Genomic DNA, 72,089 nt, shown 5'->3' with positions numbered 1-72,089 from the left:
GGGGGAAGGTGGATGAGAACTTCTATTTATGGTTCATACACAATTCCTGTGCTCTGTGCTAAGTCTTCTACATATCAGCTCATTTGACACTCACCCCCACCTTGGCTCTTTTTAGAAATGAATGGAGGACACTCAGGAGACTCCAGTCAGCTGTTCAAAGGCACATAACTGAAGAGCAAAACTGTATTCATGGCTACGCTCAACACTGCTAATTATTGGAGAAACGCAGATCAAAACTACAAGGAGGTATCACCTCACACTGGTCAGAATGTCCATCATTAAAAAGTCTACAAATAACAAATGCTGGAGAAAGGAACTCTCCACTGCTGCTGGGAATGTAAATTGGTACAGCCACTGTGGGAAATAGCATGAAGGTTCCTCTGAAAACTAAAAATGGAGTTGCCATACAATCCTGCAACCCCACTCGTGGGCATATATCCAGAAATAACTATAACTTGAAAATATATATTCACCCCTATGATCACAGCAGCACTATTCACAACAGCCAAGACATGGAAACAGTCCAACTGTCCATCGACAGATGAATGGATAAAGAAGAGGTGGTGCATATGTATAATGAAGTACTACTCAGCCTTCAAATAAGAAGGAAATAATGCCATTTTCAGTTACATGGATGGACTGTAGAAATGATCATACTAAGTAAAGTAAGTCTGAAAGAGGAAAGACAAATATCATATGATATCACTTATAGGTGGGATCTAAAATGTGACACAAATCAACCTATCTATGAAACAGAAACAGACTCACAGACATAAAGAACAGACGTGTGGTTACCAAGGGAGAGAGATGGGGTGGGAGGCTGGGGTTAGCGGATGCAGACTTTTATCTATAGAATTGAGGGCAACAAGGTGCTTCTCTATAGCAGAGAAAACTGTGGTATACCCTAATTGAACACCATAATAATACACCTGTGATAAATCATAATAGAAAAGAATGTGAAAAAGACTGTATGTATACATGTAAAAATGAATTACTCTGCAGTACAGCAGAATTTAACACAACATTATAAATCAGCTGCTGCTAAGTCACGTCAGTCGTGTCCGACTCTATGCGACCCCATAGACGGTGGCCCACCAGGCTCCCATCCCTGGGATTCTCCAGGCAAGCATACTGGAGTGGGTTGCCATTTCCTTCTCCAATAAATCAGCTATACTTCAATAAAATACATTTTAAAAAACTGATGGAGCAAAGTTAGGAGAGAGAAACTGCCTCCTGATGAAATAAGGAAAAGTCTCTGGCTCTTGGCCCTTGAGGGTCCAGCAATCTGGCTTAGTTCCTTGGCAAGGCTGTTACAGTCACTGTGAAACACCTCTAAGGACATGGAGCCTTAGGGGGCCCAGGCTCACTAGAGTTTTATGTCCTAGAAGAGCATAGCAGTTGAAGTAATGTGTCTAGCTTCAAGAGTCCATCCTAGGCTTAGGCTATGAGGATGCTTTGTCAATGAATCACTTGACTTTTCAATATCTTCTTCCCTACCCTCAAAACATTTCCCTGATACTTTCAACCTTGCCATTAGTTCAGTAACAATTATGACACTCCAGGAGTTGTCCTTAATGTCTCCTTTTCTTCATCCTGCCAATCCTGTCCCCAATCAACCACAAAGGGAGTTCTGATATTTCTACCTCTAGAATTCATCACCTTCCTACTTTCATCATTTTCCGTGACTACTCCCTACACTAACCACTCTCTATATTCTCTGCTATAGCTTCCTAACTTCCAACATGCTGGCCTTCCTTCCCTCTACAACATTGATTTTTATCAATTAATGAAATTAGATTGTCATTCTCCTTCCAAAACCTCGAAAATCTTCCCCTTACTTAAAATGAAAACATAGTTGTTACCTAAAGTTCCTGCACGATGTGGCCCTCAGGCTTGCTGTGTTCTCTTCTCTATAACTTACACAATTTCCTTGAGATCTTCCTATCCAAGGGAACTTCTCCTCATTCAGTTTCTATTCTCTTTCAACATCTTCAGTGAAGCTTTTCCTGACCTTCCCAGGAAGTCTAGCCCCAACTCCTCTTGGCAAGGAATGTGTACATTTGCCCACAGGAGTAACTTTTATTAAGTTCCTCCATGTACCATTTGGATTATCTGAACTAAAGTTGAGAAGATGGCAGATTAAATAACTCTCCTAAGGGTATCCAGTTATTTTGCACTTTAGATTCAAAGTCTAGAATAATTTGTACTTTTAAGCTCTATGCTAATGTAGTCTAAAATTATTTTTTGAAAGGGTGGAGAAATGAATGTCAGCGAAAGCATGGAGAACTAGAAATGTTACCCATTCCTCATTTCTGGGTTCCATATTGGTTTCCTAGAACCTAACCTTTTGTAGGAAGAGGAAGCCACAACAATAACTAAGAATGAATGTCCTTGAAATCTGGGGGGATTGGATGTCAGAGCCAAATAAACTTTATGTTAAAGTAAATGAAGAGAGTAATTTATTTCTTTTTTAAAAAAGATGAGTATATACACTGAGACTTCAATCACTTAATAGTGGATTTTGGGTTCTATTATTTCATATTAGCTTTGGGATTCCAAAACTGCATCCATGCTATCATTCTTCTTCTACCTCCCAACTTTGTGTCTATATTTTTGTCATTGTTTTAGACACAGACGGTTTAAGCATGTATGCCAGTAGAAGGACATTGCTAAACAACAACAATAACAACAAAAGATGTTTGAAAAATACTATAAGTCAAAAGTTTCCGAATCCTGAGAAATTTGGTAAAGAAGACCTACACAGAATCAAGTAAGTGGCCTGCAAGTGCTAGTTCAATGCTTTTTAGTTTTCTAGAATCTTCTTTAAAGTGGTGCTTTAGGTATCATAAATAACTTTCACTGTCTCTGTGAAGGAGAGGATCAAGGTCCTATTATTATGAGGAAATGAAAGCTTAGGCAGTTGCAGCAAATTATTTGAGGCTTTGGCCAAGTGGCAGTGAAAATTACCTTCTCCGCTTATAGTGTGTGTTGGGGATGAAAATAATTGGGAATGGCTGAAAGTACCCAGTAGCAGGGCAAAATGTCTTTCTAGGAAACTAATTCAACTCTCAAACTACATCGTATTCTCAAAGAGCCTCTTTTTTTTTCTGGTTATAATCAGATTCTTATCCTTACAAATGGACACATTGCTCTGGAAATCCATTTCATTAGCCTCACTTCTGCTTGTAGCACAGTTATGATGTTAGGAAAGTGGTGTATTTGGGTATTCTGGATACTTTCTGGTGTCACTGACATGTTCTATTTTCTGATCTGAATTGCACACACCAATGCAAATTTTATTATACAAAGCTTTCATGTCTTTTCCCCTTTATTTTCATCCCCCCCACCCGACCCCGCCTATTTCACTTGAGAAATAATCAGGAGCATGGAGCACGTGCAGGAAAATTAGCTCACACTGCAATTAATGTTCAATTCTAAAGACAACAATTTTCTTCTTGATTCAGGTTGAATTGATTCACGTTTTCATTGTGAGTCTTTTTTAAAAAGTGATGATGCTCATTTGGGGAGGGGTTATGGGTGGTTGTGGTACTGGAGTCATTGTCAAAAGCTCTTTTTATGTTTTACTTGGGCCCCGACAAGTATATGTAACTTGTTCACGGGCGTTTTCCACTGCTTTGTTTACTTCTGATTTTCCTCTGTTAAGCAAACATATCTTGCAACATGAACTGATCCATCAACATTTTTCAGTATTTTACAGTCAACATTGTGGCACTTATAAACTGAGGAATTAGACTGCTGATCAGGAAGTTATCATCCAGTCAGCCTCTGATATGAAGCCCCTGATCACCACCATTTCTTCCCAGGGAGACAATATCACTATTTTGTGTTCTTCTCTATCCAACACTTGTTTCTGTCCCATCTCCATTTTTGCTTTTGTAACTTTACACATCTATAGTTTGCTATTATTTTCATTCAAAGGAACAAGGATTATTGTCACAATAGTTGTTGAAAGGAACTTTTTAAAATTCACAGTAATTCTCAATTTTAAGAAGACTTAGCATATAGGAATAGAATGAAGTGACCTTAAAATTATTCCTTAAAAGATTACCAAAAGCAATCAGTATAGAATCTATTTACTGATATAATCATTTTATTCACAGTCAGGAACAAGACATTTAGATATACTTAATGCTACCAATTACTCTTCTGGTTGTTTTAAGCATTGGATTTTTAAAGACTGGAAGGAAAAAGGGCAAATTTGCCATTATTTTCAAATGATGTAACCTGATACTGGGAACATATAAGAAATCTCCCAAAAAACACTAAGAAGGCATAAAGTTTTGAAGGATGATGAAATCACTCACAAGATAAATGAGGAAAGATTAATAATTTGTATATATTAACACAACAACCAGTAGTAAAATGTAAAGCAAAGATAACATATTTACAGAAGAAAACCTAATTTGGAATTTAAAAAATTCCAGAATTCAGTGGAAGCCAGTTCTCCATCCTTTTTCACCATTTATTCATGAACAACTTTTCTTAGTTTGACACCACTTCAGATTTTGTTAATTATACTCAAAGTATGGGCTCTTTGCACCTGCATCATTCATAGCTCACCCACATAGTATTTTGACATTTTATTTGGTTTCACCAGCTCTTAATGATTTTAGGCAAAGTTAATGGGTTAAAATGGCAAGCACAGGGAATTGAAAAAGATAGATTCCTACAAGACCACCCATTTTATACATATAGGCATGCATGTATTGAAAGCCATGTCGCCCTTACAATTTGGTATATCGCCTTACTGAACACACTTTTCTGTGCAGTTCTTTGAGTTTCTTTCTTGTAAATTAACTTTGGATACACACTTCTTTGAAATATAAAGACTTCTTGGAACAAATTTCAAAAGCAGCCATATGTGACATGCCACAGACATGGAGCCTGATTAGATGGGACTCGGATTCTTTTTATGGTGCTGAGTATAATTTAAGACACCATGTTGTTGCTTAGGGGAAGCCTTATTCATAACAGCAGTACCATGCTCCTAACAGATGCCACTGCAAAGGAAAACTATGATGAAATTAATTTGACCTTTCTCAAGCCTGCAGAACGTAAATCAGATATATTTAATAAAGATCAAGTTTGCAAGAAATAGCTTTGACTTCAGACATGTAAATGCTTCAATGAAAGAAATGAAGGCAACACTTTGTTCAGTTATGAAAATAGTTTAAATTAGCCCATAAGTGATGAAAAATGTAGTTTGGAGATGTGCAACTTTCCCTCATTAGATGTATGTGGCATACAGAGTAATTCAGTCATTTCACTGCATTTTTCAGGCCATTAAGCACAGTACAGGTATCAATCTCTTGTGTATGTAGCAAAAATTTAATTTCTGATGCCTAACTAGGATAACTGCATTAAGGAGTATTTTGGTATTTATTTGGGAATGATTTTGTTGTCAAATCCCTTTTAAAGTCTATGATCTAATTTTTAATAAGATCCTAGAGGTTTTGAAATCGTTATATATGAAAAATGATAGCGCAAATCTTTCTCAAAGGAAAAACAAAATTATTGAAGTTTCTCTGGCTAGGAAAGAGAGCAAAAGTTTATTCTGAAGACAGAGATTTTAAAGATTAAAGTCAGGTTTGGCAGGACATCTACTTTATTTAAATGAAAGAATGGACAAAGTCCAAACTCATTTCTATTGGAATATATAATGACTCCCGAGCATTTAAGCAAAAGTAGGAAGCTACCACATGCATTTTGGCATGCCAAGACCAAGATAGAAAGGAACCAAGTTCATTCACTTACTCTATCATTCATTTATAAAGCAATCCCTACTATGCACAGACTCTGGGAAAGTAAAATGTGTAAGAAACAGGTACTGCTTTCAATTGCAACCAGTTACTTGCAACACCTCTCTTTCAAATGGCTAATGCTGCAATTACATAACATGTAGGAGTCCAAGGAGTCCAATTCTGTCTGTCGAGTACCAAGAGTAGCTCTTTTCAGTGGACCTGACCTAAGTCTCTGAATATAGACAGGAATTCATAAGGCTAGGGAGGTGAGAATACATGTTCCAGGCAAAGGAAAGAGTGTGTGCAAAAGCACAGAGTCTAGAGTGAGTAGGAAGGGTCTTGGCTGTTATGCAATGGAAACTAAATTCTATCATAAAAGTAGAAAATAGTTTAAAAGATGAATTAATTCAGAGAAGTTTTATGGCTACATTTTTGCTGTGGAAAGATCTCTGTGACTGCAAAGTCCTTCTGAGAATGGGCTGGAGATGAGCAACAGTGAAGGCTACTGTGATGATCAGGAAAGGATGAGGGCATCTGCATTAGCAGAGGTGATGCTAGTGAAGGAGAAGACAGAGTCAAGTGACGTTGAGGAGGTGTGATTAATAGGATTCCTGTCTCAGTAGACAGATGGAAAATTAAGACAAAATTAAGCACAATTTATATTAAAATACTTGGGTTTGGGAAGCCTGAAGGAAATCCAGTAAAATCCAGGAGGTTGTAGAAATACAAGACTGACTCAGAAATATTTGGTCCAGAGACATCATTTTAGAAATGATTGACATAACAGACTCTTTGTGTGTTGTAGATGAGATGGCCTAACAGTAGATGAGATGGCCCCAAAAGTGGACACAATGAAGGAAAAGAAAGATAAAGATGAAATAAGGTAAAATATGAACAATTGGTTGGAGGGGCAGGTAAGTGTGGGTAGAAGGGAAGGCTAGTGAGCCAGTGGAAGAAGAAACTCAAATAAGAGAACAAACATTGGGATACCGCTGTTATGCCAGGCATAGTGCCAAGTGTTCTATACATAGCTTCTCATGATTATTTCCTGGAATTCAGAATGATATTACATAAAGTATTGATATCATCATTGTATGGATTCATTTGAAAAGTAAATTCCATAATATTTAAAAATCAAGACCTCCATAATTTCAAGCTTAATTGTCAGCTATGCTTGTATTTTTGGGGTTCCACTTCAGTCAGTAAACTGAAATTTAGTAACATACACTGTCAGTAGCTTGTGAAAAATTCCATTGTTAAAAATTCTGAGTGATTTCTGTGCTGTTATATGAATCTCTCTCATTATAATTTAGAATATTTTGGATGTCCTATAAAAATGTCTCCCAATAAGTGGTGAACCTTGTGCTGAAAAACAAGCTGGAAATCAGCAAGGCTGGAACATAAATTAGATGCAGTAAAAACATTAAGGAAATGGTTAAACAGCTTTCCATGAAACATTAGAAATTTGAGAAAGTCAGCAATATTAGAGCATGTAAAGTTTTACATTTGCAAAAATGATCACATAACTGGCAGAGGCAAGTATAACACAGCAGAAATGTGATCCTAAAGTGTTAAAATTGCTACATTAATATGCTCTTAAAACACATTAGCTACATTTCCCCTCTTCATAAACTCACATTTACTCTCTAAATTGGCCTTAAATTAAGTGATTTTGCATGACCTAAAATGCTTGCATTTTGTTTTATGTTTGTATTATGATTGTCCTATAATACAATCCATGGGGCTAAGAACACAACATTGCCTGATGAAGATGACTTTAAAGCTTTATGTTTGGAAAGGAAGTTCTAAGCAAAAGGGGTATTGCAAGAGGAGAGCAAGTGGTTTTGTTGAGAAGTGAAGGCAAATGAGCAGTGCCAGAAGGCAGTACCCATGAGCATTGCTCACCTGTGTCCCCCCTTCAGGCAACCTGCCTGCCACATCCTCATGGAGCCACAGATTCTCTAGGAAATTTTAAAGAGCAGTAATCTGCAGCTGCTTCTCTGTAGCCTCCCTGCACGACCCTTACATTAGTGTCTTGGAAAGAAGCCATTCCTTCTAAAATGTTTGTTTCTAATGCTGGAACTTGAAGGGTTAGACAGAAGTCTTGATCCCCACTCAAACATTCCACCAAGTGCTGGGGAAACTAAAACCACTGCTTAATAATCCGAACCCACCTGCATCCAGGTTTCAACTCTTAACTTGAACAGTCACCAATTTTGGATTTGGCGAATGAGAAATGAAATATCTCCTGCCATTATCAATACACAAAGATGTCATAGTCATCAGCAATTGCAGTCCTCCAATGAGAAGCTGGTGAGCCTGAAGGGTACTTAGGAAGGAGAAGAATACCTATAATCTAGGAGCCATCAGACTGCAGGCACTCTCCATGGTAAACCCGAAGGAAGCTCAGGATGTAGAAAAAAACACAGGACCCTGGCCCAGGATTTCTGAGATGCATATGAAAGGAATGAATTCAGTGAGCCCAGACTCTTGAATCTTCCCATACATAAAAACATGCTAAATCACTTACCTTCAGATATCTAGTCTTTAATTAACAACAGTCATTTGATTTAACTTATTTAACTTATATGCAGAGTACATCATGTGAAATGCTGGGCTGGATGAATCACAAACTGGAGTCAGGATTGCCAGGAGAAATATCAACAACCTCAGATATGCAGATGATATCACTCTCAAGGCAGAAAGTGGAAGGAACTAGAAGCTCTTGAGGAGGGTGAAAAGAGGAGAATGAAAAGCAGGCTTAACACACAACATTCAAAAAACTAAGATCATGGCATTTGGTCCCAGTACTTCATGGCAAATAGAAGGGGGAAAAGCAGAAACAATGACATTTTATTTTCTCGGACTCTAAATGGCAACCCACTCCAGTACTCTTGCCTGGAAAATCCCATGGACTGAGAAGCGTGGTAGGCTACAGTCCATAGGGTCGCAAAGATTCAGACATGACTGAGCGACTTTCCTTTCCTTTTCCTTTTTCCTTTAAAATCACTGTGGATGGTGACTGCAGCCACCACATTAAATTAAATTAAAAGATGCTTGCTCCTTGGAAGGAAAACTATGACCAATCTAGACAGTATATTAAAAAAAGAGGAAATCATTTTCACAATATTGATTCTTCCAGTCCAAGAACATGGTGTATCTTTCCATCTGTGGTGGGACTAATCAAGTGAGTAGTATGGAAACATATACATTACCATGTACAAAATAGATAGCCAGTGAGAATTTGTTGTGTGACACAGGGAGCTCAATCTGGTGCTTGTGACAAGCAAGAGGGATGGGACAGGTGGGAGATGGAAGGGAGGTCTGAGAGGGAGGAAACAGGTATGCCATGATTGATTCATGGTGATATACGGCGGAAACCAGCACAATCAGTTCAGTTCAGTCACTCTGTCGTGTCCGACCCTTTGCAACCCAATAAACTGCAGCACGTCAGGCCTCCCTGTCCATCACCAACTCCTGGAGTTCACCCAAACTCATGTCCATTGAGTCAGTGATGCCATCCAACCATCTCATCCTCTGTTGTCCCCTTCTTCTCCTGCCCCCAATCCCTCCCAGCATCAGAGTCTTTTCCAATGAGTCAACTCTTCGCATGAAGTGGCCAAAGTACTGGAGTTTCAGCCTCAGTATCAGTCCTTCCAATGAACACTCAGGACTGATCTCCTTTAGGATGGACTAGTTGGACCTCCTTGCAGTCCAAGGGACTCGCAAGAGTCTTTTCCAACACCACAGTTCAAAAGCATCAATTCTTCGTCGCTCAGCTTTCTTCACAGTCCAACTCTCACATCCATAAATGATCACTGGAAAAACCATGGCCTTAACTAGATGGACCTTTGTTGGTAAAGTAATATCTCTGCTTTTGAATATGCTATCTACGTTGGTCATAACTTTTCTTCCAAGGAGTAAGCATCTTTTAATTTCATGGCTGCAATCATCATCTGCAGTGATTTTGGAGCCTCATAAAATAAAGTCTGACACTCTTTCCACTGTTTTCCCATCTATTTCCCATGAAGTGATGGGACCAGATGCCATGATCTTAGTTTTCTGAATGTTGAGCTTTAAGCCAACTTTTTCACTCTCCACTTTTACTTTCATCAAGAGATTTTATAGTTCCTCTTCTCTTTCTGCCATAAGAGTGGTGTCATCTGCATATTTGAGGTTATTATTTCTCCCGGCAACCTTGATTTCAGCTTGTGCTTCTTCCAGTCCAGCATTTCTCATGATATACTCCTCATTTAAGTTAAATAAGCAGGGTGACAATATACAGCCTTGATGTACTCCTTTTCCTATTTGGAACCAGTCTGTTGTTCCATGTCTAGTTCTAAATGGTGCTTCCTGACCTGCATATAGGTTTCTCAAGAGGCAGGTCAGGTGGTCTGGTATTGCCATCTCTTTCAGAATTTTCCACAGTTTATTGTGATCCACACAGAAAAAGGCATAGTCAATAAAGCAGAAATAGATGTTTTTCTGGAACTCTCTTGCTGTTTCCATGATCCAGCAGATGTTGGCAATTTGATCTCTGGTTCCTCTGCCTTTCTAAAGCCAGCTTGAAGTTGGTTTCAAGGTGAACATCTGAAAGTTCACAATTCACATATTGCTGAAGCCTGTCTTGGAGGATTTTGAGCATTACTTCACTAGCATGTGAGATGAATGCAATTGTGCAGTAGTTAGCATTCTTTGGCACTGCCTTTCTTTGGGTTTAGAATGAAAACTGACCTTTTCCAGTCTTGTGGCCACTGCTGAGTTTTCCAAATTTGCTGGCATATTGAGTGCCTCACTTTCACAGCATCATCTTTCTGGATTTGAAATAGCTCAACTGGAATTCCATCACCTCCTCTAGCTTTGTTCGTAGCGATGCTTTCTAAGGCTCACTTGACTTCACATTCCAGGATGTCTGGCTCTAGGTGAGTGATCACACCATCGTGATTATCTGGGTTGTGAAGCTCTTTTTTGTACAGTTCTTCTATGTATTCTTGACACCTCTTCTTAATATCTTCTTCTTCTGTTAGGTGCATAACATTTCTGTCCTTTATCGAGCCCATCTTCCCATGAAATGTTCCCTTGGTGTCTCTAATTTTCTTGAAGAGATCTCTAGTCTTTCCCATTCTGTTGTTTTCCTCTATTTCTTTGCATTGATCCCTGAGGAAGGCTCTCTTATCTCTCCTTGCTATTCTTTGGAACTCTGCATTCAGATGCTTATATCTTTCCTTTTCTCCTTTCCTTTTTGCTTCTCTTCTTTTCACAGCTATTTGTAAGGCCTCCCCAGATAGCCATTTTGCTTTTTTTGCATTTCTTTTCCCTGGGGATGGTCTTGATCCCTGTCTCCTGTACAATGTCACGAACCTTATTCCATAGTTCATCAGGCACTCTATCAGCTCTAGTCCCTTAAATCTATTTCTCACTTCCACTGTATAATCATACGGGATTTGATTTAGGTCATACCTGAATGGTCTAGTAGTTTTCCCCACTTTTTTCAATTTGTCTGAATTTGGCAATAAGGAATTCATGACCTGAGCCACAGTCATCTCCTGATCTTGCTTTTGCTGTCTGTATAGAGCTTATCCATCTTTGGCTGCAAAGAATATAATCAATCTGATTTTTGTGTTGACCATCTGGTGATGTCCATGTGTAGAGTCTTCTCTTGTGTTGTTGGAAGAGGATGTTTGGTATGACCAGTGTGTTCTCTTAGCAAAACTCTATTAGTCTTTGCCCTGCTTCATTCTGTACTCCAAGGCCAAATTTGCCTGTTACTCCAGGTGTTTCTTGACTTACCACTTTTGCATTCCAGTCCCCTATTATGAAAAGGATATCTTTTTTGGGTGTTAGATCTAAAAGGTTTTGAAAACCAGTACAATACTGGGAAGCAATTATCCTCCAATAAAAATAAAAAAAAAAAAAAACCTCACATAAAATATTAAAAAAAATAAAGCTCGGACATCACTTTGCTGACAAATATCCAGATAGTCAAAGCTATAGCTTTCCAGTAGTTATGCACAGATGTGATAGTTGGACCATAAAGAAGGCTGAGTGCCAAAGAATTGTTGCTTTCAAACTGTAGTGTTGAAGAAGACTCTCGGGAGTCCCTTAAACTGCAAGGAGATCAAACCAGTCAATTTTAAAGGAAATCAACCCTGAATATTCACTGGAAGGGCTGAAGTTGAAGCTCCAATACTTTGGCCACCTGATGCAAAAAGCCGACTCACTGGAAAAGAGCCTGATGCTGAGAAAGTCTGAGGGCAGGAGGAGAAGAGGGCAACAGAGTATGAGATGGTTGGATAGCATCACCAACTCAATGGACATGAATTTGAGCAAACTCCAGGAGATGGTGATGGACAGGAAAGCCTGGTATGATGCAGTCCAAGGAGTTGCAAAGAGTCAGACATGACTTAGCAACTGAACAACAACAATAAAAACAAAGTGTTTTGATCCTAAGTTTATCTGCCCTTTGTTGCAAAACATCTATTAACCTGGCTTTTCCCCTCACCTCCTCAGAACAGTTCTCTTCAGGTCACTTGAAATGCTGTCTCCTGAGCTTGCAGTCCTAAAAGTTCCCACTGAATAAAACATAGCTCTCAACAACAACAGACTCAAATTTCAGGTTGTGAATATTTTTAAGTTGACAAAAACAAGTGAAGAACGTCTGGACACGTTCAAATGTGAACTGAGATCAGTCTATGATTCAAATTTCCTCAACATTGTGTGTGTTAAAAAGCAAGTACTTGGCTCTGCCTGACCTGAGAGTATCTGAGTAATACTCATCTGAGGCTGAAAAGTTCTACTCTTATCACCTTAACACTACTGTATTAGGTCTTACAGGTTATGATAATGACACTAACTGGATATCCTCACAAACCTGGAAGAGCTTCTTCTTCATGCAGTTTACAACTACTACATTGCTTTTCAAATATCTCAAGTCTATATACCCCACTTGGTGAGATAGAAGTTTATTATAAATCTGCCTCCTAGAAGAGATCTGGTATTCTATTTTCAAAAAGAACCATCTGGAAATGCCTGTGTTTCCTATTAGAGCTGCCTCAAAAATAAGCAAAATGAAAGTTAATTTTCACTGGGGCTTAACCTGATGTTTTTCCATAACCAAGCATCTTTTAGAGTGTGTCCTATTATACTGGTGCCAAAATGACAAAGATGCTAAAATATTTGTATCTATAATAGGGCAATCAATTTCTCAAACACTGCAGATCAAAAATCCATTATTCCAGCCATGATTACTGGGAACTGTTGATGACAATGTCAAATATCACAATTTAAGAAACTATATAAAGTATGCAGCACCTCTCCCATCTCTTGTTTTTTCAATATCTTAATCATTTTGAAAGGATCATGCTTTGAACAAGCAGCAGATGTTAATGCAGAAATATAGAACATCTCAATTTTCTCACTGCTAACTCAGCTTACTGAGCCAATTTCACAATTCTCACATTCCTGAGTCCTGGGAGAAAATGCTAATTTAGATTGTTAAAATTGACACGGGTTAGGGTATAAAGGGTAATTAGCATAAAATCCTACACAAAGTGTTCTTAGCAGCATTAATCAACACCCACCTAGGCATACACTTTTTTTAGTCAGAGCTGATGTTTAACGAAGCTGAAAAATATCTAAAATATTCTCTTCTAGTTAGGTAATAAAAAATGCAGAGTTTGTCCTCAAATCCGGTTTGAGGGTTTTTTAAGCAAAATACCTCATGTGCAAGTTCAAGCATCACTTTTATTTTACACTCAAGAATTATTTAAAGTATATGAAGTACTCTCTTGAGGAAAACACCTTTTAAACACTGGTGCTTTTGACATATTCGTGTGAATGCTGTTCTCTACGTGTGTTGTTATTGCTGAAAAGACTGATCTGTTTTCTTCTGGCAAAGGCTGCTGCATTTGGTGCCATTGTTTTTATTATCGGTGCAAGGTGCTGTGGTTTCTGCCTTTCATTTACCAGACTTTTAAACCCCAAACAAGTCACTCAGGTCTGAATCTGCTCATCAGGACAGAGATGTTCTTAGTTACTCAAATTCTGCAAGCCTGCTCTATTAACTAATGCTCTTTTTTTTTCTCTTCTTGCTAATGATGTGATCCAAAGAACTTTCTTCCATCTAGATAAATGATTTGAAGTCAGTTAACTTTTTTGCTCCTTAGTTGCCTCATTTGCAAGAGAGAAAAATGGCAAAAAATAAAAAACAAAACAAAACAAAAACAACCACTAGACTTGACAAGTATTACCAAAAGTATTTAAATTTAAGGAGCACAAAGGGTATATATCCCTGGGAGCTGGTTCACCTATGCCCTCTGGGGAAATCACAAGACTCATCCTGAGCAATTTTATCTGGGAGGTTCCAGAGAAGGAATCAAGACTGCAAACCTGTTCTGTTAACCCTGGAGGCCATTTATTCTGCACGAGATAATGGTGCTTGGTATCAGACAATGGTTAGGTGCAGGGAAGAGAAGCCAACAGAACAGTCTTAGGAGAGACATTGTTTTTAAAACCTCCAGAACCACAAGATAAGCACCCTGATGAATGCCTGTGATTAGAAGCTGCTGCAAAGGGCACTGAATTAAACATAGGGCAAAGGACTAAGAGAGGATGCAGGTGCCTGGCCCAGGTGAGGAAGAAATTGAAGAGAATATTCCTGACACTGAGAAGAGTATATGTGAGGGTCAGGAAGAAAGAAAGAAAATATGGTGTATTCTAGAAGCTGATACTCTGGAGCACTTTGTCAGGCGGGTGTATGTTCCTCGGTTCTTTGTCTCGTCACAACAAAGATTTGGAATGATGGACATTAAAGCCCCCTCGGCGTGTCACAGCTCTTGGGTCTTGGATAGACCGTGTTATAGCTCTCAGGTCTCGAAAGGACCATGTTATAGCTCTTAGACAAATCAGTGTTACAGCTCTATTTTATTTAGAAGACAGCAGGAAAATCCATCTTCGAGGCGCGAGGGCATGTTGATTCAAAGACCCGAAGAGAAGAACGCCCCAACGCGTGGGAGATAGAGAGAGAGAGAGCTAGCTTTGGCTCCTCTTTTTACATGTTTTTCTCTTCTTGGGCCTGTCTTATGTAAATTGGGCTTGGTCAGGAGTGTTGTTTGTTTCACCTGAGGTCCTCACTCTGGTCCTCAGACCTTCCTTTGTTCTATTTTCGCAGGCTTTTCCCTTCTTTGTCTTTTAGCCACCACCATTTTGGACTCCTTTTCCCTTTCTACCTACCTAACAACTTGAAGCAGATGGTGCTCAGTGGAAGGGGCCCAAAATGAGGTCAGAGTGTCAGGTGAGATGGGGTGAAGGAGCTGGATTGCAGCTGAAAAGGAACAGGAAGCAAATGAAGTCAATGAAGGCATTAAGGATGCGGCAAAGTACACACATATCCCCGTAGTTCAGAAAGCTCTCTCTGACTGCAGCATGGAGAACAGAAGGGATTCTGGAGCAGACATGGGACAAGAGGTCATTGGAGAAGCTTTAGAAGTGATCCTCGTGAGAAATGCCTGTGGATGGAGGCCAGGGGGTGGACCAGGTGGGGAGACAGGACCAATGATAAGAAGAGTTCAATGTAGTGAGTATTTATCGCAGCACTTGAGTACTTACTTATTATCCAGTGCTTTTCCCATATAGTCTCATCAAATTGTTACACACACACACATACTCATCTTATAATACAGGTGATATTTGCTTAGTCATGTCCGACTCCTTGAGACCTCATGGGCTGTAGTCTGCCAGGCTCCTCTGTCCATGGAATTCTCCAGTGGGTGGCCATTCCCTTTTCCAGAGGATCTTCCCAACCCAGGGATCAAACTAGGGTCTCCTGCATTGGCAGGCAGATTCTTTACCATCTGACCCACCAGTATAGCATAGGTACCATTTTTCTATTCAAAGATGAGGAAATTCAAGTCCAAAGAGAAAATCGGCTCAAACTTCCCCAAAGACTAAAGCTGGTTTGAAGCCAGGAAGCCTGGCTTCACAGTTCTGTCTTTCATTTGCCCTCCAGATGAATTTAGGAGGAAAAACTGGCAGTGCTCAGTGAAAGACTGGCAGAGGTGGGTAAGAGGACAGGGAGAAGAAGGTCACAGGCGAGCACATGTGCTTTCAGGTGGCGAGGGAGGTAGTTCACTTGGATGCTGAATTCTCAAAGAGTTTCATGGTTGGTGAAGGGTGGGAGGGCAGATGGCAGTAGAGTCGTGAACATCTTGAGTGTGAGATGCCTGCAAGTTATTACCACGGGCAGCTGGAAGGGTGGGTCCATCAGGTAAAAGGGACTCAGACTGGATACATGAGTTTTAAAGTTATCAGCAGCATTCTCTGTGGTCATGGGGTTGCAGAGGAAGAGTGTGTGGAGTTAGAGGGTTAAGGAGCCCAAGAAGGCACTGTTCTGTAGAATTAAGAGGAAAATCAGGAGATGGTCCAAGGAAAGCGATGCTCTGTCATCTGGCATCAGTGACTAAAAGCATTAAACACTCTAGAGAGGTTAATGCAATGTGGAAAGACAAAGGAGCCCTCTGATTTTGTAACAGGAGGGCTTTTTCCTGAAGATGCAGGACATGGTAGACACACAGCATAGTGACCATAAGGGGCCTTAACTGCTACTGCCCTTCAGATGACACAGTTACATAATATTCATGTATGGATGCAATAGTTAGACCATAAAGAAGGCTGAGCACTGAAGAACTGATGCTTTCAAACTCTGGTGCTGGAGAAGACTCTTGAGAGTCCCTTGGACTACAAGGAGATCAAACCAGTCAATTTTAAAGGAAATCAACCCCTGAATATACATTGGAAGGACTAATGTTGAAGCTGAAGCTCCAATACTTTGGCCATATGATGTGAAGAGCTGACTCATTAAAAAGACCCTGATGCTGGGAAAGATTGAGGGCAGGAGGAGAAGGGGGTGACAGAGGATGAGATGGTTGGATGGTATCATTGACTCAATGGACAGGATTTGAGCAATCTCCAGGAGATGGTGAAGGACAGGGTAGCATGGCATGCTGCAGTCCACAGGGTCTCAGGAGTTGGATATGACTGAACAACTGGACAACACCAACAAGAGATTTTATGGTACAGAGAAGAGGGTGCTGCTGAGCCATCTAATGACTGTTATAACCCCTAATGTCCTGTTCACTCATGCTTATCACTTGGAAGTACAAGCCCCTTAAGAATTACTAAACCTGATCACTAAGGCTAGATATTTATAAAAATGATATCCCCTATCCAATCTAAAAGGATGATTTTCTGAAGAAATATCATGGCAAAACACTTTTAGTTTTTAAGCAGGGAGGGGTTTATTGTAAAGAATCAAAATAATAATCAAAGAATTGAATGAGTTGGCTCTAAGTTAGACCTCCAAGAACAACTCCCAGAATAATAAAAATAACAATTAGGGAGACAATTCTATTTACAACAGCATCAGAAAGAATAAAAGACAGGAATTAATTGAACAAAAGAATTATAGAATTTATATTTGGCCAAGAAATCCTTGAATTGACCTGAATTTCCTGAAAACATCTAGAATGGGTTTCCTGCAATAAGACAATCTAGAGCATACTTATAAAATATTGAATTCTATTTTTAGACATTTGATCTTGTAGGTCATTGGTACTGTGTCATTACATTAGTCTATATACTTTGAATTTCTGCAGACACAAAAAGTGTGCCTTCATATTCAGAACACAGTAACTTAAATGAATTCAACCCACTGACTTAAAAAAAAAAAAAAGTACTGTTAAAAAAGCTAATATATGGAAGACACTTCTTTCAATGGAGAACTTCTCCCAAGATAACTAATTTTATTTCTAAAAGCAATTATGAGCTTTTATTTAGTAATTATACCAACTCAAGAGTTTATATTAAGTAATATTAAGAAAGTTCTTCACTTGTGGGGCACTTTATATTTTTCACAGCACTTTCACACTGATATGTTCCTCTGGATGGTTTGCAGGGGGAGGATAAGCTGGCAGGGGAGAGGAGAGGAAGCAAAAAGTTTATTGTGTGTATAAAACATACTATGAAAGAGCCTATGATTCTAATTCTTGATTTTTTTCAAATCTGTATGAAAAGAAATGTAATTTTAAACTACTCTTCACACACAAGGCTCTCAACAAATTAACGACTTACACAAACCCCTGTGAGACTCTGCAGAATACTCATTTACTAAAGGGAAATCATGCATTTATATTCTTACTTCAGGTCACTTAAAATGTCAGTAACACAGCAGAGAAGGAAATCAGAAGGAATATGTTCCCAGACACTGAATTATAATTTCTCTAAGTCTGAATCTTTCAATTCAACTCTTGTTATGCAGAGGATTAACAAATTTAGATTTCTCAGAAGGAAAATAAGACTCATGGTATTTCTGCTCTGTTTGAAATTCTGAAACCAAATTCAGCTTCACAGAATATTGTTTGGAAGAAAACCAAGCCCATTCACTAAGTAAGGAGGTCTCTGCTGGTAAATGTTTACAAGACAAACGTACAGATGAAAGACAAGTAATTTATCCTTATTTCATACTGAGAATGGCAATTTAAACTACAGTAAATCTGTCCTTTGAAGGAAATGTTAAATATAAGTCAGATACCTTTATAACTTTATTAATATGTGAGTAAGTAATATGAATAGTAAGCTGATTTTGAGCTATGAGACAAGTATAGTAATGACACGTATCATCATGATGTTAGTATCAGTATATAAGATATGCATAAGAGTCAGAAACTACATTCCAGTTTCTGTTACTGTATGAGTAACCCCTGGAATACCATGCCATTGCAAGTCAGGCAAGCCTTACTAGCTCAAAATGAGACATGGACAAACAGAAATTCTACCTTCGGAAATATATACCACACTTTAAATATCATAATTGTGTAAAAGTGGTACTTAAAAAAATAAAGAGTGTCAAGAGATGAAAATAAGAATCATATTTTCAAGCTGGAAGGGATCTTAGAAAACATCTTACCAAAATCTTCATCACATAAAAGTTAAAAAAAAAAAAAGGTCCCAAATAGTAGGTCCCCATATTGACTATGGATCCTAAGTGCTAAGTATAAATTCCAATAGGGGAAAGCAGGAAAGTACACTTAATCAAACCAAGTAACCAACATGGAAACATGACACAATTAAAGTAACCTGATTGATTGAGGATGCTACGAAAAAGATACAGCGGTCTCCAGAGTGCTCATGACTTTCTAATGTGATGTCTGTCTGTACATATAGTATATATCCATCTATGAACTATCTAACTACCCACTTACCTATCTCTATCTCAATTTCTCTGTCTCTATTCATCCATACATACATACATCTTTCTTTTTTCTGTATCCATCATCTATTTATCCATCAACTTAAAAAAGACTTCCTTCCTGCCATATAGTAAGTGGTAACAAAATATTAATGATTGTTTTTTGGAACTAAAGTTTTATACTATGGTTCAACTTAAACTAATCTCAGAGACATGTATAGATGCATCAAACTGTGGATAATCAATGAAAAAAAAAATCACTTTGATTTTACCTCATTCCCCAGAGAAAAGACATCAGGAGATTATGCAGCCTTAGCCTCCGAGTGGTTTGGTAATAACATTCTAGTGATTATGTAACCCTGTATTTAAAAAATAGAACAACTTTTAACCTAGCAATTACACTTCTGGAAATGTAGCCCAAGGACATAATTATATTCATAAAGACACAGCTACAAGGGTGCTCATTATAGGGTTGTTTATAGTGGCAAAAAAGTTAGAATCAAACTAAATGGCCAACAACATGAAATGCATTGAATAAACTATGGTAGAACTCTGCTAGAAGAAGGTTAACACCGTGGAAGTACCTTCAAAAGCCTATTATGAAATGGAAAAAGATATTATGAAACATTAAGAACACATGATATTGAATAAACATATATCTAATCCTGCCTTCTTCACCTCCCAATGTTCCTTCCACATGTAATATCACTCCATTCAGCAGGCAATCTTTCATCCTCAGCTGACCTGATTCCACAGTAATGACACTACAAACTTTCTTAAAAAACCCTCTTTTATGTTGGCCATATAACCCAATACTTTCCTTTTTAGTCTCCAACAATTTCTAAAATTACTATTATTAAGGTTTTATTTTTTAGAGAATTTTAAAGTTCACAGGAAAACTGAGGGGAGGATACAGAGATAGCTCCTATACCTGCTGCTCTCCCCACACACTGCCTTCTCTCTGTCAGCATCCCCACCATAGTGGTACACCTGTTACCACGGATGAATCTATACTGACACATCACCACCATCTGAAATGCATTGTTTATGTTATGGTTCACTCTCTGTGTCTCCTAAGGTTTTGAGCACCAAAGAATACATGCTTTTGAACTGTGGTATTGAAGAAGACTCTTGAGAGTCCCTTGGACTGCAAGGAGATCAAACCAGTCAATCCTGAAGGAGATCAACCCTGAATATTCAATGTATTGGAAGGACTGATGTTGAAGCTGAAGCTCCAAAACGTTGGCTACCTGATAGCCAGCTAACTCACTGGAAAAGACCCTGATGTTGGAAAACATTCAAGGTAAAAAGAGAAGGGGATGGCAGAGGATGAGATAGATATCATCATGACTCAATGGACATGAATTTGAGCAAACTCCAGCAGACAGTGGATGACAGGAAAACTTGGTGTGCTGCAGTCCATGGGGTTGCAAACAGTAGGACACAACTGAGCAACTGAAAACAACAAAAGGTTTTGACCACTCATTCCCCATGCCTTTGTCAAATCTTATCTTTACCCCTTAACATGAAATATTTGCCTCCCTCCAGCCACAGTACAGGAGAAGGCAATAGCACCCCACTTCAGTACTCTTGCCTGGAAAATCCCATGGACGGAGGAGCCTGGTAGGCTGCAGTCCATGGAGTTGCGAAGAGTCAGACACGACTGAGTAACTTCACTTTCACTTTTCACTTTCATGCATTGGAGAAGGAAATGGCAACCCACTCCACTGTTCTTGCCTGGAGAATCCCAGGGATGGCGGAGCCTGGTGGGCTGCCCTCTATGGGGTTGCACAGATTCATACACGACTGAAGCGACTTAGCAGCAGCAACAGCAGCAGCAACAGCCACAGCACTGGGCCTTCTCATCTATTTTATTTTCTATCTCTGTCTTATATACCCACAGTTTTAATTACTGTCTGCTCACAGATACCTCACATATTTATAATCTTCATCTAAGTTTAGACTATCTGCCCAACAATGCAGTTGTAGTACTCTTGATTACTTAAAAAGCACTTCAGACTCAACATATCTAAAGTGAGAGACATTATTACTCCCTGAATCACCAGCTTCAAACTGGTCACAAGTGGTTCTCTTTCAGAGATTCCTATCTTGGGAAGAAACTGCTATCCATCTAATAAGGCAACAGACAATAATTAATGCTACTGATAGCACATTTACCCCCATAACAAATACAGTTGACTGGGGTTTGAGGATCCAGCCTCCACTTAGTCTAAAATCCAGGCAGCCTTCCTTATCCAAGGTTCCATACCTACCAACTCAACCAACCACAGACCCTGTTGAATTATTAGTATGTGTTTAGTGAAGCCCTCATAACTTTCACTAGTATGTCTTTAGGTCTCCTTGGTGAGCAGCTATTAATAGAATGTGGCTTTCTTTTTGGCCACAGACCAAAGCAATTTATAGTTCAAGTTCCTATGCTATAGAAGGGGTTCAATCAGTGTCTTAAATGATCCTGAACTAAACAGATTTATACAGCAAGTAGTGTCATGCTGCTACTGCTGCTAAGTCACTTCAGTCGTGTCTGACTCTGTGAGATCCCATAGATGGCAGCTCACCAGGCTCCCCCATCCCTGGGATTCTCCAGGCAAGAACACTGGAGTGGGTTGCCATTTCCTTCTCCAATGCATGAAAGTAAAAAGTGAGTGAAATCGCTCAGTCGTGTCCAACTCTTAACAACCCCATGGACTGCAGCCTACCAGGCTCCTCCGTCCATGGGATTTTCCAGGCAAGAGTACTGGAGTGGGCTGCCATTTCCTTCTCCAAAGTAGTGTCATAGGAGCCAACTAATCAATCCCTCCAAGAGTAAGGCAAAGATGAGTCTCAGAAAATGAAAGTTTATAAAGTACTCACTATAATAACTAATTTGTTTGATATTTTTCTTAAGCACTCTAGCAATCCTTTGAGGTTTTAGGTATAATTGTACTCATGGGAGCAGAGACATTAACTGTCCAAGATCAAAATCAGTTCAGTTTTGTACCTTAGTCATGTCCGACTCTTTGTGACCCCATGGACTGCAGCATGCCAGGCGTCCCTGTCCATCATCAGCTCCTGGAACTTGCTCAAACTCATGTCCATCAAGTTGGTGATGCCATCCAACCATCTCATCCTCTGTTATCCCCATCATCTCCTGCCTTCAATCTTTCCCAGCATCAGGATCTTTTCCAGTGAATTAGTTCTTTGCATCAGGTAGCCAACATTTTGGAGCTTCAGCATCAGCATCAGTCCTTCCAGTGAATATTCAGGACTGATTTCCTTTAGGATTGACTGGTTTGATCTCCTTGCAATCCAAGAGACTTTCAAGAGTCTTCTCTAACACCACAGTTCAAAAGCATCAATTCTTTGGCACTCTGCTTTCTTTATGGTCCAAGATCACAATCAGTCCAGTTCAGTTCAGTCACTCAGTCATGTCCGACTCTTTGCGACCCCATGAATCATAGCATGCCAGGCCTCCCTGTCCATCACCAACTCCCGGAGTTCACTCAAACTCACGTCTATCGAGTCAGTGATGCCATCCAGCCATCTCATCCTCTGTTGTCCCCTTCTCCTCCTGCCCCCAATCCCTCCCAGCATCAGAGTCTTTTCCAATGAGTCAACACTTCACATGAGGTGGCCAAAGTACTGGAGTTGCAGCGTTAGCATCATTCCTTCCAAAGAACACCCAGGGCTGATCTCCTTTAGAATGGACTGGTTGGACCTCCTTGCAGTCCAAGATCACAATAGACAGCAGTAAATGGAACAGCTACCATTCTAGTCTAGACCTGCTTGACTCTATCTTCCGCACCACACCCTGATTACGGCAGAGACCCTGGGAGGAAGTGGTCCTGCAGGTACTGTGTACTACACACCGTATGCACACACTACTCAAACATTCTGTTCCATTGGGCTAATTTTCCATGAGCTCTCAATTGTTAGACATAAGAAATGTGGACGCTCCCACATCCCAAGGATCAACTTCAGTTTTTCTGATTAGAAATTTCCTTCAAGGTCTCCTCCAGGTGATCCCAGTCCTGGGAATCTGTTTTTCAGTGCTTTCCAGATCTAATGAAAACAGATAACTTGTCAAAGGGAGATATTAGTAATAACTTATAAATGGAGAATGTGGTGAGCAGTCTATTTTCTTAATTTTCTATTAAGGAACACATTTAAGTGAACATTAGGACTAGAATACATTGAATTTGGGGAAAAATAAAAATCATTCATTTTTTTAAACATTTGAGGTTTAAAATAGATCAATAGCTATTTATATAATAATTTTTTAAACAGAAAACTGAGCTAAGGGCTTGGAGGCATGTTCTCAAGGGCTGATGTGTACACCAATGACAGATTATGTTGAATTTTTTACTGGCTTGCCATGAAATGACCAGAAAAAATTAGCATACAAATAAAATAGTTCAGAAAATAGTAGTTAATTTTTCATAAGACAACTTGGAAAGGGGCATCTGGGAAGCAGAGCAGGGAAAAGTAGAAGAGATTAGGAGAAGGGTGTGAAAGACAGCTGACAATGGAGAAAGAACTGCTTACTCATGTCTGAGATGAGGACACTTTAGCAATAAAAATATCTGTATTTCATTACTTCCAAAGAGCATGGCCTATTGGAGCACAGAGAACCAGCATTGCGACCACTAATGTGCTGTAATGTGTGCTTAGCTGCTCAGTCGTGTCCGACTCTTTGTGACCCCGTGGACTGTAGCCCGCCAGGCTCCTCTGTCCATGGGATTCTTCAGGCAAGAATATTGGAGTGGGTTGCCATGCCCTCCTCCAGGGGATCTTTCTGATCTGGAGATCCACCCCATGTCTCCCATATTGAAGGTGGATTCTTTACCGTCTGAGTCACCAGGCATGCAGGATACTAGAATAGAGTTCTGCTATGTGAGTGCTCTTTTCAGAAGCTATTCCAGGACCAGCCCCCAGTTTTGTGAGCCCCACCAGCTAACTCCCCTAGTCTATGCTTCTTATTGTTTCAGTAGCCATGCTTACTCTCTTTTGTTCTTGTACTACAAACCCTTCCTTCTATTTCTTTTTGATTACATTCGGTGGTTACCTAATATTATCAATACATCTAAAGATGCATCAGTACTGTCAAAAAGATTGGATGAAGAGCTTAAACTTTAGGCACTCCCAAGAGTTGATGAAGAAATGCTTCATTTCACTCTTCTAAGGCATCAAGGTAAAGAAAAGCATTACTATTACACATTGAAGTTTCTAATTCCACCCAGCTTAACAATTTCTTTTTTATTGAGAGCAGTATACTACACATGTAACTTATTAATAAGTTTATCTTTGTTTTAGTCATTCCATCTTTATTAGCCATGAGAGAAACACCAGGAACCCCACCGGGTGCAGAAATTAAAGGGTGGGTAGAGCATAGTCCCTGAACCTAAGTCAAAATGTAAAGAGGCAAGAAAACAGTATAACCTTGTAATATAAAGACTGGAAACAGGGATGCTCAATAGATCGATAAACTGTAAGGTAGACTTGAAGGATATATAGGAGGTATTCAGGCAAAGGGAGAAAGGGCTGCTGATAAAGGATGGATTCTAAGCATAGAAAAGACCATATACAAAGGTACAGACGTGGGAAACCCAGAGCGTTATAAAAACTCCATGTGTTTCTATGGGGATACTTCTATGTATGGGAATATTTCTATGTATAGGAGGTGAATAGATAAGAGGGTATATTTTTTGGCACCCTTGAAGCCTTGCTAAGTAATTTGACCATCTTGTAGTGATGATGGAGAATCAAACAAGATGCTCACTAATATGCTCTAGAAATATCTCCTCTATACCACAAACAGGGATTGAATAATTTAAAAAGTCATAGCAAACTTTCTGTCAGGAGCTATATGAAAATTAAAGCACATGTTCAAGACTCCTCAGGATTAATATAAAGGATACATGTATATATAGAGAGGAGCTTCCCTGATAGCTCACCTCAGTTGGAAAAGAATCTGCCTGCAATGCAGGAGACCTTGGTTCAATTCCTGGGTCAGGAAGATCCACTGGAGAAGGGATAGGCTACCCACTCCAGTATTCTTGGGCTTCCCTTGTGACTCAGCTGGTAAAGAATCCACCTGCAGTGTGGGAGACCTGGGTTCGATCCCTGGATTGTAAAGATCCCCTGGAGAAGGGAAAGGCTACCTACTCCAGTATTCTGGACTGGAGAATTCCATGGACTGTATAGTCCATGGGATTGCAAAGAGTTGGACACAACTGAGCAACCTTCACTGAGCAACTGAGCAACTTTTCACTGTGCAAAATATGTTAGCAGCTGATTAAGGAGAATGGTGACGACCAAAGCTTTGAAGTCAGGAAAAATAAGGTTTGTTAAAATCTTGATCCAGATAGTTAAAGCTATATAATCTTTGTATATTCAATTATTTTTGAATTTCCATTTCCTTTTCCTCAAAACAATGCTACATCAGGGATTGACTATGAAGATCAAATAAAACATCTATCAAGTTGAAAGTGCCTAGCAAATAGTACACACTTAATAATTATTTTTAAAAAATCAAATATTCTTTTGAAATTATTGTTATGAACCCTATCAATGTGGATATATGTATTTATTTCACATATTTTTATTAGAAATCTAAAAAAAACCTTGATATCATATTAGGGAAACTTTTGGTTTTTAAGACAGACCATTTCTAACAATATGAAATAACAGTATCTGGTCATCTTGTACTATTAATTTTATGTGGGCCAAGAGACTTAATTTGGCTGTCAGAAGTCTTTGAAATAGTAGGAGTGTTGTGAAGAAAGTGGGACACCCCCAAAAAGCTAAACTAGTTCAATTACAAATGTTCCCTAAAGATCAAGTTGATTATTAGATCATAATTCAAGATTGAAAGAAAATAATGACAAGATCAATCATATTGCCAGCCTGCTCAAAAACTGAAGGCATTCAAAATACCAGTACAGAAGGTTGGATGAGGATGGGGAATTGTGCCAAGTGTTACATGAATGAGATTCCCAGAGGGACAAAGAAGTAAATCCAAAAAGCAATGTGCCATGAGGTTGACATTTCACATACTGATTTCTCTAGCTCCTTTTCCCCATCCTTGCTGTGTAGAAAGGAGCAGAAATGTCCTCTGACAGATGTCCACATAAGTAGAGATGGACTCTCTCCCAGTTGAGTTGGGAGCACCAGATTCTGCCATCTTGGTTTGACTAAGTAGATGCCAACCATGTGCATACAATTGGAAAGGGTGTCATGGAAAGACATTTGGAGAAGCAGCAGAAATAACTCAGTACAATTCAGTCTCTTTGAACAAAGAATGGGGTATAAAATACTCTCACATCCCTAGCACTCTGCTTTATTTATTCATTTTTAACATTCAGATTTATGAATGGTTCTCACTCAACTTTAACTTATTTTTATCCTTTTACAAGTGAATACCCCTCCCCTAAAATAACCAACATATTTCTCAGTGACTCCCTGACAACAATTTTCTTCTCTCTCAACTTTTTGGGACATTTTCTTTTTCCTTTCCTTTCACTGGGACCACTGTTAGGTAGAGACTTTGCCCTATTCCCCTATCTCATTATCCCAAACCCATCTCATTATCCCAAACCGCAGTGACTAGACCAGTGAGGCAATTCGGGTGGCAAAGGGAAAAATCAATACCAATGAAATTAATACCTAATATTATCTCTCCCTTGATCACAGTAACATTTCCTATTCATCCTGATTCCTAATCTTTTGTCAACATGCAGTGTAATGCAAGTGAATCTGATATCACTCTTTTGATTTGCCAAACAGCCACATTTATTGGGAACAAACATTGCTTTTTACCTAGGGCTGTCCAGCACAATTACTTAGTGTCCCATTTTTGCTCTCCAAAAGTGTCCTGTATTTGAAGACAAGTTATATGGACATTGTGTTTATAGTGTCTAAATGTAAAAAGAGGATGGGGAGGGATGACCATTAAAAAAATCATTTTATCTCTTGTCTATTTCACTTTGATGGCAAAGAAATAACTTCATCATTTAAAAAGACAGTAATTAAGAATAGGGGAGGAAATGACTGAACTAAGCAACTGATCAACCACCACCACAACAGTAACACTGCACCACACACACACTCACATAAGCAATACAGGGGCTAGGTCCTATGTGTGCATCCAGACAAGGAAGGAACTCCTGATCAGAGGCACCCGTGTGGCAGAAGAGGGGAAGCTGCTGGCTGGTTAGATTCTATCTGATGGAGGAGAATGAATCGGGAACATGAGAGGTACTGTTCGGGGTCCTCAAGCTTCCTAACAGCTGGAAGGCAGGAAGGTGATGGTGGGGAGAGGTTGGAGGATGAGCAGTGCGAGACTCCTTGTCTGGGCTGCAGGCAGTGATCTTGTTTTCTTTTCTCCTCCCTCCCCATTACAATCTGGAGCCTATTTTAGCAGGAACATTGTTATACATGGTGATTAAGTTCTATAATTCCATTAGCAGAGTACTAAGCTTCAGATACATTGGACTTAATTAGACTTTTATGGAAAGGCCCGGGGAATTAACCACAATGTAAAACATTGTTCATTTGAGAAAATGTACTCCCAAATGCAAACAAGTGCTCACCAAACTTCTGGAATACAATTCCTTTGAAAGTGATAGATTAAAAAAGGGTGTGATCAATTTCTCTCAACTCAGGCTGCCTGTTTTGAACTATCAGCTTTTAAATTCAAACTATTTCCAGGGCACCACACCAAGAGATTTTAATTTAATTGGCCTGGGGTGAAGCATGGAAATAAATATATTTTAAAAAGCTTCTTGCAGCTGGGCTGAGAACCACTGGGCTAGTAAATGCTTCTTGGATCTATATTTGAGTAAGTGGCTCGGGAGGCTTGGTTTTCATTACAGAAGTGTCTTTTCTTCACAATAGGATTCACCTCCAGTTTTATTTTTCAACTGTTACTCAACCTAAAAAAAATCTCTTTAGCATTGTCTTTTCTAAAAAGACACACACCTGTAGTATAAAAATAAATACACCTCCTTGCCAAATAGTCATTACTGACTTTTAAAAATCTCATTGTTGTTGTTCAGTCAAGTCATGTCGGACTCTGTGACCCCATGGACTGCAGCATGCCAGGCTTTCCTGTCCTTCACTATCTCCCCAAGTTGCTCAAACGCATGCCCATTGAGTCAGTGATGCCATACAATCATCTCATCCTCTGTCCTCCCCTTTTCCGCTTGTCTTCAGTCTTTCCCAGCATCACAGTCATTTCCGATGAGTCGGCTCTTCACATCAGATGGCCAAAGTAGTGGAGCTTCAACATCAGTCCTTCCAATGAATATCTAGGATTGATTTCCTTTAGAATTGGTACATTCTAAAGTAAATGACAAAGGAAAGATCAAATGACTGGTTTGATCTTGCTGTCCAAGGGACTCTTGAGAGTCCTCTCCACCGTCATAGTTTGAAAATATCAGTTCTTTGGCACTCAACCTTCTTTATGGTCCAACTCTCACATCTGCATGAGTGATTAAAAAGGAAGTAACAAAACCCAACACACTGGCAATGAAAAAATGTAATGAGATTAATAGATTTCACTCCTTCTCTGTCTCCTCCATCAGGATCCTGGAAACATTTTAGGATAAGATTGAGCCATGAATTGCTTCCCAGAGGTCCTCTGAGCAAGGTTTTGCTGCTCCAGCAGCAATCAGGGTTATAGAAATAAGATGTGTTAAGCCTGCAAACTACTCAAAGTTCCAGATGAAAGGCTAATTATGTGTCAGCCTTGAAGATGGGGTTTATAACTTTACCTCCATTGGTAACATTCAGGCAATTAAAGTAAGCCTAGTAGTCTCCCCCAAATACTGTTTCTGTCATGATCAAGGTGTTGGAGTTCTATTGGAGCCACTTCGCAGGCATGTGGAAGGTGCTGGGACAGGACAGGTTACCAAGTCCTGTCCATGAACTTCCTTACTCCCATTCTATTGTCTAGCAATCTTCCTCTGTTTTCCTGTATAGCTCACTTTCTCCTTACCTAACAAAAGGATTTGGATATCTTCTGGAAATTTTACTTTAAAAATTTCCCTGTATAGAAACCTATCCCTTGTCACTGACTTCCATTCAGTAATTGCAAAGTATGTATGCAAGCTTTTTTAAAGCTCTGAGATAAACTGTGAATGCTAAAAAGAAGTGAAGCTGTTCTATCAGATTTCTTTGCACACATCAGATGTCTATGAGCCATGCTCAGGGGTCTCAGGCAAAGTGCTAGGAGTGAGTGTGTTTAGTCAAGTCATGTCGGACTCTGTGTGGATATAGACATGCATGCCCAGTTCATGTGTCATTATGAAATTCACCTTTACATTTGCAAATTTCATTTTACCCAGGTTCCCATAAAACACTTCCATTTGTTCAGTGCTCCTTATTTTGAGTTCATTCTTAATGTGACTGTATGTTATACATGTTGCTTTGTGCAGTTGGTGCTATTTTGAAAAAACATAGTAAGGTGAAATGAATGTGTTTTGGGTGAAATTTACTTGGTTTCAGCTCTAACGTGTGGCTACCTGATGCAAAGAGCCAACTCATTAGAAAAGACCCCATGCTGGGAAAGACTGAGGGTAGAAGGAGAAGGGGGCAACAGAGGATGAGATAGTTGGATCACATCACTGACTCAGTGGACATGAGTTTGGAACAAACTCCGGGAGATAGTGAGGGACAGGGAAGCCTGGTGTGCTGTAGCCCATGGGGTTGCAGGAGTGAACATGAATTAGCGACTGAACAACCAAGGCAAATTAGGAAGAAGAATGATTTTTTTGTTGAAAGCTTCCTACTGAACAACTACTATGTGCCAGGCAAGATTCTAGGCACCAAGGACAGACCAGGAAACCATGAGTCAAAATTTTTGCCTTCGTGGAACTCACATTCTAGTGGGAATTTACAATCTTGAAATATATAATGATGCTCTTGGGAAACTAGGTTCAGAGTTTGTTTCTTGAACTAAACTACAATATTCACCCAAATTCAATGTGTCTGCTTTCTTCTTTAAATATTGGAAAGAATAAGTCACAGAATAAATGATTCAGTTAATGAAAACAGAGAATTTCATAGGATTGGGAGGTTAGAGGGGATAGAAAATCAATGGGCTAAGAAATCATTCTTACTGTATGAAATTCTCTAATCCCAAGAATTACAGGATCAGAGCTGACTGCTCAAAACTAAGAAAAGTGAAAGGCCACCTGCTTTTTTTAACTGCATGTACTCAGTGTTGATCCACATATGCGCTTTGAAGAGGTCTATAGTAAAAGCCACAGCGCTACACTCTGCCTTGCTCACTAAGTCATGATCATGATAATAGGGTGGGGAAATACCTCTTCCAAAATTGACAGCCAAGTATAGCCTTAAACAGTGAGGATAAAGAAGTCTTTGAAGGGTAAATAAATGGAAAATTAGGTGAGAAAGAGCATGCAGAGAGAAAAGAGTACAATCAGAGGCTAACTGAAAAAAAACTGACTAATAACAAGCAGGCTAAGAGCGAACAACTGGCAAAGGGCAGGCCAATATGCAGGTGATGCTGGGCGGACAGAAAATGCCAGAGCCATCAAGCTGAAGAGAACACAATGGACTTGTTCGATTCTGAGCGAGGAAGGCTGTGACCATAAAATGCAAATCTGAATGAGAATTCCCAATGGGATCCTATTTCAGTACTTCAAATTTTCTTCCACCTACAAATATCAGCTTTGAAGACAATAACCAATGGGTCAAGAGAAAACCCCACCCTTTCTTTGGAAGCCATTTCTGATTTACCACTCCTTATGTTAACACAATATACAGCCTTGACGTACTCCTTTTCCTATTTGGAACCAGTCTGTTGTTCCATATCCAGTTCTAACTGTTGCTTCCTGACCTGCATATATGCTTTTGAACTGTGGTGCTGGAGAAGACTCTTGAGAGTACCTTGGACCGCAAGGAGATCCAACCAGTCCATCCTAAAGGAGACCAGTCCTGGGTGTTCACTGGAAGGACTGATGCTGAGGCTGAAACTCCAATACTTTGGCCACCTCATGCAAAGAGCTGACTCATTGGAAAAGACCCTGATGCTGGGAGGGGTTGGGGGCAGGAGGAGAAAGGGATGACAGAGGATGAGATGGCTGGATGGCATCACCGACTCAATGCGTATAAGTTTGAGTGAACTCTGGGAGTTGGTGATGGACAGGGAGGCCTGGCATGCTGCGATTCATGGGGTCACAAAGAGTTGGACATGACTGGGCGACTGAACTGAACTGATGTTAACACAATGCCTGGAGAGGGCCATCTGTAAATTTTCTATATGACATAGACTCTTGAGTCTCCTGGGGAGAATGGAAGTGATACATGCATTTTCTTGTTTTTCTGTAGATTAGGAAGGTTTTAGTCTAAATATTTGTGTGCTTATAAGTGGGATGTTCAGTACAGTGAGAAAAACTGTTCACATTCTTAGCGACAAACACCTTTTTCTTAAATGCATATTATTACAGTGACCAATATTTTGCTAATAATGAGGAAAAATGCATTCAGACACTATACAAATCAATCTTCTCTATGACTGGAACATAGATGTGTCAATTCTTATAGATATTTTTATAATGTGTAGAGGAAAACTCTATTCAACAGACAGATTTAAATTCTTTACTATTCCAACAGTTTCAGCTATTAGCTTGATTTAAAGCTGCAATAAATTTTTCTCTTAAAAAATTAAGATTCAAAACCTTAAACAGTGTAATGAATTTCAAAGACCTCTAACAGAAAAAAAATAATACAAAACCTCATTTAAAACTATAACAAATTACACAGAACAAATAAAATATAGGAAAATAAACACTTGCTATTTTAGACAATTAAATAAGTATGTTTCTATATTAATAAAGGTATTTTTCATTAGCATTTTTTTATTCTATAATAGGCCTCCCTCAGTACAACCCATTATAAGATTTATCTCACCACTTTTTAAAGTATTTTAATTAAAGTATAATAGGCCCAATGGACACGAGTTTGAGTAAATTCCAGGAGTTGGTGATGGACAGGGAGGCCTGGTGTGCTGGAGTCTATGGGGTCACAAAGAGCTGGACACAACTGAGTGAGTAAACTGAACTGACTGACAATAGGCTTAATTAAAAAAAAAAAAACAAATGCAGAAAAAATAATGTTTTTGTATTTAATACAAATAACACTCAAAGATTTTTAAATTTTCTATCAGATGTTTTATTTCTATTCCTTGATGCCAAGAACTCATTCTTTATGTATCTGAACTATCGCTATACATTTTCCATGGTGTAAATGTTTCCAAAATATAAGATGAGACACATCCTCCCGTGTCTGGAATGGTCCAGTCTTGTTGTAATTACTAATTTCTTCCCCTTTCTCAAATAGCAGAGTGGCATGAAAAATTATGTGATCACTCACACTAAACAGCACTGAGCTTTGGGACATTTATACATTTTTACAAAAGAAATTAGAATTATGACTTACGTTTCTCAGTCTGGAAAACATCAATTATATGTTTATACTAACTATTCTGATGAGCTAATGTTTACTGAGTGAATCCATTCTTCCCATTCCTTCACCTCCACAATGTGTTTCCTGCTTCCCATCTTTGCAGTTGTCCTTCTTGAGTGCACACAGCTGGGTACGTCCAGACACTACAACCTTTACACTGATGCTCCGTGATACTAACTACTGCCCCCTATTTGTAATGTTAACTGAGTTCCAGATACCGATCTAAGAAAAGGACCTAAATACACTATCTTATTCGCTTTAACTCCACATTCTCTGCCTTAGCTGCTCATCTACCTAAACCACTAATATAAATACTCTGCCTGCCTACCTTTTACTTACTCTATCAAAAAGAAAAATAATGTTTGATTCAGTTCTTGGTTTGGGCAATCGCTATAGTTTCTTTAGGTTCTGATTACTAATTCAAAGTTCATTATTCTAACGGTTACATATATGTGTGCTCAGCAGCTCAGTCATGTCTGACTGCAACTCCACAGACTGTAGCCACCAAGCTCCTCTGTCCACAGGATTTTCCAGGCGAGAACACAGGAGTGAGTTGCCATTTCCTCCTCCAGGGGATCTTCCCAAGCCAGGGATCAAACCAGTGTCTTTTACGTCTCCTGCATTTGCGGGTGGATTCTTTACCACTGAGCTGCCTGGGAAGCCCTATTCTAATGATTGTTTGTATTGCCAGTCAATGGAATGCATGCTTATTAAAGCAAACCATGGTCAGCAAACTGTGTTTGGGATCAGGAGGTAATATCGATACTTCACACTCCCAGAGAGAAAGTCCTGTGTCTAAATTTGTACCAGACTCAGAATTTCTCCACACAGGTGGGTACCTCTTTCACACTATTTGACGAGTGAAAAGATTGCTGTCCCAAAGCTGAAGTGCGACTATGGCAGGGCAGGAAATCTCACTTCAGCAACTGCAACTGTTCTTTACTTGTCATAAAGAAACGCACTTTAGAAATTCAAGCCAACCATTGAACATTCTTCTCAACAAAGGATTAATGAGAAAAATATTTCCATACATCAGGTGCAAAAAAGAGAAAGAAAGATTTGTGGAGTTTTCTCAAAGATATGTCAGTTGCAGTGTTAGGAAAATTTCCTCAAAAGTTCATGACCTGCCATCAATATGATTTCTTTTCTCTGTCTCACAAGATACTCCAATTTGTGTTACACATTATTTTTATAACCCTTATCTCATTACATACGGCTCTTTGAGAGCAGGGCCAGACAAAGGATTCAGCCAGGAAGTCTTGGATTTACTTCCCGGTTACTATCTTTGTACCCATAGGCAAGGTTTTTCAAACACTCAAAGGCTCACTTTCCCCATTTGGAAAATGGGGGTAATAGTAGCTACTAACCTATCATGTTGTTATGAGCATTAACTGAATTTGACATGTGAAGTACTCAATAGGCTTTAGAGATAATATAAACAACAACACTACTAATACTCATTATTCCTACTGATAGTCCCAGTATTTGTAACAGTATCTTACATAATATAGCAATCTCTCAATAACTATTAAATAAACAAATCATTTGATTTGAGACTAAGCATTATATTATTATATGTAACCCAGTTTATTAATTTAAAACAAAATAATGATAAAATATTAAAACAATGTTTCAATTTATAGCAAGTTTCACCATTTTTGGAAAGTAAGCACCTACAAAACATTGATTTCTAATGAGTCTTCATTTAATGCTTCCTTCATTGTTTTAAAACTGAGGCAGAAAATGAATGAAATGGTGGCAGTTTTAGTAACCTACAAGTTTCCTGTTACCTATGAAAAACTTAGGATGGGTATTTTAATAAAATTATACATCAGTAACCAGGTCCTTGGTTGATTTATTTTCATTCTGGTCATAGATTTCTATTGAGACCTTCTACAAACTAGTGCATTTCTTTTCTACCCCTGTTTTTCATAAATCAATGGCTAGCTTAAACTTAGCTAACTCATTGTGTTTTTTGATACTAAACATATAGAGTAAATGCATTTTGAATGAATCCAAGGCTAAAATTATATTGCATCACTCTACTAGAACTGCAAATCAAATTACAAATGAAAACATAATTAAGCACAGCAAAATCTACTTTAAAGTTTATGGTGCATCATTTTTTTTTGCAAATAATCAAATCTTGTTTATATACAGTTAAACAAGACATCTATATTAACTTAAAACTGGACTTTCTTGAACTAATTTTGACCTCTCAGAGTCTACAAAATCCCTGATTTGTATGTGAATAAAGCATAAATGAATAGTCAAAAGGAACATCTTTTTTCTTATTTTTTTTTCCAACACATATTTGAACTATTTCCAACTGAGTTGCTTATTGCAAAATTTTGAGGCAGTTTATTTTCTCAAACTTTGTAGCTTGTCACTGCCCCAAATTAGACCCCTTATTAATCATCTCTGCACGTACTATAGTTTTAAAAAGTATTCTTTAACATTCTATCTTCCATAATAGTATGTGGGGTTGTGTGCCCTCTAATATGTCAAACGTATGTCAAACCACATCTCCTTCCTGAAGGCAGGGAGGTGTACTGACTTACTTTGATGATCAGGAAATTGAAACATAACTTCATTCAGCATATAATAATTTTGGGAAACAGAGCGTTTGAAGATTAGTACTTTTACAGAGCTAAATTTCCTCAAACCAGACAGCAAAAATTATACACTAGCAACACTGATGGAAGTACTTTTGCTGTATATGCTGACTTACTGTGATTCTACGGTTTAAAATGATATCATTTATATTGTTATAATTAAAGGATCAGTAGGAGATTGGGATATCACAAACACTTAGATTTTAATTTTTATCCTCCTGGGCAAATGATGTCACATTATTCACATCCTTTTTTTTTTTTTCAGTGATATTAATGCATGGAAATACTACAAGGTTCTCCCCCATCCACACAAGGCTTATTTAGTGATGATTAAGTTTTTGAAACACAGGCTGCTTACAGAGTACAGGTAGCATTGACAAATATAGGCTGCATTCTAGTTTAACAATAAACTAGGAAGAAAAAGGAATTTTATGTATGAAAGACTATCTGCCTTGCAGTTCTCTTAATTGAGCCAATCCTTCTTCCCAGCACTCCAAGGAAAAGGTATCTCCAGGTCACCAAATAATAATGATTAACTAGAGTTTCTTGTGATCAAATAATAAAAAATGCAAAACAACCTCAAGTCCTTACAAACTGATCAAGAAGAATGTATAGTTTCAGAGCACTCTGTTGCAAGACTCTGTTCATGGGCTAATTTCTCTGAGGTGTTAATGTAGTTCTTTTCTCTCATAAGAATGTATAGCATGATAACCAAGCTGTACCCTGACCATATGTTCAGATTCACACAAAAGTCAAATCAGCTTTCTTTTTCTAAATTACTTCCTCCCTTGATGTATGGACCTTATTTATAACCTCCCTTTGTGCAGCCATAACACTATCACATAGGGCTTAGTTTCTAAAAACCGTAGCAATTGCCTGAAAATTGATTTGATGTCTTTTGCCCATCCCTCCCTTCAGTCCCTGAAGACATTTTAATATGAGCCATGACATTATGATGGATGAAATCTGGCAATTTACTGTAGCAATGCTACTCCCATGTGGAAAATAACAGCTTGCTCAAAAGCTGGTCTTCCAGCCAGAGTCAGGATATACGGTAAGGCACATTTCCAATCTTTCCCCTTTTCTGTCCTTTTAAAATAGCCTTCCCAAACTTCTTTGTGTTATCAAATTTTCCACATATCACAGGTTGAAGCTAATTTAGGTCATGTAATGATAGTGATAAATATGTCACCAGAAAACTGGGTTAATTGTGAGGAGGAAGCAATCCAGATTTTGAACAAGAATAAAATAATCTTCTGATACAAATTCTGCTCTGCAAAAACACGACACTGCTGCTGATTTGTGAAGCAATCATACCTTTTTAAGAGATATTGTAAGGCAACTCCCTAATGCCAGCAGACTGAAAAAAACATCATTGTGCTTATCCTTTCATAAACCATATGTTCTTACTTGCAAACTGCAACTTTTTTCTAACTTTATATTAACTACCACAGTCAACTCTTAAAGCTAGTAAATACAAATGTATTTACAAATTTCCCAGTCAAAAGGAGGAGAAAAGATATTTAAGATTCCACTAGTGTCTGCAATTAATATCACATATGTTTAATTGCTGGTGTATCATGGGCTTTGGTGTTTAAAATATACTGGGTGGGGCTTCCATGGTGGCTTGATGGATTGAACATGGGTTCAATCCCTGGTCTGGGAAGATCCCATGTGCTGCGGAACAACAAAGGCTGTTCGCCATAACCACTGAGCCTGTGCTCTCGAGCCCAGGAGCTGCAACTACTGAAGCTCCCACTACTGAGCTCCTACAGCTCATGCTCTGCAACAAGAGATGTCACTTGAATGAGAAGCCCGTGTACTCCCAACAAGAGAGTAACCCCCACTTGCCACTATGAGGGAAAAGCCTGCGGGCAATGAATACCCAGTACAGGCAAAATATAAAAATAAAATTCCAGTCCCATCACTTTGGAAACAACGGAAACAGTGACAGACTTTATTTTCTTGGGCCCAAAAATCACTGCAGATGGTGACTGCAGCCATGAAATTAAAAGATGCTTGCTCCTTGGAAGAAAAGCTATGCCAGACCTAGACAGCATATTAAAAAGCAGACATTACTTTGCCAACAAAAGTCAAAGCTATGATTTTTCATAGTCATGTATGGATATGAGAGTTGGACTCTAAAGAAAGCTGAGTGCCGAAGAATTGATGCTTTTGAACTGTTCATGGCGAAGACCCTTGAGATTCCCTTGGACTGCAAGGAGATCCAATCAGTCAATCTTAAAGGAAATCAGTCCTGAATATTCATTGGAAGGACTGATGCTGAAGCTGAAGCTCCAATACTTTGGCCACCTGATGGGAAGAGCTGACTCTTTTGAAAAGACCCTGACGATGGGAAAGATTGAAGGCGGGAGAAGAAGGGGACGACAAAAGATAAGATGGTTGGATGGCATCACTGACTCAATGCACATGAGTTTGAGTAAACTCCTGGAGTTGGTGATGGACAGGGAGGCCTGGCGTGCTGTAGTCCTTGGGGTCACAAAGAGTCAGATGTGACTGACTGACTAAACTAAACTGAACTGAATAGAACTCGATACTTATTCAAATGCCTGTAGCAAGGAGTTGATTAATGATTACAGTAAGGACAGCACTGATCAGTGCACGTAGAATTCAGGGGACCTGACTCCCAAAGCATGGCCCCACAACTTCTGATCTATTCCAGCTTGAGACGAGAATAGCATTTACATTTCCTACACTCTTTGTTCATGTTTAAATGATAAAATGAGGCCATCACTGTCCATAAATATATATCCTGTGAATTATTTCACCATATTCGTAATTTTAATGTTTATGGGAGATTGAGCTGAAAGTAAAGACTTAGCTCATGACACTAACATTTTTTACTGGTCCAGTTTCCTTTGTGTGCATTAATTTGACTTAATTTACTTTTCAGTTTCACTTTTATTTTGTTCACTTTCTGTAGCTACCTCCTTCAAATTCCTTTGACAACCTGAGAATGTCTTGCAGCTGAACGTAATATTAATTACATTTCAAAGCAAACCTTTTTTTCATTTGGGGACAATCTGTGAAACAGAAATCTGTGACTGAAGCTGCTGCCAAGCCAATTACGGCAAAATAACTCAAATATGTCTCGACAGATTGCATTTTTCCTATTGTTAGATTGTTTATTCCATAGATCAAAAGGCTACATTTGCTTTAATTAAAATGAACTAACTCATATAGTTAAATATATCATCCGTTCCTAGATACTATATATGGATTTATGTATAGACAGAGTGTGCTAATGAAAATCTCTGGGTTTTTTCTAGCTGCATAATTCTAGTTGTTTCTAGATGTTTCCAGGCTTTCTTTATGTCAAGGCAGCCTTTGTATGAACAAGCCAAAGAAGAAAGAACTAATCAGCACTGAAGACCAGAGTGCAAAGAAATTATTCAGTTGTACAAAGAAATTCACCCTTGGCACACATCACAGTGCATTGCACATGCAGAAGAGATCAGTAAATTGCAACTGGTTCAGTGGAATAAGCACGTGACGTTCAGATTCTTATCTAAACTTTATCTGAACAATCCAGATTTCTTGGTTCTTAAATACAAGGCTAGGGACTCATCTCTGAAGATGCTGAAGTACTGTTGTACAAGGTTTTAGACGGAAATGACATCAATCAATATATTGTTCTACAGATAAATATTTAAAAATCTTAACAATTGTCAGATATGTATATTTAATGAACCATCATCTTATTTTTTTTTTAATTTGCCATTCAAAAGCAAATAGGTGCTTCAGAGTCCCTAACATCACCATTTTTCATTTTTTTCTAAGACTATATTTAGCTTTAAACTCATGTGCTAGTCGCTCAATCATGTCCGATTCTCTGCAAACCCATGGACTGTAGCCTGCCAGGCTCCTCTGTCTATGGGCTTTTCCAGGCAAGAGTACTGGAGTGGGTTGCCACACCCTCCTGCAGGGGATATTCTCAACCCAGGGATTGAATGCAGGTTTCCTGCATTGCAGGCGGATTCTTTATAATCTGAGACACCCAGGAAGCCTTTTACATCCATTTAAGGGTGTGCAAACTGAAAATACTATATGCTAAAAGGCTCCCTATGCCTTTAAGCATATCTAATATGATTGTTTTGTCTTTCACTTTAAGGGATTCTGATAATATCGAAGGGGAAATCTAAGCAGTTCACTTTGGCAGGAGAAAGAATCACCATGCTCTGGGAAGTTTGAGTTTTAAACATAGGCAGCACCAGCCAGGGAAGAACAACAGAGAGAATGTGAAAAACAAACTGGGCAAGGAAAACATCAGCTAAGGATTTCCTCCCTCCAGTATGCTTCCTGGAACCATGCTTCTTTCTCAGGTTCTTCTATTTGCTAGGAGAGTGGGTGGAAAAAGGAAGATATTCTCAACATTGCCTGGGCTCTCAGCACATGGATCGATGCTGTCCAGAAGCTCCCTGGCTGCAGTAAGTGTCAATGATCTGCACATACTGTCTACATTGTTCCCCTTCCATTGCTGGAGTTGGTGGCAGAGTTCTTGGTCAAGATAGGGCTGGCGTTCAGTTCACTGTTCTGCTCTGGGCTTCTTACCTCTCCTGGCATCCTATCACTCAGGAAGCTTCTGCATCTCTGTGTTGCAGGCGACCATGTGAGTCACCCCAAAACAGAAATGGCTGATTCATCTTTCTCTCCTCCACTTCTCTGATAAAGGGCTGTTTTAGCTCAGCTGCCACCGCAAAATACCACAGATGGAATGGTTTAAAAAGCAAGGTGACAGCATGCTTGGCTTCTGATGAGAACGCTCTTCTTAACGCACAAACAGCTGCTTTCTTGGTGTGTCCTCACGTGGGAGAGAGAAAGCCAACTCCTATTTCTTCCTCTTCACATAAGGACTCTATTCCCAGCTTGGGGGTCCCACCCTCATGACTTCATCCAAACCTAATCACCTCCCAAAGGCCCCACTTCCAAATTCCTTCACATTAGAAATTAGGGCTTCAAATATGAATTGGGGGCATTAAAAATCCATCTGTAACGGGCTGTTTTTGGTTGGCTTCCTTCTGACCCCTCATCTAGAGCTATCTCAAGAGAATTGGCCTATTTTAGTCCCAAAACTAGTCACATTTATCTGCTGGATTAAAACCCTACCCTTTCTCTTTGTTTGGACCTAGGGAATTGAAGGGGGCTTTAAATCACAAGCAAACCTCTTGGAGTTCTTAAACCTAACTCTGGTCTAAGCATTTCTGAGAATAGGCATCAACCACATTACCTTGCGTTTCTAATAGTTAAGGGACGATTAGTGATACTGAGCAATACAAGATTCCAAGGATAATCCATTCCCCTGGCAAAGAAAATGATGGAAGTATCAGCCAACTTGGAAACATAACAATGTTTTAAATATAATCATCTCTATCCTATACACATGGCTCAAGTATGTGAAATATTTGGGGCAATGCATAACTTCTCCCTTCACAATGCATCTCTCTCTTTAAAAATCCATTGAAAAATTATAGAATCCTGGGGAAGGGATAAAAAGTTGGGAAAGTCATAAATAATCAATGTTAGGTTCAGAAAGACTGAAGAATGACTAATCTATTAGAAATTAGTATATATATGTGTGCGGCAGCCTTGGGCTTGCCCTACTCAGATCTCCTCCCCTTACAGAGTCTGCTGTAAGGGGAGGAGTTGGCTGACATCTTCAGGATCCACCAGAGTCAAGGCCAAGGTGTCTCCATCTCCCCAGGCTGCTTCCCTAGCTAATGACTGGGCTTGGTAGGAATCTTGAGGTCAGCCAAGCAGAAAGCTTCCAATGGGCAATCTTTTCTCTGGAGCTACTGTCAGCCTGGCTAAGAATTCCTCTGAGTTGTCATAGAGTCCAAGGCTCCTCTTTCTCCTTCCTCCATCCTTCCTCTTTTGTCACAGGCATCAGACCAACACTGGCTCTTGAAGGTTCTCCCTGGTCCACTCCAGGTCCTTCTCTCCTTTATGGTTCACTAATGTTTACTCCAGAGAATTTCTCACAGTATTAATTCCATCATGACATAGATTCCCAGAGGACTAGAATTAGTGCAATAACTGTGTGTATTTGGACGCATATATCAACATGTGGATACAAACACAAACACGTGTATTAGCATCCACATATACATTTACCTACATTTAGGCGTATGGTTATAGTATACAGATGTTCACACATATACATACATACACACACACATTTGTTCAACCAGTGACCTACATTTCGAAAGCTGAACTGACCTTCTCACACAGACAGGCTAAGAGTACATTAAAGACAGTATGATTTATCTTTTACTATCTTGATAAAAATTCTCACTGATAGGCAATAAAACATCTTTATATATGTGTTAGAGAGTATAACATGACATTTATCATTGGCACAATTAATTATATTAAGAAAGGTAGATATTTTATTCTACTATATTAAAAAAGGCTGTGTTTTGTTCTGGTAGGTTGTAACTCATTGAATATATTTATTTTTCAGTTTATAACTGGTATCCATTGGTACTATAAGAATTCAATCTTTTATGAATAATCTTTTAAAAGGATGTTACCAAGAACTAAAACCTACCTTACAATAAGAATGACATTTATGTTCAACCAAACAGAAGTTTACCCCATTTATCAAATGACTTTAAAAATGTTTCAATGCATTTGCCTTGAGCTTGATAGATTTTAGGCTAGTCATGACATTTTCAGTAAATTCTATCTGATGGCTTGTTGATGACTATCTATTCTTTGATTAAAAAGTAAATGATTATAAAACTATATTATGTTGAAATTTCTGAAACCAGCCTAAACATAGAGCTCCAAATGAGATATTTGGGGAGGGTCTTTAGATATAACACAATTCCATATGATATTAATTTCTATATTTTAAAGTAAAATTTACTTTAAGCCTAATTTAAAATATTTCTATGACTTGATAAGAAATGTGAGAATGATAAATTTAAAAGTACATTTTTCTATAAATGTGATGATTTAATATATCTCCCTAAAGACATACCAAATCTTGTCATTCTTCTTTCAAAACGTCCTATTTACCTTTTCCTCTTTAACTTGTTGCATGAAAGTTCAGTCAAATTTTCAGCATTAAAGCAATTTTTGTAAAGTTTTATTTTGCAATGAAAGACTACTGACGCAGAAATGGTCTTTTGAAACCTGAATTTCTCAAGGTTTTTCTAGCACTCTTGATTTAATAGGCATGCTTTGAGCCTGAGAAATTCTATTAGTCTTAATCAGAAAAAAAATGTAGCCCATATGTTGGTTAAGAAATATACTTTCTGAACACTGTACTTTTTAAAAACAGGAAGAAAAACATATTTTGTGTTACTTAACACCTTTTAAATGCCAAAAGATCCAGAAAAGACAGGTATACTCTTTCAATCCCTGCTGGAGCGTAAGTTAGAGGTTTTAGCATAGTGCCCAGATAAAAGTAAATTTTATCTTCAGACCTTTTACTGCTGCTACTAGGAGAGAGAGAGAGAGAAAAAAAAAATTGCATGTGTTTTTCTTCTTTCAATTGCATTCTATTAACAATTAGGTACTATATGTTAGCACATATTGCTGCTGCTGCTGCTAAGTCGCTTCAGTCGTGTTCAACTCTATGCGATCCCATAGATGGAAGCCAACCAGGCTCCCCCATTCCTGGGATTCTCCAGGCAAGAGTACTGGAGTAGGGTGCATTGCCTTCTCTGTAGCACATGTTAGCAAATGATAAATTACTTTAAGTTTTACGGAGTTAAAGAGGAAAAAAGCATGAGGTAAAGAATAATGAAAGTGATCTCCTTTTTTCCCATTCCTGTCATTGACCTTACGGATTCCAACCTGCTCTTAACTTGCTCTGTGAAGCAACACTGTTCAAGTTGGTCGTTTAAGGGATCAAGATGAGTTAGATCATAAAGCATTTGCATTTTTTTAGAGAGAGAGAGGAAGAAAGAGCGTATTTTAAAAGCTGATAAAATCCTAAAATGTCCTCTCATCCCAGACTTCAAACAGTTCAGGAATCAAAATGCAAAGAATGTCTAAAAGAAATACAGGGGTATCATTTCCCTTAAATTTCTGTTTCTTGAAGTTATTGATGAATAATTATGAGAGACATTCATGGGCTAAATATTTGAAAGGTTTGGGGAAAAAAATGATCGTCCCACTTTCCTTATCTATGCTTGGAGCTTATCACCTGCATAGCTAAAGATACTTTGAAAATTGGGCTGCTAGCCAGATGTACTCTCTGGAATGCAATGGATTAGAAAGCAACAATAAGCTAATAAGAATTCGAACAGTGTAAATACAAGAGCCCAGGCATAGGCTCCAAAGACAGCCATTTCATTCTCATTAGTGCCAGAATCACTCAAATACCTACAGTGATTTGGAGAATTATCTCATGAAGGTCTAAGAGGCCAAATCAGAGCACATTAGGCAAAACTATCTAGAAATCTCTGCCCCTAATCAATATTTAAATGTCTAGTTCTTTATCAAACGTTATTTAAACACTGTCATGAACTGAACATTTGTGTACCTCTCCAATTCATATGTTGGAATTCTAACCCCCCACTGTGATGACATTTGGAGATAGGGCCTTTGAGATATAATTAGGGTTAGATGAGGTCATGAGTGGAGAAGTCAATGGCAACCCCCTCCAGTACTCTTGCCTGGAAAATCCCAAGGACAGAGGAGCCTGGTAGGCTGTAGTCCATGGGATCGCTAAAATTCAGACACGACTGAGCAACTTCACTTTCACTTTCATTCATTGGAGAAGGAAATGGCAACCTACTCCAGTGTTCTTGCCTTGAGAGTCCCAGGGACAGGGGAGCCTGGTGGGCTGTCGTCTATAGGGTTGCACAGAGTCTGACATGACTGAAGCGACTTAGCAGCAGCAACAGCAGAGGTCATGAGAGTAGGGTCTTCAAGATAGCATTGGTGGCCTTCTCTTCTGCTCTCTCACCACATGTGAGAACACAGCTAGAAGGCAACCATATGCAAGCTAGAGAGTTCTTATCAAAACCCTAATTGACTGGCACCTTGATCTTGGATTTCTAGCCTCCAGAACTGAGAGAAATAAATTTCTCTTGTTCAAGCTGCCAAGTCTATGTCAGGTTGTTACAGCAGCTAACGCCAACATATACAAACATTCTTTTTCCTTTTTGTTCACCAGTGTAGTTTTTTTCTGTTATTTATATTAAAGAAGACTATATATTTTTCCTTAAGAATTTACTAAGCCAAATAAGTTCAAGCTTTCTTTTATGAAGGTTTTATCACAAATCAAACGTATTCAGTATTTACAGCAGTGCCCAGATTTTCTATTCCTTCTTTAGAAATCTTAGTAAGTTGTATTTTCCAGGAATCTTACCATTACATTTAGCTTTTAACTTTATGGGGAAAATGTTTACATCATATATATTCATATTGTTTTAACTTCTCTGTAATATAGTGGGTAACCCTTTTTATCCTCTTTTGCTATAATCTCTCATATCATATATAAAAATATAATATATGTATTACAGAGATGATTTTATCAAACTTTTCTATAAAGCAATTTTTAATTTGCTAATTTTCTTTATTTTAAATTTCATTCATTTCTGCTTTTATTACTTGTACAATTTGACTTATTTCTACATTTTGAATTACATTTTTAAATAAAGTTCAGCCTTCCTTATTTTCTTTATACAGTTAAAGCTACAAATTTTCCTCAAAGGAAAGCTTTAGCTGCACTAAGGAACTTTTAATATCACTTATATTACAATTAATTTCAGTAATATTTGATTAGTTCTATTTATTTTTTCATTGAACCATGAATAACTTAGAAATGTAATTTTGTTTTTGAATTTCTAAATATAGGGAGATTTTTAAAAGCTATCTTTTTGCATTTAAATTCTAGCCTAACCATGCTATGGTTAGAAGCATAATGTGAATGTTTTAATTCATTTAAATGTTAATTTTGCTTTGTGACTAAGCATAGGGTTAATTATCTAAAAATCCTTATGTGCACTTGAATATAATGAATATATCATGGTTATTGGATTAAGTGGTTTCAGTTCAGTTCAGCTGCTCAGTCGTGTCCGACTCTTTGCGAGCCCATGAATCACAACATGCCAGGTCTCCCGGTCCATTACCAACTCCCAGAGTTCACCCAAACTCATGTCCATCAAGTCGGTGATGCCATCCAACCATCTCATCCTCTGTCATCCCTTTCTCCTCCTGCCCTCAATCTTTTCAGCACCAGGGTCTTTTCAAATGAGTCCGCTCTTCACCTCAGGTGGCCAAAGTATTGGAGTTTCAGCTTAGACATCAGTCCCACCAATGAACACCCAGGACTGATCTCTTTTAGGATGGACTGCTTGGATCTCATTGCAGTCCAAGGGACTCTCAAGAGTCTTCTCCAACACCACAGTTCAAAAGCATCAATTCTTCGGTGCTCAGCTTTCTTCACAGTCCAACTCTCACATCCATACATGACCACTGGAAAAACCATAGTCTTGACTAGACAGATCTTTGTTGACAAAGTAATGTCTCTGGTTTTCAATATGCTGTCTAGGTTGGTCGTAACTTTTCTTCCAAGGAGTAAGCATCTTTTAATTTCATGGCTGCAGTCACCATCTACAGTGATTTTGGAGTCCCCCAAAATAGTCAGCCACTGTTTCCACTGTTTCCACTGTTTCCCCATCTATCTGCCATGAAGTGACAGGACCAGATGCCATGATCTTAGTTTTCTGAATGTTGAGTTTTAAGCTAACTTTTTCACTCTCCTCTTTCACTTTAACCAAGAGGCTTTTTAGTTCCTCTTCACTTTCTGCCATAAGGGTAGTGTCATCTGCATATCTGAGGTTATTGATATTTCTCCCGGCAATCTTGATTCCAGCTTGTGTTTCTTCCAGTCCAGCGTTTCTCATGATGTACTCTGCATAGAAGTTAAATAAGCAGGGTGACAATATACAGCCTTGACATACTCCTTTTCCTATTTGGAACCAGTCTGTTGTTCCATGTCCAGTGCCAAGTGTTGCTTCCTGACCTTCATACAGGTTTCTCAGGAGGCAGGTCAGGTGGTCTGGTATTCCCATCTCTTTCAGAATTTTCCAGTTTATTGTGATCCACACAGTCAAAGGCTTTTTGGCATAGTCAATAAAGCAGCAATAGATGTTTTTCTGGAACTCTCTTGCTTTTTCAAAGCTCCAGCAGATGTTGGCAATTTGATCTCTGGTTCTTCTGCCTTTTCTAAAACCAACTTGAACATCTGGAAGTTCATGGTTCACATATTGCTGAAGCCTGACTTGGAGAATTTTAAGCATTATTTTACTAGTGTGTGAGATGAGAGCAACTGTGCAGTAGTTTGAGCATTCTTTGGCTTTGCTTTTCTTTGGGATTGGAATGAAAACTGACCTTTTCCAGTCCTGTGGCCATTGCTGAGTTTTCCAACTTTGCTGGCATATTGAGTGCAGCACTTTCACAGTACCATCTTTTAGGATTTGAGAAAGCTCAACTGGAATTCCATCACCTCCACTTAGTTTGTTCGTAGTGATGCTTCCAAAGGCCCACTTGACTTCACATTCCAGGATATCTGGCTATAGGTGAGTGATCATACCATCTTGATTATCTGGGTCATGAAGATCTTTTTTGTATAGTTTTTCTGTGTATTCTTGCTACTACTTTTTAATATCTTCTGTTTCTGTTAGGTCCATACCATTTCTGTCCTTTATGAGCCCATCTTTGCATGAATTGTTCCCTTGGTATCTCTAATTTTGTTGAAGAGATCTCTAGTCTTTCCCATTCTATTGTTTTCCTCTGTTTCTTTGTATTGATCACTGGAGGAAGCCTTTCTCTCTCCTTGCTCTTCTTTGAAACTCTGCATTCAAATGGGTATATCTTTCCTTTTCTCCTTTGCCTTTTGCTTCTCTTCTTTTCATAGCTATTTCTAAGGCCTCCTGAGAGAGCCATTTTGCCTTTTTGCATTTGTTTTTCTTGGGGATTTTCTTGATCCCTGCCTCCTCTACATGTCACGAACCTCCATCCATAGCTCTTCAGGCACTCTGTCTATCAGATCTAATCCCTTGTATCTATTTCTAACTTGCACTGTATCATTATAAGGGATTGATTTAGGTTATATGTGAAAGGTCAGACACGACTGAGCGACTGAAGTGAACTGAACTGAAAGGTCTACTGGTTTTCTCTACTTTCTTCAATTTAAGTCTGAATTTGGCAATAAGAAGTTCATGATCTGAGCCACAGTCAGCTCCCAGTCTTGTTTTTGTTGACTGTATAGAGCTTCTCCATCTGTGGCTACAAAGAATATCATCAATCTGATTTCAGTATTGACCATCTGGTGATGTCCATGTGTAGAGTCTTCTCTTGTGTTGATAGAAGAGGGTGTTTGCTATGACCAGCGCAAAAGCTCTTTTATTCTTTGCCCTGCTTCATTCTGTACTCCAAAGCCAAATTTACCTGTTACTCCAGGTGTTTCTTGACCTCCTACTTTTGCATTCCAGTCTCCTATAATGAAAAGGACATCTCTTTTGGGTGTGAGTTCTAGAAGGTCTTGTTTGTCTTCACAGAACTGTTCAAATCAACTTCTTCAGCATTACTGGTCAGGGCATAGACTTGGATTACTGTGATATAGAATGGTTTGCCTTGGAAATGAACAAAGACCATTCTGTCATTTTTGAGATTGCATCCACATACTGCATTTTGAATTCTTTTGTTGACTATGATGGCTACTGCATTTCTTCTAAAATATTCTTGCCCAGAGTAGTAGATATAATGGTCGTCCAAGTTAAATTCACCCATTTTTTTTTCCATTTTAGTTCACTGATTCCTAAAATATTTGATGTTCACTCTTGCCATCTCCTGTTTGATCACTTCCAATTTGCCTTGTTTCATGGATCTAACATTCCAGGTTCCTATGCAATATTTCTCTTTACAGCATTGGACTTTACTTCCATCAACAGTCACGTCCACAACTGAGTGTTGTTTTTCTGTGGCTCCATCTCTTCAGTCTTTCTGGAGTAATTTCTCCACTGATCTCTAGTAGCATATTGGACATCTACCAACCTGGGGAGCTCATCTTTCAGTGTCCTATCTTTTTGCCTTTTCATACTGTTCATGGGGTTCTCAAGGCAAGAATACTGACATGATTTGCTATTCCCTTCTCCAGTGGACCATGTTTTGTCAGAACTCTCCATCATGCCCTGTCCATCTTGGGTGGCCCTACATGGCATGGCTCACAGTTTCATTGAGTTAGCCAAGGTTGTGTGTGGTCCATGTGATCAGATTGCTTAGTTTTCTGTGGTTGTGGTTTTCAGTCTGTCTGCCCTCTGATGGAGAAGGATGAGAGGTTTATAGAAGCTTCCTGATGGGGAAACTGGGTCTTTTTCTGATGGGTGGGGTCAGGCTTAGTTCAGTTCAGTCGCTCAGTCGTCCGACTCCTTGCAACCCCATGAATCACAGCACAGCAGGCCTCCCTGTCCATCAACAATTCCTGGAGTTCACTCAGACTCACGTGCATCGAGTCAGTGATGCCATCCAGCCATCTCATCCTCTGTCGTCCCCTTCTCCTCCTGCCCCCAATCCCTCCCAGCATCAGAGTCTTTTCCAATGAGTCAACTCTTTGCATGAGGTGGAAAAAGTACTGGAGTTTCAGCTTCAGCATCATTTCTTCCAAAGAAATCCCAGGGCTAATCTCCTTGCAGTCCAAGGGACTCTCAAGAATCTTCTCCAACACCACAGTTCAAACTCATCAATTCTTCAGTGCTCAGCCTTCTTCACAGTCCAGCTTTCACATCCATACATGACTACTGGAAAAACCGTAGCCTTGACTAGACGGACCTTAGTCGGCAAAGTAATATCTCTGCTTTTGAATATGCTATCTAGGTTGGTCATAACTTTTCTTCCAAACAGTAAGCGTCTTTTAATTTCATGGCTGCAGTCACCATCTGCAGTGATTTTGGAGACCCCCAAAATAAAGTCTGACACTCTTTCCACTGTTTCCCCATCTATTTCCCATGAACTGATGGGACCGGATGCCATGATCTTAGTTTTCTGAATGTTGAGCTTTAAGCCAACTTTTTCACTCTCCTCTTTCACTTTCATCAAGAGGCTTTTTAGCTCCTCTTCACTTTCTGCCATAAGGGTGGTGTCAGCTGCATATCTGAGGTGATTGATATTTCTCCTGGCAATCTTGATTTCAGCTTGTGTTTCTTCCAGTCCAGTGTTTCTCATGATGTACTCTGCATAGAAGTTAAATAAGCAGGGTGACAATATACAGCCGTGACGTACTCCTTTTCCTATTTGAAACCAGTCTGTTGTTCCATGTCCTGTTCTAACTGTTGCTTCCTGACCTGCATACAGATTTCTCAAGAGGCAGGTCAGGTGGTCTGGTATTCCCATCTCTTTCAGAATTTTCCACAGTTTATTGTGATCCATGCAGTCAAAGGCTTTGGCATAGTCAATAAAGCAGCAATAGATGTTTTTCTGGAACTCTCTTGCTTTTTCCATGATCCAGCGGATGTTGGCAATTTGAACTCTGGTTCCTCTGACTTTTCTAAAACCAGCTTGAACATCAGGAAGTTCATGGTTTGCATATTGCTGAAGCCTGGCTTGGAGAATTTTAAGCATTACTTTACTAGCATGTGAGATGAGTGCAATTGTGTGGTAGTTTGAGCATTCTTTGGCACTGCCTTTCTTTGGGATTGGAATGAAAACTGACCTTTTCCAGTTCTGTGGTCACTGGTGAGTTTTCCAGATTTGTGGGCATATTGAGTATAGCAGTTTCACAGAATCATCTTTCAGGATTTGAAATAGCTCAACTGGAATTCCATCACCTCCACTAGCTTTGTTCATAGTAATGCTTTCTAAGGCCCACTTGACTACACATTCCAGGACGTCTGGCTGTAGATGAGTGATCACACCATTGTGATTATCCGGGTCGTGAAGATCTTTTTTGTACAGTTCTTCTGTGAATTGTTGCCACCTCTTCTTAATATCTTCTGCTTCTGTTAGATCCATACCATTTCTGTCCTTTATGAAGCCCATCTTTGCATGAAATGTTCCCTTGCCATGCTCAGTAAATCTTTAATCCAATTTTCTGTTGAAGGGTGGGGCTGTGTTCCCTCTCTGTCATTTACCTGGGGCCAAAATAGGTGGAGGTAATGAAGATAAATTCTACCTCCTTCAAAAGGTCCCATGCAGGCCCTGCTACACTCCATGCCCCCAACCCTGCAGCAGGCCACCACCAACCCAGGCCTCTGCCGGAGACAACTGGACACTCATAGGCAAGTCCGGGTCAGTCTCTTGTGGGGTCACTTCTCGTTTCTCCTGGTTCCTGGTGTGCATAAGGTTCTGTTTGTGCCCTCCAGAGTCTATTTCCCAGTCCTGTGTAAAGTCTGGCAGCTCTATGATAGAGTTAATGGCAACCTCTTCCCAGAGGGCTTATGCCATAACCACGTCTGCTGCAACCAGGGCCCCTGCCCCTGTGGCAGTCCACTGCTGACCTGTACCTCCACAGGAGACGTTCAAACAGAGTTCTGTCTCAGTCTCTGTGGGGTCTCTGGGTCCTGGTGTGCACAACATTTGTTTGAGCTCTCTGAGCGTCTCTGGCAGATATGGGGTTTGATTCTCAATGTGATTTTGCCCCTCCTACTGTCTTGCTGGGGCTTCTCCTTTGCCCTTTGATATGGGGTATCTCCTCACAGTTGCTCCAGTGCAGTGCAGCCATAAGAGTAATTTCCATCTTACTCTCTCCATATATCTCACCCCTCCCTCAACTCCTCCCCCCCATATCCATAGGTCTGTTCTCTACGACTGTTTCTCCATTGCTGCCCTAAAAAATAATTCATCAGTAACATCTTTTTATATTCTATATATATGCAGCAGTACATGATATTTGTATTTCTCTTTCTGACTTACTGCACTCTGTATAAAAGGCTATAGGTTCATCCACCTCATTAGAACTGACTCAAATGTGTTCCTTTTTATGGCTGAGAAGTATTCCATTTTGTATATATGTTTCTTATGAGTTTTATGGTATATTTTTAGTCATATAAAAAAGTTGAAAATTTTATACATTGTTGGCAAAATGAAACTTTCATGCTTATGAAAGTCCATGCTTATTTTAAATATGACATTTGTGCCTCAACTCTTCTTCATCTGGTAACAACAGAGTTAAATAAATGTCCTTGGTTAATGCTTACAAAGTATAATTTCTATATCTTCACATTATTTCTGAGAGTTTAGTTTTTGATGGCTTTATTCCAAGAAACACATCAATTTTTTTTATCCAGCCTGACAACCTTTGGCTTGTAGTTTAACAATATTTCATTTAGATAATATATTTAATAATATATTTGGATTTAAATCCATCATCTCACTATTTGATTTCTATTTGTCCTAAATCACTGCAGATGGTGACTGCAGCCATGAAATTAAAAGACGCTTACTCCTTGGAAGAAAAGTTATGGTCAACCTAGATAGCATATTGAAAAGCAGAGACATTACTTTGCTGGCTAAGGTCTGTCTATCAAGGCTATAGTTTTTCCTGTGGTCATGTATGGATGTGAGAGTTGTACTGTGAAGAAGGCTGAGTGCTGAAGAATTGATGCTTTTGAATTGTGGTGTTGGAGAAGACTCTTGAGGGTCCCTTGGACTGCAAGGAGATCCAACCAGTCCATTCTGAAGGAGATCAGCCCTGGGGTTTCTTTGGAAGGAATGATGCTGAAGCTGAAACTCCAGTACTTTGGCCACCTCATGAGAAGAGTTGACTCATTGGAAAAGACTCTGATGCTGGGAGGGATTGGGGGCAGGAGGAGAAGGGGACGACAGAGGATGAGATGGCTGGATGGCATCACTGACTCGATGGACATGAGTCTGAGTGAACTCTGGCAGTTGGTAATGGACAGGGAGGCCTGGTGTGCTGCGATTCATGGGGTCGCAAAGAGTCAGACACGACTGCGACTGAACTGAACTGAGCTGAACTGATTCTATATTCTTTTCTCTCTTTTTTCTTTCCTGCCTACTGATCAACTGAATATAACCTTTTAATATATAATATTAGGTTGGTAGGTTTAATTTTAATTTTATTTTAGCAGCTAAACTAAAGAAATAAGTATTCATCATTGACTTTTCAAAGTCTGATATATAGTAGTTATTTAGTCTCTTGTCAAGTAACACACAAATGAAACAATATAACTACATATTCTGGAGAAGGCAATGGCACCCCACTACAGTACTCTTGCCTGGAAAATCCTATGGATGGAGGAACCTCGTAGGCTGCAGTCCATAGGGTCGTGAAGAGTCGGACATGACTGAGTGACTTCACTTTCACTTTTCACTTTCATGCATTGGAGAAGGAAATGGCAACCCACTCCAGTGTTTTGCCTGGAGAATCCCAGGGATGGGGAGCCTGGTGTGCTTTAGATGTACTTACCTATCCATTTGGTTATTGTTGCTCTTTATTTCTTCTTAAATATTTAAACTTCTATTTGGAATCATTTCTTTCTCTTTGATATTTCTTTTAGTATATGTTGGATGGTTGTTTGTCTAAATATTTATTTTCATTTATGTTTGGATACCTTAAAGTTACATACAATTCTTTTTGGTCAGTTATTTCCTTTCAAGGTTGTTATCCTGCTGTCTTTTTAGAAAAACATTTATTTAAACATTTGTAATTGTGTTTCAGGCTTGGTGCTTTAAAAAAAAACTTTTTATTTAGTATTGGAATAGAGCTGATTATCAATGTGTGATAATTTCAAGTGGGGAGCAAAGGGACTCAGCCATACATATACATGTCTTTTGATTCCTGTTTCTACTATGAAATATTAGTCATCGGTGTTTATTGTGCTCTCTGACTATGCTAAGATTGTCCTTTAATCTCATTTTCAGTGGTTAAGTAGCATCTATAGAATTTTTAAAATCTTAATTGCTATTTGTAGGCATTTCTTGAGTCTGTGACTTGATATCTTTCATCATTTTGAAGAAAACAAAAACCTTACTTCTTTACATTATTCTTCCTTTGGGAATTACAAGTATACAATTCTCAGATATTCTCTGCCCCTGTATCTTTCATCATTCTTTGTTTTCAATACTAACTTTCTCTATAAATTGCTTTTAGATATTTTATTTTGACTTTCTTTCATTATTGTCTATTTAGTTTTTTCTAAATGCTACTAAATCCACTCCTTATATTCTTGATTTTGGTTATTGCATTTTTCCAGCTTTATTGCGATGTAATTGACATACAACACTGTGTAAGTTTAAGGTGTACAATGTTAACTTGATACACTTATGTGTATTGCCAAATGATTACTACCATAGTAACTAACTTAGCTAACACATATCTAACTCATAACCAACAACCTCATCATATCATATAGTTAACATTTCCTTTTTTCTGGTGAGAATATTTAAGGTCAACACTTTTAACAACTTTAAGTATATAACACAGTATTAACTCTAGTCTCCATGCTCTACTTAGTGTAGAAACCTAGGACATATTCATCTCACAACCGTAAGTTTGTATTCTTTGACCAACATGACCCTATTTCCCCCATTCCCCAGCAACCACCATTCTACTCTCAAAGAGTTTGGCTCTATTTCACCTGTTTCAAAATTTACATTCTGTTATTTTTTCCTAGTTTCCAGTTCTCTGTCAAAAGTTTAATTGTATGCCTCACTTTTTTGAATATGTATCACATAGTGATTTCAAAGTATTATCCCCTTTGGAACTGTTCTTACTGTTAGTTTCTCTTGGTTTTCAGCCATGATATATTTTCATATACATTATTAGTTTTGATTAGGCATCAGACATAACAGACAAGTAACTGAAAAAAATATTCCAGGTCTGAGGCAGATAAACTTTTCTAAAGAGAAATGCATATTTATAACAGGCATTTGAGGACACTGGCGATCCTATACCAACTTCATTCAATATAGGGACTAACATGATTCAAAGGCTTCAGTATCTCTCAGGGTGTGTATATTTCTGGATCATTTTTATTCTTATTATATAGCTTTTTGGTATCCCAGTCCAGGTCTGAGCAGGCTCTGAACTCATATTTTTGTTCCTCTATTTCTATGTTGACTATAGCGGTCTGCTCCTATTAAAGCAGCAGTGATTTTTTCATGAGACTTCCATTTATATGGTCATGGGAGATGATCCTGGTTACATAGTCTTTTAAACCCATTTTCTGTGTAAGATCATACATGTTACCCAGTATCATTAATGATTTATTTCCCAACTTACATTTGCCTGAAGTACGTAGTAAAGTAATGCTCAAAATTCTCCAAGCCAGGCTTCAGCAATATGTGAACCATGAACTTCCAGATGTTCAAGCTGGTTTTAGAAAAGGCAGAGGAACCAGAGTTCAAATTGCCAACATCCACTGGATCATCAAAAAAGCAAGAGAGTTCCAGAAAAACATCTATTTCTGCTTTATTGACTATGCCAAAGCCTTTGACTGTGTGGATCACAACAAACTGTGGAAAATTCTGAAAGAGATGGCAATACCAGACCACCTGACCTGCCTCTTGAGAAACCTACATGCAGGTCAGGAAGCAACAGTTAGAACTGGACATGGAACAACAGACTGGTTCCAAGTAGGAAAAGGAGTACGTCAAGGCTGTATATTGTCACCCTGCTTATTTAACTTCTATGCAGAGTGCATCATGAGAAACGCTGGGCTGGAAGAAGCACAAGCTGGAATCAAGACTGCTGGGAGAAATATCAATCACCTCAGATATGCAGATGACACTACCTTTATGGCAGAAAGTGAAGAGGAACTAAAAAGCCTCTTGATGAAAGTGAAAGAGGAAAGTGAAAAAGTTGGCTTAAAGCTCAACATTCAGAAAACTAAGATCATGGCATCCGGTCCTATCACTTCATGGGAAATAGATGGGGAAACAGTGGAAAGAGTGTCAGACTTTATTTTGGGGGGCTCCAAAATCACCGCAGATGGTGACTGCAGCCATGAAATTAAAAGACGCTTACTCCTTGGAAGAAAAGTTATGACCAACCTAGATAGCATATTCAAAAGCAGAGACATTACTTTGCCGACTAAGGTCTGTCTGGTCAAGGTTATGATTATTCCAGTAGTCATGTATGGATGTGAGAGTTGGACTATGAAGAAAGCTGAGCACCAAAGAATTGATGCTTTTGAACTGTGGTATTGGAGAAGACTCTTGAGAGTCCCTTGGACTGCAAGGAGATCCAACCATTCCATTCTAAAGAGATCAGCCCTGGTTGTTCTTTGGAAGGAATGATTCTAAAGCTGAAACTCCAGTACTTTGGCCACCTCATGCAAAGAGTTGACTCATTGGAAAAGACTCTGATGCTGGGAGGGATTGGGGGCAGAAGGAGAAGGGGACGACAGAGGATGAGATGGCTGGATGGCATCACTACTCCATGGACACGAGTCTGAGTGAACTCCGGGAGTTGGTGATGGACAGGGAGGCCTGGCGTGCTGCAATTCATGGTGTCGCAAAGAGTTGGACACAACTGAGCGACTGAACTGAATTGAACTGAGGATTATGGCTGTAACCACAAAACCTGATTCAAATAAAAATATAATGATCTCTTAATGGGAATCTCCATTTACTACCATTCATTTTCACAAGTTTGCTCTGTGAAATAAATTCTTACTCATATTCTCCCATGGGGACTTGAAAGTCACTCCATTCAATTAAACCACAATTTAAGATTCTGACTGAAATTGTTAATTTGTGTATGATTAGCATTTTTAATGATACTGGTTCTTTCCCGAAAGATGGCATGAATATTTCTCTCTAATCACTCAGCTATGTTTTACTCTTTAATAAAGTCTATTGATTATATTCATATTATATTCCACACCTTTCTTTTCTTCTATTCATGATTTTTGGTTTTGATGTTATTGAGTGAAGGTCTCCTTTAATCCCCCCATTTCCATTTCAAAGTGTTTACTGTTAACACAGTCTATAGACTTTTACATATTTATTATGTCTATGTAGGTGTTTTATCAAAATCTTAGTAATTCTAAAATGTGACTGTTTGTTAGTCTTTAATTATGTGTCTTGAATTTTCTGTGTCTATAATCATATGTAGGTTTCTCTTTCTCATTAGTAACTGAAACAGAAACAGTGGAGTATTTGAAATTTCATATGGTATTTTAGACATTTCAAGAACCTATCTTTATAACCAAATAGGTTATCTCTTCCTAATTTATTTAAAAACACATTAAGAAAGATAACTGTAATATAGGAAATATCTAGTATTTCAAACTTGCATGTTTTATGTTTTAACTTCTTAATGTACTGTTAATAAATTATTAAATGGTAACATAAAAATCTATGCTTCTTAATGTTTAAACATTATTCCATATATCTAATACTCTACTTGATCATAGCATATTGCTATATTTATTGAACTTGGCTTGTTCTAATTTTATTTAGAAGTTTCATCTTTATAATACTAATGAAATTAAGCACTTTTGTATATCTTTAACTTGGCTGGAATTTAGAGACTATGGGTTTAAAGATGAATTTGGAAATCCATGATTTTTTTCACAGAACTAGAATAATCCTAAAATTTATATGTAATCATAAAGACCTAGAATTTACAAAGCAATTCCAAAGGAAAAGAACAAAGAGGATGCATAATCCTCCCAAACTTCAGATACTACTACAAAACTACAGCAGTCAGGGCAGTATGGTATTGACATAAAAGCAGATATATGGATCAACAGAACAGAACAGAGAGCCCAGAAATGAACCACACACCTGTGGTCAATTAATCTTCGACAAAAGAAGCAAAAATATACAATGAGATAAAGACAGTCTCTTTAGCAAGCAGTGTTAGGAAAGCTGGACAGTCACATGTAAATTGGTGAATTTAGAACATACCCTCTCACCATGTACAAAAATGAATTCAAACTAACTTAATGACTTAACATAAGACATGCTACCATAAAACTCCTAGAAGTGACTATAGGCAAAACATTTTCTGACATAACACATAAAACATGTACCAATGTTTTCTTAGGTCAGTCTTGCAAGGCAATAGAAATAAACAAAAATAAAGAACTGGGACCTAATCAATCCTCTAAGCTTTTGCATAGCAAAGGAAACCATAAAAAAATGAAAAGATAACCTACAGAATGGGGGGAAATATTTGCAAACAATATGACTGATGAGGGCTTAATTTCAAAAATACACAAACAGCTCATATAAACTTAACAATAAAAAAAAAAACCCAATCAAAAATGGGTAGAAGACCTAAACAGACAGTTCTCCAAAGAAGAAATACAAATGTCAATAGTCACATTAAAAGATGCTCAAAGTCACTAACTACTAGAAAAATGCAAATCAAAACTTCAACAAGGCACCACCTCACATGGTTAAAATGGTCATCATCAGAAAGTCTACACATAAGAAATGATGGAGTGCATGTGGAGAAAACGGAACCCTCCTTCATTGTTGGTAGGAATGTAAATTGGTGCAGCCACTGTGGATAAGTGTGGAGGTTACTCAGAAAACTAAAAATAAGATTACTATATGATCCAGCAATCTCATTCCTGGCATGTTACCAAGTCTAAGCTTGTAATGCTCATCACATGACAGGCCAATAATCTAAAGATGAGTTAATGGGGCAAAGAGTAACAAACAACTTTATTTGGAAAGCCAGAAAACTGAGAAGATGGTAGGCTCATGTGTCAAGAACCATCTTGCCTGAGTTAAAGTTCAGGCTCCTTTCATACTAAAAGGGGGATGCAGAGTAAAGTCAAACACTTCCTGCTTCCCATCAGCCTTTGGAGGAGATGTGTTAATTTCTTCCCCTGTAGCCATTCACAGGTGAGCTCAGTCAGGATGCTGCTTGTAAGCTAAACAAAGGCATTTTAGCTTAATGCTCATTACCTGGTAGGCAGGATTCCCAAAGATGGGCCATTATATATAATTTAAGTTTGAGGAAACATCCCTTTACTGATTAACTTGTAATAGAATATCAAAGGTTCTTCTCTATTATAGTCATATACCCAGATAAAGCTCTAATCCAAAAAGATACATGCACCTCTATGTTCATAGCAGCACTATTCACAATAGCCAGGACATGGAAACAATCTAAATATCTATTGACAGAAGAATGGATAAAAAAAGACGTGGTACATATACACAACAGAATACTACTCAGCCATCAAAAGGAATGAAATAGTGCCAACCACAGGAATGTGGATGCAACTAGAGGGCATCTAACAAAGGGAAGTAAATCAGAGAGAGAAAGACAAATACCATATGATATCACTAATATGTGGAACCTAAACTATGACACAAATGAACCTATGTATGAAACAGAAGTAATATCACAGATATAGAGAATGAACCAGTGGTTGCCAAGGGAGAGAGGACTGGGGGAGAGGATGGGGCCAGATGATGTAAGCTATTATATACAGAATGAGTAAATAATACGGTTCTACTTTATAGTGCAGAGAACTATATTCAGTGTCCTATGATAAACTATAATGGAAAAGAGTATAAAAAAGAATATATATATATATATATATATATATGTATAACTGAATCACTTTGCCTTACAGAAAAAATTAACAGATATTGTAAATCAAATATACTTCAATTTAAAAAAAGCTAAAAAATGAGTTGGGAAGTCATATTTTTTTGGATGTCTTCCAACAGTTTAAAACACATACAGTTGCTAAAGTTAAAACAGAAATCAACTCACAAGTCTGACTCTTCTACCTTACTTTTATTTATTAGATTTTTATCAATCTTCTCAATTTCTACTATAATTGGTCAGATTTTCTCACTTTTCGGGTCAGTTTTGCTAATTAAATTTTACAAAAAAAATTCCATTTCCTCTAGATTTTCAAACTTACCTCCATCAAATTCATATAGTATTCTTTACTACATATTTACAATTTTATGGTATGTTTCAGTTCAGTTCAGTCACTCAGTAGCATCCGACTTTTTGCGACCCCATGAATTACAGCACGCCAGGGCCTCCCTGTCCATCACCAACTCCCGGAGTTCACTCAGACTCGCGTTCATCGAGTCAATGATGCCATCCAGTCATCTCATCCTCGGTCGTCCCCTTCTCCTCCTGCCCCCAATCCCTCACAGCATCAGAGTCTTTTCCAATGAGTCAACTCTTCACATGAGGTGGCCAAAGTACTGGAGTTTCAGCTTTAGCATCATTCCTTCCAAAGAAATCCCAGGGTTGATCTCCTTCAGAATGGACTGGTTGGATCTCCTTGCAGTCCAAGGGACTCTCAAGAGTGTTCTCCAACACCACAGTTCCAATGCATCAATTCTTCAGTGCTCAACCTTCTTCACAGTCAAACTCTCACATCCATACCTGACCACAGGAAAAACCATAGCCTTGACTAGACGGACTTAGTAGGCAAAGTAATGTCTCTGCTTTTGAATATACTATCTAGGTTGGTCATAACTTTTCTTCCAAGGAGTAAGCGTCTTTTAATTTCATCGCTGCAATCACCATCTGCAGTGATTTTGGAGCCCAGAAAAATAAAGTCTGACCCCCTTTCCACTGTTTCCCCATCTATTTCCCATGAAGGGATGGGACCGGATGCCATGATCTTAGTTTTCTGGATGTTGAGCTTTAAGCCAACTTTTTTGCTCTCCACTTTCACTTTCATCAAGAGACTTTTTAGTTCCTCTTCACTTTCTGCCTTAAGGGTGGTGTCCTCTGCATATCTGATGTTATTGATATTTCTCCCGGCAATCTTGATTGTAGCTTGTGTTTCTTCCAGTCCAGCATTTCTCATGATTACACTACATATATGTTAAACAAGCAGGGTGACAATATACAGCCTTGCCATACTCCTTTTCCTATTTGGAACCAGTCTGTTGTTCCATGTCCAGTTCTAACTGTTGCTTCCTGACCTGCATACAGATTTCTCAAGAGGCAAGTCAGGTGGTCTGGTATGCCCATCTCTCAGAATTTTCCACAGTTTATTGTGATCCATGAAGTCAAAGGCTTTGGCATAGTCAATAAAGCAGAAATAGATGTTTTTCTGGAACTCTCTTGCTTTTTCCATGATCTAGCAGATGTTGGCAATTTGAACTCTGGTTCCTCTGCCTTTTCTAAAACCAGCTTGAACATCAGGAAGTTCATGGTTCACGTATTGCTGAAGCCCAGCTTGGAGAATTTTGAGCATTAGTTTACTATCTGTGATAATGTATCAGTTTGCACACTGAACCTGTTTATTTTGGCTTATTTTGGCTTTATCAGGTTGTCTATGTGTCTTATAATTTTATTTTTAAAATGCCAAATTTTATTTTTATTTGGTCTTTTACTACTTTTTCTTTATCCATTTTTACTTTTATCTGATAATACTTTACTAATTTTCCCTGTCTTCTTTTATCTTTACATAATAACACTGTTCTTATATATCTATTGTCTTTATTTTTAACAATAATGTGTCACTGATGTTCCTTTTCACACGGCTTTACTTCTTTTCCAATGTATTTTGATACTGTTTATGTTTTTAGTAAACTTTTGAATGACTTCTTCATTTTCAGTTTGAGACAAGAGTTATTTAGGAGGCAAAGCTGCTGGTGGTTTTCGGATTGTGCTAAAGCCACCAAAGTTACTATTTCTTTAAAACTTGTTTTAGTAAGCCCACTGAAACATGTTGTCAAGATTGAAGTCACCCCTCCAATTTTGGCTCCCAAATGTCAGGGCTTCCTGGTATATAGGGGTGGGAACAGACTTCTTTCAGAGGGCTGTCAGTACATCCTTGCTCTGAGAACACTGGTGCCAGCTTTCTCAATCAGCCTCGCTGTTCTCTAACAGGCTTCCCAGACCAAAATAAAATGAAATTAAAGCAAAAAAATATGTTTCCTTTTCTCTGTAGGTAATTTAAGGCCTCAGAAACCCTCTGATTTATGTCTGGGTCTAACATTAGGTTATTCCTCACATTGTTCTAGCATGGAATTGGGAGGGGAAAGCTGTCATGAGATACATTCAGTGTGCTTTCTGCAGTAATATATATTTTCTTACTGAAATATTTTCAGAAACCTGCTAATTATCACCCCTTCCACTGCTATTGTTTTAACTGGAAACCTTACTAGTTCCATCTTGAACTGCTTCAATTATTTCTCAGCAGAGTGTCTCCCGCTTGTATCCACCTAAAACCAAGCTGTCATCATTTCAGACTTTATCTACGTATTTATTCCAATTCTGGGGTTTTCCCGATGGCTCAGATGGTGAAGAATCTGCTTGCAATGCATGAGACCTGGGTTCGATCCCTGGGTCAGGAAGATCCCCTGGAGAAGGGAATGGCAACTCACTCTGATATTCTTGCCGGAGAATTCCATGGACAGAGAAGCCTGGTGGGCTACAGTCCATGGAGTTGCAAAGAGTCAAACACAAACTAAGCAACTAACACTTTTGTGAGTGTTTTCGGACTTCAGTCATGTCCGACTCTTTGCGACCCTATGGACCATAGTCTGCCAGGCTCCACTGTCCATGGGATTCTCCAGGCAAGAATATTGGAGTGGGTTGCCACTTCCTTCTCCAGGGTATTTTCCCCACCCAGGGATTGAACCACTGTCTTTTATGTCTCCTGCATTGGCAGGCAGGTTCTTTTACTTTTAACACTACTCTAATTCTGCTTCCCTGGCAGCTCAGTCAGTAAAGAATCTGCCTGCAGTGGAGGAGACCTGGGTTTGATCCCTGGATCAGAAAGATCCCTTGGAGAAGTGCCAGGAGCCACCACGGGAGATCCCACCCATGACAAAGGTCATGTGGAGAAGACCTGACAGGTATAGGTGGATCAGGATTTGAGGGACTCCCTGGACCTGCTCAAGCATCTACCCAAAACCAGAATCTGTCTGTCTTACTATTTTGTGCCTTTCACCAACTCTTCTGACATTAACAGAAGGCTATCCCCAACCACCTTTCTCTGGAAAAAATCAACTTAGGGCTAGTTGATAAGTCTCTTGGGCATGAGAGGAACATTTCAAATCAAACCCCTCTGATGGCTTTCTAGCTTGTTTGACAGGTTTATCCAGACTCTTGCAGCTACGCATGTGATTATTCACAGCCTCCCAACTGTGAGAGGCACGGGAAGCCTAAAACATTCTAAAAATATAGAGCCTTTCAAAGAGTTACAAATTATTAGAGTAGTGCTGGTGTAGGATTTCATTGTTGAACCAATGCTTGCTGCTGAGTTCCCATATCTCTTGTCCACTGTACACCTGGGAGTGCATTAGTCAACATAGTTGGAATGTAAGAAAAAGAAGTGTAGCCTTGGAATTAACCACATCAGACCTTTGAGCTAATTGGTTCTTTCTTTGTTGTAACTCACTGCACTTTTGCTCTGTGAGAAATGTAACTCTGTTTAATACTTTCTGAGGCTGACATAGATTAGAAATATAAAGAAAAAACATTTCAAGGGAAAATAAGTTTTCTGGTTGAGCAGCCTTTATCAAAAGAGGGTCATAAAATGTCTACAGGCCTCCAAGGCCAGAAGATAATGTACACAACATTATTTATGGGAAAGGTATGCAGAAAAAATCCCAGTTTTGATGAAGACAAAACAGATGTAATTTTGGGGCTGACTCTGTATGACTTTGCATCTTTCATTTCCCTCTATGTACAAGTCAAGGTATAAAAGCTTCCCTGAAAAATAAAGTGACAGACCAGGATCAGTTCCATGAAAGCCTGGTTCCCCCATGTCTTTCTTTCCTTCTTTCTCTCTCTCTCTTACTCTTTCTCAGGCTGATCCCTTGGAGCACAGAGGCTCTCTGTGTTCACTTTCCTGCCTGGGCTTCTAAGACCTGAACGGGAAGGCACTCTGTGTCTTCACTCCCTCAGGAGACCGGGAGGGCACCTGCGGCCTCTGTGAACAGAGCAAGTCCCTTGTCTGGGTTTCTATTGGCTTTCTGTGTAAACCAAGGAATATCAGCCTCTTTCTCTCCTCTATTTTCTTATCTGCAACATTCTTTCTTTCTCTCTCTCTAATCTCTTTACCCACGCCATCTCTCCTGAGGGTACCCCTAGATCCTGCGGGGGCTGGACCCCGGCAGAGAAGGAAATGGCAACCCTGTCCAGGATTCTTGCCTGGGAAATTCCATGAACAGGGGAACCTGGTGGGCTATAGTCATGAGGTCCCAAGAGTTGGACATGACTTAGAAACTAAACCACTACATTCCAATTCTAGGATCAGTTATGACAATTAGATATTTTGGATAATGCTTACTACGTTATTTAAAAACTGGCCTGGATGATCTTGAATGTCAAAGATCATGTCTATTCTTTATACCAAAAAGAATATGAGGATTTAGATACATAAATGAACTTAGAACAAATTAGTTACAAATACTGATTTTATCATGTTATACATAAATTTTTCTAAAATTTTAAAATTTTAGTTTTCCAATTTATTACTTCTTAAGAGTGGCTGGAGAAGTGCTTAAGAGTGCTGGAGAAGACTTTTGATAGTTGCTTGACTACAATAAGATCAAACCAGTCAATTCCAAAGGACATCGACCCTGAATATTCATTGGAAGGGCTGAAGCTGAAGGTCCAATACTTTGGCTACCCAATGCAAAGAGCTGATTTGTTGGAAAAGACCCTGATGCTGGGAAAGACTGAAGGCAGGAGGAGAAAAGATGACAGAGGATGAGATGGTTGGATGGCATCACCAACTTGATGGACATGAGTTTGAACAAACTCTGGGAGACAGTGGAGAAGAGGGAACCCTGGTGTGCTGCAGTCCATGGGGTCACAAAAAGCTGGACAGGACTAAGTAACTGAAGAACAACAAAAGGGTAGAAGAAATTTAGGGCAGTAAGTACCATAAATTATAGGCCAGAGCATAAAATCAATGAAGAGTCAGGATTAGTCAATGAAATAAACCATTTAGATTAAAACCACTCTGCAAGAAGTCTATCATCACAAATAATCAGAAGTGATAATCAGCCATTTAACATGTAACTGGCACAAAGGAAAATGTGTGGGTGTAACAAAACCTAGCAAGAAGGCCTAGTAAAATGCTTCACTGGCTACTAGCCAAGAAATTAGGCACTTATTTCCATATTGCTCCTGTTGGGAAAAAGATAAATGCAAGAGCCCAGAATCTGTGCCTTGGCATTGGCCAAGAACATCTACTGAGTGACCATTCTCTTGGCTTAAATAATAAAACATGTTGAAAAGGGGCATAAAAGTAGACAAACTCCTGCACTGTCAGCAGGAGAAGAGGTGGGGGCCAAACCTGGATCACACTCAGTGTAACAGCCAGTTAGTTGTGTAATGGCATTTTGCTAATAAGAAGGCAACCCTGTATTTGAAATACTGCAAATTCTATGCATCTCTACAGTATATTTCAATTTGAGGTAAAGGTGAAAATATCACCTTTTTGTCATTAGTTTTATTAATTGATGACGTTAGAAAACCACTTAAACAGGTAGAAATATTATGATTAGTTTTGGTGCAAGTGGACCAAATACAATGGTAAAGAACTGTCTTCAATCAATGGCACCTTAGGATGTTAGGGGAGAGATGATCTTGTGACTCTGTTTAAGTGAAATCTATTGCCTTGGTTGCAAGGAAGAAGGGAGGATCTTTTACATGTAATAATATTTACTGCTTGTAGAATACATAAGTATACAGCTCAGTCGCTCAGTCGTGTCCAACTCTTTGTGACCCCATGAATCGCAGCATACCAGGCCTCCCTGTCCGTCACCAACTCCTGGAGTTTACTCAAACTCATGTCCATCAAGTCGGTGATGCCATCCAGCCATCTCATCCTCTGTCGTCCCCTTCTCCTCCTGTCCCCAATCCCTCCCAGCATCAGAGTCTTTTCCAATCAGTCAACTCTTTACATGAGGTGGCCAAAGTATTGGAGTTTACCCAGGACAAGGTCATATACAGAAGATGATGTTAATACACCTGTGAATAAAGGGTGCCCAAACAGGTCCTCTGCCCAAATAGGTCCTCTGCCAAAATAGGATAGACAGTAGAATTATTAGTGTAATACACTGCAGAATCTTAAATAGGGAACTATTTCAGAGAGATTGAGGAAGTACAATTTCCCAAATTTATTTGACCGTAAATTTACTCCATGAGCTTCTTACAGGACTGATCATCCATGAAACAAATTTTAGGAAACATAGTACTGACATATGTTTATGGGTCCACATTGCTGAACTATTTTCAGTAATTTCATACATCATTTTCAATTGCTTTATGAAGATCTGTTTGTTTTTCAAGGAAAATCATGACTTGTTTAGGGTCTAGAAAGAGGAATTATCAGTTTCGGCTGTTTGAAAAGTTTTAGTAAATATATAGTTCTTAAGCAACTAATACTTTTTTGCTCAATCTGTAGCCATTACTTCCAGTTTGTATAAGTTTTAAAAAGAAAAAGAAGACTTTGTATTTTCAGCATCAATTTTAAAATTAACATGAGAGTTGATGTGGTGTCTTTTAATAAGGTTCAAAATATTTGATTTCACAGCTGAATTCTCTCATCAAACACCATACAGCCTGGAAGACAGTTGAAAAGCATATTTAAATTGTTCAGAGAAAACAGCTGTCAACTAAGAATCCTATATCCATCAAAGCTATCTTTCAAAAGTAAAGACAAAATAAATACATTCTTAGATAAACAAAACTGAAATAATATGCTGCTAGCAGATATCCCTTTAATAAAATTCTTAAGATAGTTCTTAGACTGAAAACAAGTGACCTCAGATGGTAATTCTAATCCACATAAAAAACGAGAGCACAGGTAACAGTAATTATGTGATTACAAATTATAGTATTAATGCATATTTCTTCACCTTTCTGAACTGATTAAAACAATTGTTCAATAAAAAAAAAAAACAGATCACCACAGTTATTTTTTAAAATCCCTGTTTCCTAATGTGTCTTACATGTCTAGGGTCACCTGCCTTCTCAGGTGACTTTCACCAATGATTTCTTCTTTCTCTTCTATGTGTAACTTCCTCTCATTCCGATGATTTCATGGAATAGATTAATTTAGTCAAGTTTATCCCCCTTTTAAAAATCAAACCAGGAAACCCCTCGCGATTCCGTATTTCTACTACTTACTTCTCGGACTTCCTTCACAGAGGCTGGAGTTAGTACAAAGTTTTGACTCTTCTCGCTTTCTCAACCGCACTCACCTCTCAATCCACTTTGGTCACCTTTGGTTCACGAGTCTGCATGGCTATCAGTCGTGTCTGAGTCTTTGCCACCCTTTGGACTATAGCCTGCCAGGCTCCTCTGTTCATTGGATTCTCCAGGCAAGAATACTGGAATGGGCTTCCATTTCCTTCTCCAGGGAATCTTTCCTACCCAGGGAATCTAACCTGCATCTCCTGCATTTGCAGGTGGATTCTTTACTACTGAAAGTTTGGCTCACATCACCACCAAGAGAGCTCTTTTTTTTTTTTTTTTTTTTAAGTTGCCAGGGATAGGCTGGCATGCACAGAGCATCAGGGAACCTTCAGAGAAAGAATCACCCGCAGGCACTGTGGCGAGACTACAGGTCCCAGAAAGCAGGATCCCGCAGGATCTCGCGAGATGCAGACGCCCGGCAATAGAGTCCTAGGGTGAAAAACAGGTGGGTACCCTTGTGCGAAGACCCCCTCCGTCCAGGCTCCTCCTAAGGGGTTTCACATGCACCACCTGTCCTGCAGTGCCTGGAGCTCGTGAACTCCTCGTCGCCCTAATCAGAGCCCCCAGGGCTCCTGCAGATGACCTGTTGCTCTTTATCACGCGCTGAGCCCGGGAGGGACCACCCCCAGGCGAGTTCAGGAGTAAAGTGCGCATGCGCCGCCCAGAACAGCAGCCCCCAAAGATTGCCACAGACTAGGCTCCTGCTGCTCAAGAGGGTGTCTGCTGCTGTGCAAGCCTTTAGTGAAGCCCAACGACCCGGTCCATTCTGAAATCAGAAAATAAACTATATCGTGCCTGGAGAGGGCCTGAGTGGGAGCTGACCTAATGTCAGCAGGCGCTGTCTTCTTTGGCTGTCTTCTTCACCTGTCGGGTCCGCAGCCACCCTCTGCCTCCTCTTCCTGCAGACGTGAGTACAGTGCCCTCTGACGACCTCTTGCTTCTGCATCCACACAAACCACAGAGTGTCCCCCGTAGTTACCTAGGACCTTGGATAGCCAACGGAGTGGGACACCCCTGTTCTTCCACTGCCTGGGGAAACGCAGGTCAGGGCCGACAGGGATACCCTAGAGAGGGGCTCCCGACTCTGACCTGTAGGGTGCTTAGGGCACCTGCCTTCACCGAGAAACAGCAACCCTCTGAAACAAGGACCGGATGCCGGGGACCGTGGCGGAGTGGATGGTCCCGTAACTAGATAGGGGTAAGGGTTACATTGAATGAAATGGCCTTCTCTGTGCACGTTGAGCCAAGGTACTGGGCGGAGGATGAGGGGTGGGGAACGACCCTTACTCCAGAAACCCAAGGTATCCTAAAGAGTTCACAGTCTATGGCTTGTCCTAAAGCACCCTGGACCCCCTAAGCTGGACACTGCTCTCCAGAATGAGTAGGAGACCATGATTAGTGCACTTTATGCAGTAGGAGGAATTTTTTAAAAGGCATGCAAAAACATGCAAACACATACATATAAACATGCAAACACACCCACTCACTCAGAAATGCATAAACCAGAAAACCCCAGGCACTCACACACATCCTGGGGCCAGTTCCTCCCTGCAAAGTGGAGGTCTTACATATATATATTTATAAACATATTATATATATATTTTAAAAGCCTGAAGACTGTTTTTCACTCATCATGTAACTTGACTTTTCAGCAGCATTTAACAGTGTTGAACACTGAATTTTCAAATGGTATTTCCCATCATTTTAAAATTTGACACAAAGTCTCCTGCTCTGTTTTCTGTCAACACTGTGGTTTCTCTTTCCCAGTTTTCATTGGACTGTTTGCCTCAACTGTCAAGAATCCAGTTCCTCAAGACCCTGCCCAGTCACTCTCCTCCCTCCTAGGCAGTATCATGGGTTCAATGTGCTGAAGACCCTCCGCTATACACATCAGACCTCACTTGAGTCCCAGGATCGTACAATCACTGCCCTGGTTGTCATTTCCACTCGGATGTCATGTCAAGCATTATGTTGTTGCCTCTTAGCTCTAAATTCATTCTTTCTCACTTTGCTTTGTGATGCTCTGACTGGGAGCCTGAAAACGGCATTTCTTCCTGGGCATTCCTCTTAGCCTCTGCCAGTAGGAGCATCAGGGGAAGACTGAAGCCTGGAAGAATCAGTCTTTTTATCTTTCCTGGTGTGTGTGTGTGGGGGGGGTGGGGGTGGGGATGCACTTGCTTCTGATGGGCAACCCCTTGCTTGGGGTTACTCTCAGTGCTGTAGCTTCCTCCCTCCTGCAACAGCCATTCTTCCCTGAAACAGCAGCTGAGTCCAGTTTACTTATATTCCAACACTTGTATAAGAGCTTTAACTCAGGTTTGAGAACCAGCTGCCAGTTCCTGCATCTCAGAGCTGTGTGTCCTGGACCCACAGGAGTGGGGGGGTGGGTGGGGGGACATTTTTGAGTTCCTAGACACTCAGTCCAGTTCAGTCAAGATATTACCTCCTCAAAGATCTTTCAGATTTGTTAAGACTCTCCTCTAAGATCCTACATTTGTCTTGGTGTTCCTCTTATGCCCTCAACTAGAAGGATGCTAGTTGTCCCTGCAGTTTACACGTGACACATCTTTTTTCTCTTTATGCTTTCATTAGTTAATCATTTTATACCTAGCTTAATTTTGTATTAAATTCTCTGTGTTAAAACTACTGGTAAGGTTTCTGTCTCCTGAATGGACTTTGCTACAATACTTAAAGCCTTTCAATCCCAGTCTTTCTAAGGCATGATCTGTCTTCAAAAGCCTGACTGTCTTTCAGCCTTCTTAAGAACAGTTTCATTGATCATTCAGTTGTGCAAGCGTGGATGTAGGATTCACCCCTGACGTTCTCCCTTTTCCTCATCACATCCTTGCATACAGTCCATCGACAAGTCCTTCTAGTGTTTCCATCTATGCTTTTGAATTTACCCCCCTTTGCCATCGCCCCAGCTACCTCTCTATCTGAAGCTATCATCGTTTCTCACTGGACTGCAACAGTAGTTTGCTTTCTACTTCCTGATCCCTTTGAAGCCCATGTCTGACTTAAGCTGTTCAGTGGCTTCTCTTTGCTCTGAGAATGGCACAAAACCCCCCAAATGAGTACCGGACCCTGTGTGGCTCTGCTCCGCCTTTCCCTCCTTTGTCCCCTTCCCATGGTTCTCTGTGCCCAACTGTGGGGGATTTCTTTCTAACTCTTCTCAAATTCACCATGGTCTCTCCCCACCTAGTCTCTTTAATCTTGTTCCACTTCTGTCTGAAATGCAATCTCCTTTTTCCTATTAACAGTTGCACATAGTTCAGAGCTCAGGTTGGACTTTTTTCTTCCCTCGCTTGACCCCTACTCTGGTTTTTTTTTGTTGTATAATCTCAAAGCATCAGATTTTATTCTCTGGTGGCACATAACTCACAAACTAATATGATCTCTGATGAATGGATTCTTGTCTGTCTCATGCAATAGATTGTAAGCGCCATGAAACACAGCACGGATAATCATTACACTAACAGCACCAAACACCATGGTGCAAAGTGATAGGTTTATATCAGATATTAATATTTATTAAATAAAAAACATGTGAATTTATGAATATGTGTACTGTGAAAGCAGATGCACCTCACAGATGGAAATCTGCACATATGAGGCAAGAAACATTATTGCTCCCTATCATGTTCCAAGTTGACCTTGCTTATTTTATTTTTGTAGATGCGTTTTCTAATTTGAAAATCAGTTTTTCTCTTCGAGATTCTAATAAGTAATATTTTCAACGAGTGGTTTATTTTCAGATAGTATGCTGTCATTATACATATATTTTTGTTGGTAAAATTATAGTAGATCATCAATTTTCTAGAGATTCTATGAGAAAAATGTCGATGTGAAAACTCAACGTCTAGTTAATAAGAAATATATTACAACAACCACCTCTGTACCTGGACATCTTGCCTACATCTTGACTTGTCATTTACAGCTGGGAAAGTGAGACCAAATGTACCATCATTCTAAAATCCCACCACGGTTATTAAGCCACATCTGTTTATTTGTCTTCTGGGTGAAATATGAATGTCTATTAGATTAAAAAGTCAAGAATGTGTCTCAGAGTTAATAAGGGAGATACAGTTTCAAAGATAGTCCAGATTTGTTTTCATATTGGAAGCAAATATTTGAATAAAAATTATGATATTTCATCATTTTCTTTTTCTTATTTTCATTATCTGAACTGTAATGAAGTTTTTATATATATTTATGAGCATACACAAATATAATATATACTATCCTGTTGGCCAGTATCTTAAAGTTTGAATTCAAATTCAGTGAATAATTTGAATTTGTCTTATATGTTAATGGTAATCTACAATGTTAAAAATGCTTTCTTTTTTGTTAGTAGCAGAAAAGACCAAACACATCTCATAGATAAAAAGAGGCAAGAAACAAAACTGTTAGTAATGTTATTATTTTTCATGAAGAAATATCACATACACAGAATTCACAAAGAATTAAAAAGTTACTGGATCATTAGGTTTATGCCCTGCAGGCAAGTTTCAAAACCTGCCTTTCTATAGTCCCTTTTCAATCTTTAGAGAGAGAGAGAGAGAAAGAGAGACAAAAATATATTTTTCAGATCGGTAAGCACTAAATAGTAAAAAATCTCAGACAATCTCACTATGGCTTAAAACTACTTGGAAATTTTTTAAAAATTGGTATTTCTAAGAATTTGTCTTAGAATTTAAATAATATATAGTGCCATTTGGAGAACATATTGAGACATGGTATAATAATACTTTTAGTGAGATATTTATTTTTTACAGTTATTTTACAATTCTATTGTGACATGGACTATTTAAACCTGTTTTCTGAAAGCTAAGGGAATATATGTTTTAATAGTCTTCCCCATGTGGTGCATAGTAAATCAGACACAGGTACTATTTTATATCTTTTTGCAGGAAATATTTGACTTTTTTCTCTTTATCCATTCGTTTCTCTATTATCCTTAGGGAACATTTCAGATATTATGAAAAGAGGCAACTGTATAGCTTAGAGATTTACATAGTAACATGGGCCAACCAGACTTTTGTAATTCATGAATAAGATTAGAAACAGTCCAAGTTTTTTGAAATATTTGCACCAAAATAGCTCTTGGATGGCCTGGTGAAAAATGAATCCTGTAGAGAAGAAGGAAAAAAATTGAACTGGAGCAGTGCAGGAACTTTGGTAGGTCTGAAAAAAAGAAATGTCTATTTAAAGAGTCTTGCAAAAGGTCTTGAGTATTGTTTCTATTGTTTATTTGCTAAGTTCTGCCAAGTCTTTTGCAACCCTATGGACTGTAGCCAATCAGGCTCGTCTGTCCATGGGATTTCCCAGGCAAGAATACTGGAGCAGGTTGCCATTCCCTTCTCCAGAGGATCTTCCTTACCCACGGATTGAACCCAAGTCTCCTGCATTGCAGGCAGATTCTTTACCTTCTGAGTCACTAGGGAAGCCTATACTAAACTATTCCTCTTTCCAAACTGTTTCATAAACTTTCAAGTCATTAAGCTTTCTTCTTTGTTTTTTTTTTTTTTTCCTTTCCTTGCCTGTGGTGTGGCTTGCTGGTTGCAGTTCCAGTAGCCACCTTGAGTATGAAGGTGGAGCAGGAAAGTTGAAAGAACCTGGTCTCAGAAAAGCCATACCAGCCCCAAACTACCCTGTCATCTTCTAGACTTCAAGTTTGGTGTAGGGGTAGGGGAGTGTGTGTGTGTGTGTGAGTTTTCCAGGATTCCTACTAGGGGCTGAATGTTTATGTTCCACTGTGTGGAATCCTGACTAACCCCCAGTGTGATGGCATTAGGAGGTGGGTCCTTGGGGAGGTGATTAAATCGTGAGGCAGGGGCCCTTATGGTGAGGTTAGTACCCTTATAAGAAGA

The sequence above is a fragment of the Budorcas taxicolor genome, chromosome 13, assembly GCF_023091745.1.
Source record: "Budorcas taxicolor isolate Tak-1 chromosome 13, Takin1.1, whole genome shotgun sequence".
Classification (NCBI taxonomy): Eukaryota; Metazoa; Chordata; class Mammalia; order Artiodactyla; family Bovidae; genus Budorcas; species Budorcas taxicolor.
The sequence above is the reverse complement of the archived record's forward strand: the minus strand, read 5'-3'. Positions refer to the sequence as shown.